Source organism: Ceratotherium simum, chromosome 33 (assembly GCF_057802395.1).
Source record: "Ceratotherium simum simum isolate JZ-2026a chromosome 33, ASM5780239v1, whole genome shotgun sequence".
Taxonomy (NCBI): domain Eukaryota; kingdom Metazoa; phylum Chordata; class Mammalia; order Perissodactyla; family Rhinocerotidae; genus Ceratotherium; species Ceratotherium simum.
Window position 1 is genome coordinate 8,921,832 of NC_141932.1, and position 60,873 is coordinate 8,982,704.

Sequence of the window (60,873 nt, forward strand, 5' to 3'; positions counted from 1 at the left end):
AAATCAAAATCAAATATTTCAAGAAAAGAACGTGCTGACACGGGGTCACCTTTTTAAGCCAAAAGGCTTGCTCAGTGATCTTATGTAATAGAGTTTCAACTTCTCCAGAGGTGTCCATCCAGGTGCAGCAGGTGGTGTTGGCCCCAGCACAGACACCTCCTTGCTCAACTAAAAGATAATCAAGGACTATCCTATTATCAAGAACAACTTTGGCCAGAGAGTCTAAGGACCTTTGTTGGGCAGCTATTGACTTAGCAGAAGATTCTGCAGTATCTTCAAGAGTTAAAGAGAAGTTTCTGATTTTATTCTCATTTGCGTTTACTCCTAACCAGGGAAATATGGCCCTACCAATGGAAGTGAATCCTGAGTTATGAACACCTAACTTGATGATGTAGGTAAAGGGGAGTTGACCAATGAAGTTTCTTAGTTCATTTGTGGAAATTTAGGGGCACAGTTAGATAAATCTAAGAGGCATTGCCCAGCTATGTGCCCACTATGTAGGCATTCATAGGCCCAAGGAGAATGACAACCACCACAGAAAAAGAGAAACCCTGTAGGGCACCAACCATTCCAATTAAGGTGGTACTGTTAATGCATCCATTTGCAAGCATTTCTTCATTTACCTACTCAAGCTGGGGGTCACTTATGTTTTCAGCACATATGGGAAAAAATCTCCTAGCCTGAAATAAAGAGTCTTTCTATATACTTTGCAAAAATGAGTGCTACTGAAGATATTTCTTGGTGAGTGAGGGCAGATCTGCTCTAGATAATCATGGGAATGTGAGGTTCCAAATGTACTAAGATTTACATAGGTAATTGTGTCTAACTGGGAAGGTACAGTTATACAGTAGTGAATCACTTAATGATAGGGATACATTCTGAGCAATGCATCAGTAGGTGGTTTATTCATTGTACAAACATCACAGAGTGTACTTACACAAACCTAGATGGTATAGCCTAGCACACTTAGCCTTTATGGTATAGCCTAATACTCCTAGGCTACAAATCTGAATAGCATGTTACTGTAGTGAATACAGTAGGCAATTGCAACACAGTGGTAACTATTTGTGTATCTAAACATAGCCTAACATAGGAAAGGTACAGTGTAAATACGCTATAAAAATTTACAAAGGCATGCCTGTATTGGGCACTAACAATGGATGGTGCTTGCAGGAATGGAAGTTGCTGCAGGTAAGTCAGTGAGTGAGTGGTAAGCGAATGTCAGGGCCTAGGACATTACTTGCTCTACTATAGACTTCAGAAACACTGTGCAATTAGTCTAAACTACATTTGCAAAAAGTATTTTTCTTCCTTCAATAATAAATAAACTTTAGCTTACTAACTCTTTTACTTTATAAACTTTTCAAATTATTAAACTTTTTGACTCATTTGTAATAGCACTTAGCTTAAAACACAAACACATTGTACAGCTGTGTAAAAATATACTTTTTCTTTATATCTTTATTTCATAAGCTTTTTCTATCTTTAATTTTTGTCCATTTTTAAAACTTTTTCATAAAAACTAAGACACAAAAGCACACATTAGCCTAGACCTACCCAGGGTCAGGATCATCAATATCACTGTGTTCCACCTCCATATCTTGTGTCACTGCAAGGTCTTCAGTGTTAATAACACATGTGGAGCTGTCATCTCCTATGATAAAAATGCCTTCTTCTGGAATACTTCCTAAAGGACCTGCTTCAAGCTCTTCTTGAGGAAGTTTCACTCTTTTCAGAAGTATGTCCATGGTGGTTTGCTTGGTTTCTTTCTTTATTCATCATAGATTTTCTTGTAAGCAGGTAATGCGCTATGAACATGTCTCTGTATTAATGAAAACCATTTGGTGTTGGGTTTTGTGTTCTCAAAATTTTAAAAGAGCTTGTTGAGGTCTACAAAGGCTTCTGCTAAACTCTTCACTGTGCATTTTCTTGGAGGGTCTTGTTTTTCTTCTCCTGCAGTTTCCTTTTCTCTTGCTTCTTCTTCAGCTACATGTTCCTGTTACAGTTCAAATAACTCCTCATCAGTCAGTTCCTCAGGAACCACCTCTAGGAGATCCTCAATGTCATCCTCATCCACACTCAAGTTAAAGTGGTTTGTTATGTCAACCACAGCCTTGTTGGTTATTGCAACCTCATCAATCTTGACAAATCCTTTGAAGTTGTGGCTGCACCTCTTGAGTGTCTTCTTTAAGATGCACTAGGTAATGGAAATTTTTCAGCTCCGTTATTATCTTGTGCAACCACAGTCATATCTATGGTCCATCATTGACTGAAACATCATTATGTGGCACATGACTGTAATTGGACAAAGGTAAAAGCAAAGCATAGGATGTCCTGACCTTAAAGGATGAACTCAGTAAGAGATTTCTAAGGCGGGTGGATTGTACTTTGCAGTGACTTTGGGAATAGAAGAGAAATCGGTTAGGGGGAGGACTGGAGATCTCTCACATCATAGATTGATTGGAATCTTTAATGACAAATCCAGGAACTGAAAGGCTACCTCTCTTAGCAATGGCCTGGAAGATACAATGAGGGCATTATCACTCTGAGGCCAATACCAGAGTAAAGGAAAGGATGAGAAGACAAAAGCATTTCATGTTTAGTTAAGGGAAGAAATCTTGATCTGACATTTGGGCATAAGCAGTCTACCTTGATTTCACCTCCTTCTCGTCCTAGACAATTTGATTCTGAAGTCCGCAGCATCCGTATAGGACCAGATGTCAGTGGAGACTTCTTTAGCATGAGATGCATACCCAAAGCTCAATGCCTTCTTATTTTGTAGTGGTGTCAGTGGTCAGGAGCATTTGGTAAGGTCCCTTTCAATGGTGTTTGAGGACTGTCTTCCTCTGATGATGTGCCCAGAATATCTAATCACCAGGCTCCCCAGGCTGTGTCCAACAGGATACTTTGAGTTGGTATCTGGGAAGGCTTCTTTAACCTGTTGATGATAGGCTTTTGCATAAGACATTAAAGACATACAGTAGCTTGTCATACTAGCATGGGTAAACAAGGCAACAGCAGAAAGTTTTATACTGATGGACATTGGTCTGGTGGCGACTTTCTCATGTGGAGTGAGCTTATGTTTTCCAAAGAGGTTACTGAGAAGAGTCAGCCAGACCAAAGGCAATATCTTAGGCCAAGGGAGTCTGGTAATTTCAGCAAGTTGAGTGATTTTAACTTTCAGGATCCCATTAGCTCTTTCAACCTTGCCTGATGATTGAGGGTGATAGTGACAGTGATAATTCCAAGAAGTTTGCAAAATTTTTGTGTGGTTTGTATGATTCACCCAGTAAAGTGTGTGCCTTGATCACTGGAGATTGTGGAAGGTATACCCCAATTTGGAATCATGTTGTCCAAGAATTTCTTTTTGCCACTGTGAGGGCATCAGCTTTGCAGCAAAGAAAAGTTTTAACACTTCCTGAAAACAACTAATTCTACAATAAGAAAAAGATCCTGATAACCCATACCAGGTGGCAGTTGAATGAAGTCCAGATCCAGGACTTCCAAGGGTCCAGAGGGAGGAGGTCTGTGGCCTTTGGGGACAAAAGGTCGATTTTCCAGGATTATGGACCCGACAGGTTAGGCATTGGTGGTAAACTGCTTTTTCAATTTTATAGAAGTGTTCTCACCAATGTCTATTTATAATTTGAGTCATCTTAATTGCAGCAAGGTAGGTGAAGGAATGTAAAAACTAAAAAATGGGTTTTGCCAGGGAACCAGGAAGAACAAAGTGTCCATCTTGGGTTTCCAATAGCCCTGATTGTTTATTTAATTTACAACCATTTTTTGCCCATTTTAATATTCTTTTTCAGGAGCAGACTATTGCCTTGTTGCAAGGACATCTGGATGGCAAAAGTCTGGCAACAAGGTATCATTTTTTGCACCAGCAAAATTGACTTCATACACTTGTGTCAGAATCTTTGTAGATTGTGTTGCTTCTGCCTTTGTATGAAAGTCAGCTAGGGCATTTTTCTGATATTCAGGTTGAGTCCTTTTAGTGTGAGCCTCAATTTTGATGATAGCAATTTCAGAAGGAAGGAGAGTAGCAGTAAGAAGATCATTTACTTGTTTTCCCTTTTGGATTGGGGTCCCAGAGGACGTAAGAAAACCCTTTTGTTTTTATAACATCTGAAAATCATCAACAATCCAAAGGCATAACAGCTCTCGGTATAAGTACTAACAGTTTGTCCTTCTGATAACTGGCATGCTCTGTAGAGTCATGGAGCTCTGCTTGCTGGGCAGGTATTTGTATTAGGTAGTAATAGGGTGGAAATTCCCTTTTTCACTTCTACAGTGTGACCCATCAGTAAACAAGATTAGATCAGGATTAGTTGATCAGGATTTGTTAATCAGGATGCGGTGTCACAAAATAGAATATCATTACCTCAAACTCATGGAGCTTGACTTTAACAGGCAGAGGTAGTAAGGAAGCAGGATTAAGGACATGGCAGCATTTAAGATGTAGATTAAGTGAGGAAAGCAGAAGGAACTCATAGGAGGTTAGTCAGCTTGCAGAGAAATGTTGAGTCCGTTCAGAGTTAAGAAGACTATGGACAGCTTGAGGAGTTTGTAAGTAAATGTCATTTCCTCGGGTTTAGCACAACCTGGAAGCAGAGAGTAACTATCATGTTAATAGCTCTCAAGTCCTCGACAAATGGCCATCCCTTCTCATTAGTTTTCTGAACTGTAAAGATTGGTGTTGTACAGGGGCTGATACAGGGAATGAACAGCCCCTGTGTGAATAGGTCTTCTGTTATGGGTGTGAGGCCTTATATGGCCTCAGACTTTAATGGATATTGAGGCAATTTAGGAAGAAGTTTAGTCAGCTCTATCTGTATCTTTATAGGCTCTGCACTTTGTATTATTCCAATGTCAGTGCTAGAAGTTGCCTACAGATTTCCAGGCACATCAGTTATATCAGGGAACATTTGTTGGAATTCCTCCTCCTCTGCCTCAAGGGCAGATTATCAACAGTATAAAAGATCAGGTTCAGGTTGGTCAGGAAACACTAAGGTGAAGTCTCCATTGGAAGCAAGGTGTATTAGCCATTTTAATTTAGAAAGGAGATCTCTGTCTACTAGACTGGCTGGGGCTGTATCACTCAGCAAAAAGGGAAACTTTACAGTAAAAGGTCTCAGAGTCATTTGTACTGGTTGAAATAGAAGTTCTCTCTGAACTTTATTAGATAACCCCCCAATGGAAAGCTGTTTTTCCCTCTGAGGTATTTGTTGTCCCATGACAGTAGGGTATAAAGGAGAAAGCAAAGCTCCAATATTAACTAGAATTTGGCAAGTTTATCCCATTAATTTTAATTTTAGTTTCCTGTTTGCTGTTTAAGGTAATTTGTTGTAGCACTTTACCAGCAAACCCTTCAGAGGCCAGTCGTTTCTGGGAGTGGCCTATATGAGAGCCTTCCTTTGGGGGCATTCGAATTGATGTTCAAGAATTTGCATAGGACCTTTGAGTGCAAGATTTTCTCCAGTGTCCCAATGATTACCCTTGAGATACCAATTTTCTGGGCTAGTGTTTTAATCTTGGACCCATAGGAGACTGCAGTGGGAGAAGCCCAGGTTTTATTTTAGGTCTCTGGCCTTGGAGCTGTTGTAGACGTAAGGCCAACAAGTTGGAAGATTTTTGTTTGTGCCCTTGCTCCTTTGAAAGGGTCCTTTCAAGGTGTTCAGCTATATTCACAAGTTCAGTCAGGTAGGTGAGTTCTTATTCTATTTTCTGCCTTTTTATCAATCTACTAATTTCAGTAGATAATCCACTTATAAATAGGGAGGCTAGAGCAGGTTGGGTGACCTTATTTTTTTTATGGAACTGAAATGCGATAGGATGAGAGCTTCCAAACGAGCTGTAATGTCTGCCACAGATTCATCTTTTTTGTTGTTTGCATGTTCAAATAGCAGACATATCAGTGTGGGCAGGGACGATTCTAGGAATGGCTTGTAAAAGTCCAGTTGCTATTTTTTTTTAACCCTTTCAGGTCTAATGGGGGAATATATTGAACACCAAGAATCTCAGATATCATCCTCTGGGTTTTGCCATTTTTCTTCTTGCATCCTACTTTGGGTTTCGCCAGGTTCTACCCACATGTGTACAAACTGATAAAGACCTGGCAGCCCAGGGTTGTAGCCCCAATAATGACTCTTAAGTTTTTCAAAAAATCTTTTGGGGATCCTCTCTAGGTTTAGGAACTTCTTTAACTATCTCCCTTATTTGGTCTTTGACCAAGGGGTAAAAGATAACTGAAAAGTTTTATCTGCAACTGAGAGTACGTTTATTTTAAAAGGTAACTGTTTAAGAATCTCTTCCGAGAGTGGAAAGGCAGCTCAGACAGAGAATTACTAAGTGTGAGTGTTTAGGTTAGAAGAAGGATAGAGGGGAGTAATAGGAGTCACATCATTCCTCCTGCCTTTTGTTTATGGTACCTTTTGTGTCTTTAATTTTTCATTAGCCTTTTGTAATGAAACTCTTAATGAAGCTATTTTGGCATCTTGTAGCCTTTTGGAAGATTCTGCATACCAATTAAAATAGTTAATTCATTCTGTTTAATACAGGAACTTTTACTTTCACGTGAACTTCTGACATAAACTATCTTGTCTAATTGGAACATTCCCCGTAATGGCCACTAGAACTCTAGCTTGTTTTGAGTAAGGTTTTGCCATTTTGCTAGAGGTCTACAGCTTCCAGGACTGTAATTATTAGACATGAAATAAGTGTGTGTGCTGGAAGCTGCCGCGTTTGACTCTCTAGAAATTAAAGATCCTAAATCTTTAGCTAACATTTGATTAAGAGTCAAATTAATACCTAAGATAGCTGTGTCACAGGGTTGGGGACTGTGTGGTGTTTTACAGTGTACCTCATTACACAGAAATGTTCTTGAGGTTAGAGTGTGACCTCACTTGCTGAGAGTTAGAGGTTCAATCTCACCTGTTCCATGGCCGACTTATTCTAACACGGGAGATTTTCAAGTAGCTTGTGAGTGCTCTAACAGCTTGTAAGTGCTTGACCCATGTCCACCAATTTTTGTGGCTTTTTGGCTTCCAAGAACCTCAATAATTTCCGCTGGCTTTTTCTACATGAAACAAGAAAAACAAACATATGTACCTCAGTACACAAGCAGTAACCAAGAGATGTTACTGTGGACTGGCCAAGAAAAGTACCTGTGCACGCCACCAGCCATTCCCAATTTGAAACTGGGGACTGGGGGAAAGGACTGAACCTAGCAGACCCCAAAAATGAGGACTGTGGGCTGGACTGGGTTTCCACACAAAAGGGAATTTCAGACCCCAAACCAATTAAATAGGGAGCTAAATGCAAAGAGATCAGAGCTTAGTACATAGAGGAGCTTACCCATGGCTGTCAGAAATGGTGAGAAAGACAGATGACTCAAGAAGGTTTGCGAGTACCACCCCTGTGTTCCTTGTTGTCCTCGAATGCCTTCAGAAGTTCTCTTTGGATACTCTCGCTGCCACCAATCTGTTAAATAAAAGAAATTCAACCAAGTAAATTTCAAAGATCTAATTGGCTTTATTAAATGATTCATGAATCAGGCAGCATCTCATCTAGCAAGTAAGGAGGAGCTCCAGGGAGCTGTACAAAATGGAAGGCTTTTATAGGCAGAACTGGAAAGGGATAAGGAAAGAGCAGATTACCTCATCTCCCTTTGGGGGATGGAAAGGGTCTATGCGCCAGCTTAGCACACTGGTGCTGACCAGAAAATTCCAGACTGACCAGTTAAGATTCCATTTCTGGGGAAGGTTGAAACTGCAATTAGGTTAGGTATTAGGTTTTGGTTTCCTGATGTGGGCTTAATGCAAATGACTCCACTTTTGGCCTGTTCTTTCTTTTTTACATCACAGATCTGAGCTGCATCCAGAATCTGCAACCAGTAGATAGTCCCTCTCCCTCTTTGGAGTCTGGAGGCCCTCATATAGCATCACTTTTTTAAAATTAACTGCCTAAGTGCAGAATCTGCAACTCTAACCCTCCTTCTTATTCATGCTGGGCATTCTTAGGCTGGTATCTACTACAGAGAATGGGAAGAGCTACCTTATCCAGCAAGCAAAGGAACCCATAGGCACAGAATCAGCCCCACCCTCCTCCACCTGCCTTGATTTGCCCCTCTCACACTAGTTCTTGCCCAGATGGCACCTACAGATGCCCCTCTGGAATCTGCTCTTGCAATTACAAACCCTGCATCACATCATGAGTTCCTCAGACCTTCGCTATTAGCAGCCCCCTGCCTCCTCACGTGGATCACACATTCTGGTTTCCTTCCTTCCTGACCATATTGCTAAATGCCTGGAACCCACAGTATTTGTGTGAGATGTGATGGTAGTGTGTAGGACTCAGGTGTGCTGTGCTGCTTTCTCTTCCTTGAGCTATTGAAAGAGGGTTCTGGGAAGAGAAGCCACAGTACCTCCAGGGACCATAATAAAAATAAAAATGTATGGCCCTTCCAAAAACCTGCTGAACCATAACTTCTTTGAGTCACATATCCCAAAGAATCTACTTCAACAGCATCCCCAGATGATTTGTATGCTCATTACAATTTGAGAAGTAATGTTTAACTAAATGGTCCTCAATACTGGTTTCCCATTTAGGATCACCTGGGGAGTTTCAAGAAACACCATGACTTATGTTCTCCCATCTCTCATTCTGTCAGTTGTTAAGCCTTCAGGACACATTTCTGAAAGTGGAACCTAAGATCCTGCCCATGATGGGGGATTAACAGAGGTCTACTCTGCAAGAGTTTTGTAGGGTTCTTTCGGTCCAGTGACTTCTCCAATGCTGTAGCAGGATTTGGGATGTTTCTAGGAGGGGAATGTCCCTGAAGACAGGGGAGGAGCAACTTGTGTTATGACCTTCCGAGCAGAGCTGTTTGTCCTTGACTCCCTCCTATGACAAAGGAGAAGGAAGGGCAATATTTTCTGCATTTCAAGGTCCTTCTACCTGTGGGTGTGGAGATTTCAAGGGAAAGTGTATTTGTTTGCTAGGGCTGCCATAACAAGGACTGTCAACTGAGGGTCTTAAACAACAGAAATTTGTTGTCTCACAGTTCTGGAGGCTAGAATCCCAGATCAAGGTGTCAGGAAGCCCATTCTCCCCCTGAAGGTCCTAAAGGAGAATTTGTTACAAGGCCACTCTCCCTCGCTTCTAATTCCTGAGCTTGTGGCGAGATAACTCTAACCTTCACATGGCATTCTCCCTGTGTGCATGTATGCCTCCAAATTTCTTTTCTTAAAGGATAAGAGTTATTTGGATTAGAGGCAGACCCTACTCCATTAGGATCTTGTTTTGACTAATTGTATCTGCAACGACATTCTTTTCAAAAAAGGACACATTCTGAAGTACTGAGGGTTAAGACTTCAACACATTAATTTTGAGGGAACACAATTAAACTCATAACAGAAGGGGTATGTTGGTGTCATAAAAAAAGGCATATTTGTAAAATGTGTTCTATTCATGATAATGAGAAAGAGGCCTAGAGAAGAGAAGAAAAGAGATGAGAAGGAAAATGTCATTCTCTGGCAAATATTGAGTCCCAGGTCATATGCTGTGTTCTCTCTTCCTCCTAAAATGCCACATTTTTATAACTTGAAAACCTTTCCTTCATCTCTTGAGATATTTAACTAAAGAACAGAATATGTTAGTTGTGTGTGTGTTTGTGTGTGCATAGCACAATTTCAGATATATTCTCAAACTGCATAAGAAGTAAGATAGAGCTCAGTGATGAAAATTGTCACATCTGGAGATCAAAATAGTATTGGTCATGGGTAATTCATGAAAACTTGACTTTATTTTGTGCTTTAAATATTTTACTCTTAAATTTTTCCCATGTATATTGCTTTAATTTTGCTGACATAATGAGTTACTACAATTTTAGAAGACTAACGCGGTAGCCATTTTATTTTGTTATATGTCTTAAATTGAAAATCTGAGGGACTTGGCTGAGTATTTTGATTAGGGTGTCAAAGACCTAAATCAGCCAACCTGGGCTCTATTCTCAAAAGTGTGAGGAAGAATCCATATCCAGGAGCTTACATTCTTGACAGAATTCATTTCCTTTTTACAATTTCCTCATGAGCCCATCTACATCCCATCTTCACAGCCAGCATGTTAAATCCCGCTCATATAATAAATCTCTGACCTCCTCTTGTACCCCATCTCTCTGCCTTCTCCTTCAGTTTGAAGGGCTCTTATAATACATTGGGTCCACCAGACAATCGAGGACAATCTGCCTATTTTAAGTTCAGCTGATTAGTAACCTTAATTTTAACTGCAAAATTCTTTTACCATGTAACATAACATAACCACCTAGGTTACGTTACACTCACAGTTGGAGATTGGCCTATAGTATGATGAGACCAGTAAATTTGTTTCATTAAAAAGTATTATTTTTAAAATATCAATATGTCTACAAAACTATTACTACAGAGTAGTACTCCTGTGATGATTTCTTATATGAAAGAAGTAAAGGGAAATATATGCTTATAAATTTTAGTTTTATTATTGTGTTTTATTTTTATGATAAAGCTTACAAATATAAGCTTTTAAGAGCAAATAAAGGTTAAAATAAAATGTTATATTTTAGAAATACTACAATAAAGAGGCATCTTCTAGGAGCAAGATTTTTGCCTCTGGGCTGAAATTAGAAACCATAGGAAAAGAAAACAATTATTGGAGAGATGTCTGCAATCTCCTGTTTATTGCGGCATTGTTTACAATAGCCAAAATATGGAAAAAACCTAAGTGCACGTCAATGGATGAATCGATAAAAAAGATGTGATATATGTGTACAATGGAATACTAGTCATTCGTGATAAAGAAGGAAATCCTGCCATTTGTGTCAGTGTGGATTGACCCTGAGGATTCTATGCTCAGTGAGATAAGTTAGACAGGGAAAGAAGAGAGTGTATGATCTCACTTATATGTGGAAACTAAAAAAGCCAAACTCATCAAATCAGAGAGTAAAACGGTGGTTACCAGGGCCAGGGGTGTGAGGGAATAGGAGAGATGTTGTATAAGGCTACAAAGTTGGAACTAGTAGACAAATAGGTCCTGGAGATCCAATGCATAGTAGAGTGAATATAGACAACAATGTTGTATTAGAGTCATCAAACTTACTAAGGGTCTAGATCTTAATTATTCCAACCACATAAGGAAATGACAATTAGGTGATGTGATAGAAGTGCTATTGCTACAATGTAATCATATTACAAGACATAAAAGAATCAAATCAACCTGATGTACACCTTGAATTTACACAATGTTATATTTCACTAAAAAATGAAAGCATACACGACTGTTGTGATTTGATCATAAATGAGGGAAGAGAGAAATGGAGAAATCACTCTGGGAATGGGAAATCTCCATTCTGTCCTCTGCTACCTCCATCACTCCTAGACCCATCCATCCTCTCACTCTACCTCTTTTTCCCCTGCTACATCCTTCATCTGTCCACCTGTGACCTGTAGACATCCACTAAAACTCCAACCACCATCTGACATCCATCCAACCCTTTTACCTTCAACATTGCACTCTCCATCTTCTTTTCATGACACTTTCCCTTCCAACCCTCTGTGACCACTATTCCAGGGCCCTCAGCCGAACCCTCTTCAGAGTTTGTCACCTCTGCAAAGTTCATTGACTATGTCCTCCTTCCTCTTGCCATTCTATCTACACCCAATTCCAATATCTCATCCCATGCCTTGCGACTTCTATGCCCCTGCACCGTCTTTTGCCCTAGCCCTTAACTCACAGGCATCATCAATGTCCCCAGGAACACAATCAACATTCTGCACCCATTACACCCAACCCTACCATCCCTAACCATTTCTCCCGAGCTGTTGGCTCACACATGCCACTGTCGTCCCCAGCTATCTCACAGACCTCTACCCATTTGGCCCTCCTGCCCAGGTTTTCCTCTAGTGCCATCTGCTTTTCCCAGACTCACTCAGACTTGGGCTGTTATATCTACCAAGATCTTCCTACACCACTGGAATTCACCTTCTCTCCACACCATGTTTTTTAAACCCACCTACCCCTGGCCTTTTCTCACTTTTGTCTATTAACTTCCCATCCCCATTAGCACTTTTGTTCCTGTAACTTTCTGCACCCATTATGTCCCCAGATCCCAATATCCCCTCTAAGATCACGTCCTTGCACACTTTGCACACTTACTTTCATCCCCAGCATTGCACTTTAATACTTAACCAACATAAAAAATCTTTTTGGGGGAGTGAAGTCAGCATCATGGCAGAGTGAGCTTTCCCGTGAACTCTTCCTCCAATAAGATACAACAAAAGGAACAGTCACAGACCAACAACGGAATCCCAGACAGTGAAAAGCAAGATTGGAAAGATCCACACTGCCAGACATCTGAGAGTGGAACGTGCTGGGCCCCCGGAGGAAGTGGGGAGAGGTAAGGAGAACTCCTTTCCCTCCCCATCAGATCAGCGATCCTGGTCCATGCAGCTCCCAGAGAGGGGGAGCCGCGGCCCTCTGTGGGGAAACCATAGCTCTTCAGGCTCTCTCAGCCAGTGTGACACTCCCACACAGAGGATTCAGAACTGCTAGGGGTACCATAAACATCTGAGCACCCCAGAGAGCAGATAACAGGGAGTGAATGAGAAGCCCCCACCCCCAGGGACCCAGAGGGCAAAAGAGAGCCCCCTCTCCATGCAAACAGGACCCTGCAGCTCAGCCGAGCAGACCAGACCAAGCGATCCGTGGTAGACAAGACCGAGCAATCAGATCCACGGATCCCAGCAGAAAAACCGCAGCAGAGCACAGGGGGCTTAGATTACAAAGCCCTTTACCACCACACAGTGGCAGCAGGTGGAAATTACAACCAGAGATTTCCAGGATGAGGAAAAACAAAGCCAACACAGGAACCACAATGCAAGGATATATGAAATCACCAGACCAGAAGGAAAATGACAAGCACCCAGAAACCAACCCTGAAGACACAGAAATCCATAATCTAAATGACAGAGATTTCAAAATAGCTATCATAAAAACACTCAATGAAATACGAGACAACACAGACAAACAATTCAATGAGATTAGGAGTTTCTTCACAAAAGAATTGAAATCATAAAGAAAAACCAATCAGTGCTGATGGAGATGAAGAACACAATGGAGGAGATAAAGGAGAATCTGGAATCTTTAAAGAACAGAGCTGACAATATGGAGGAAAGAATTAGCATTTTAGAGGATAGGAATACAGATATGCTCCAGATGGAAGAGGAGAGAGAACTAAGACTAAAAAGAAATGAAGAAAGACTCCGAGAAATATCCAACTCTATTAGGAAATGTAACATAAGAATTATAGGTATTCCTGAGGAACAAGAGAGGGAAAGAGGACCAGAGAACCTATTCTAGGAAATAATAGCTGAGAATTTCCCAAATCTGAGGAAGGAGCAGGAAATACCACTAAGCAAAGCCAACAGGTCACCTAAATATGTCAACAGACAAAGGCCATCTCCACAACACCTAGTGGTAAGGCTAGCCAGAGTCGATGACAAAGAAACAATATTAAGGGCAGCTAGACAAAAATGAAAAAAAACATACAAAGGAACTTCCATCAGGCTCTCAGCGGATTTCTCAACAGAAACTTCACAGGATAGGAGAGACTGGAATGATATATTCAAAATACTGAAAGACAAAAACTTTCAGCCAAGAATACTCTATCCAGCAAAAATATCCTTCAAATATGGTGGAGAAATAGTAACTCTCCTAGATAAACAAAAGCTAAGGGAGTTCATGGCCACGAGACCCACACTACAAGAAATACTCAAGAAGGTCCACAGCCCTGAAAAAAAGAAGAGAAAGGGATACAAAGCTTGGAGCAAGGAGAAAAATAGGTAGATAAACTCAGAAAAATAGTAGATCTTTACCGGAATAGGTTAGCAACCACTTAGATACTAAAATCAAAGATCAAAGGAAGGAATTCACCAAAAATAAATTTAACCTCATCACTGTAAACACACAGCCACAACACAAGATAGAATAAGGTATAATAAGAATGACTTAGAAGGGGAAGAGGAAAGTGATTGAATTGACTTAGTATAAGGAAATAGGAGGCCATCAGATAATGGACTATCTCATACACAAGATTTTTTACACAAACCTCAAAGTAACCACTAAACAAATAATCAAAAGAAAACCACATATGATAAACAAAGAGAAAAGTAGAAGAGTCATAAGACAGAACAACCAAACTGAATTGGCAGTCTGAAACAAATGGGACAAGAAACAAAGGAAATGCAAAAGAACCAGAAAATAAGTGACAAAACAGCAACACTAAGCCTCATATATCAATAATTACCCTAAATGTAAGTGGATTGAACTCTCCAATCAAAACGTACAGAGTGGCAGGATGGATTAAAAAGCAAGACCCAACAATATGCTGTCTTCAGGAAACACTTCTCAGCACTAAAGACAAGCACAGGCTCAGAGTGAAAGGATGGAAGACAATATTCCAAGCTAATGGCAAACAAAAGAAAGCAGGTGTTGCCATACACATATCAGAGAAAGTAGACTTCAAGATAAAACAGGTAAAGAAAGACAAAGAAGGGAAATATATAATGATAAAAGGGACACTCCACCAAGAAGACATATCACTTATAAATATATATGCACCCAACATAGGAGCACCAAGGTACATAAAGCAACTATTAACAAACCTAAAAGGAGACATTAACAACAACACAATAATAGTAGGGGATCTTAATACCCCACTTGCATCAATGGATAGATCATCCAGATAAAAAGTCAATAAAGAAATAGTAGACTTAAATGAAAAATTGGACGAGATGGACCTAGTAGACATATACAGAGCACTCCATCCAAAAACAGCTGAGTACACATCCTTCTCAAGCATGCATGGTACATTCTCTAGGATAGACCATATGTTGGGAAACAAAGCAAGCCTCAATAAATTTAAGAAGATTGAAATCATAACAAGCATCTTTTCAGACAATAATGCTATGAAACTGGAAATGAACCGTGAAATAAAACTGGGAAAGTGACAAAAATGTGGAGATTAAACCACATGCTACTGAACAACCAATGGATCATTGATGAAATTAAAGGAGAAATCAAAAACTATCTGGAAACAGATGAAAATGAAAATATGCCATACCAAACCATATAGGATGCAGCAAAAGTGGTCCTGAGAGGTAAACACATAGCAATACAAGCCCACCTTAACAAACAAGAAAAAGCCCAAATAAGCAACCTTAAATTATACCTAACAGAACTAGAAAAAGAAGAACAAACAAAGCCCAAAGTCAGCAGAAGGAGAGAAATAATAAAAATCAGAGCAGAAATAAATGAAATTGAGACCAAAAAAACAGTAGAAAGGATTCATGAAACAAAGAGTTAGTTCTTTGAGAAGATAAACAAAATCAACAAACCCTTAGCCAGGTTTACTAAGAAAAAAACAGAAAAGGCTCAAGAAAATAAAATTAGAAGTGAAAGAGGAGAAATTACAATGGATACCACGGAAATACAGAGGATTATAAGAGCGTACTATGAGAAAATATATGCCAAAAAATTGGACAATCTAGAAGAAATGGATAAATTCTTAGACTCATACAACCTCCCAAAATTGAACGAAGAAGAAATGGAGAATCCGAATAGACCAATCACAAGGAAAGAGCTTGAAATAGTAATCAAAAACCTCCTAAAAAATAAAAGTCCAGGACCAGATGGCTTCTCCAGTGAATTTTACCAAACATTCAAAGAAGATTTAATACCCATCCTTCTCAAACTATTCCAAAAAGTAGAGGAAGATGGAACACTTCCTAAATCATTCTAGGAGGCCAACATCACCCTGATACCAAAGCCAGACAAAGACAATAAAAATAAAGAAAATTACAGGCCAATATCGTTGAGGAATATAGATGCAAAAATCCTCAACAAAACATTGGCAAACCGAATACAGCAATACATTAAAAAGATCATACACCATGATCAAGTGGGATTTATACCAGGGATGCAGGGGTGGTTCAACATCTGCAAATCAATCAACGTGATATATCACATCAACAAAACAAAGAATAAAAACCACATGGTCATCTCAATAGACACAGAGAAGGCATTTGACAAGATACAACATCCATTTATGATAAAAACTCTCAAGAATGGGAATAGAAGGGAAGTACCTCAACATATTAAAGGCTATTTATGACAAACCCACAGCCAACATCATACTCAATGGGGAAAGACTGAAAGCCATTCCTCTGAGAACAGGAACGAGGAAGGGCTGCCCACTCTCACCACTCCTGTTCAACATAGTACTGGAGGTTTTGGCCAAAGCAATTAGGCAAGAAAGAGGAATAAAAGGAATCCAAATAGGCAATGAAGAAGTGAAACTCTCACTATTTGCAGATGACATGATTTTATATATAGAAAACCCTAAAGAATCCATTGGAAAACTATTAGAAATAATCAACAACTACAGCAAAGTTGCAGGGTACAAAATCAATCTACAAAAATCAGTTGCATTTCTGTATGCTAATAACGAACTAACAGAAAGGGAGCTCAAAAAGATAATACCATTTACGATTGCATCAAAAAGAATAAAATACTTAGGAATAAATCTTACCAAGGAGGTGAATGACCTATACAATGAGAACTACAAGACATTATTGAAAGAAATCGATGATGACATAAAGAAACGAAAAGATATCCCATGCACGCGGATCGGAAGAACAAAAATAGTTAAAATGTCTATATTAATTAAAGCAATCTACAGATTCAATGCAATCCCAATCAGAATCCCAATGACATTCTTCACAGAAATGGAAAAAAGAATACTAAAATTTTTATGGGCCAACAAAAGACCCCAAATAGCTAAAGCAATCCTAAGAAAAAAGAACAAAGCAGGAGGCATCACAATCCCTGACTTCAAAACATACTACAAAGCAATAGTAATCAAAACAGCATGGTACTGGTACAAAAACAGACACACAGATCAATGGAACAGAATTGGAAGCCCAGAAATAAAACCACACATATACGGACAGCTAATTTTCGACAAAGGTGCTAAGAACATACAATGGAGAAAGGAAAGTCTCTTCAATAAATGGTGTTGGGAAAACTGGACAGCCACACGCCAAAGAATGATAGTGGACCATCTACTATCGCCATTCACAAAAATTAACTCAAAATGAATCAAAGAACTGAAGGTGAGACCTGAAACTATAAAACTCATAGAAGAAAATATAAGCAACACACTATTTGACATTGATCATAAAGAAATCTTTTTGGATGACATGCCTACCCAGATTAGGGAAACTAAAGGAAAAATAAACAAGTGGGACTTTATCAGATTAAAGAGCTTGTATAAGACAAACGAAACCAGAATCAAGATGAACAGACAACCCACCAGCTGGGAGAGAATATTTGCAAAACATACATCTGACAAGGGGTTGATCTCCATAATATATAAAGAACTCACACAACTGAACAAGAAATAAACAAACAACCCGATCAAAAAATGGGCAGAGGAAACGAACAGACACTTCTCCAAAGAAGATATACAGATGGCCAATAGGCACATGAAAGATGTTCAACATCACTAATCATCAGGGAAATGCAAATCAAAACAACACTGATATCACCCCACACTCGTTAGAATGGCTATAATCACCAAGACAAAAAACAACAAATGTTGGAGAGGATGTGGAGAAACAGGAACCCTCATACACAGCTGGTGGGAAGGCAAACTGGTGCAGCCTCTATGGAAAATGGTATGGAGATTCCTCAAAGAATTAAAAATAGAGATGCCCTATGACCCAGCCATCCTACCACTGGGAATCTATCCAATGAACCTGAAATCAACAATCCAAAGAGGCTTATGCACCCTTATGTTCATTGCAACATTATTCACCATAGCCAAGAAGTGGAAGCAACCTAAGTGTCCCTCGACTGACGATTGGATTAAGAAAATGTGGTATATATATACAATGGAATACTACTCAGCCATAAAAAAAGACAAAATCGTCCCATTTGCAACAACATGGATGGGCCTGGAGGGTATTATGTTAAGTGAAGTAAGCCAGAAGGAGAAAGACAAACACTGTATGATCTCACTCATATGTGGAATATAAACCAACACATGGACAGAGAAAACTGTATTGCGGTTACCAGGGGCAATGGGGGTGGGGGCTGGGCACGAGGGGTGAAGGGAGTCATATATATGGTGATGGACAAAGAAAAATGTACAACCCCAAATTTCACAATGTTAAAAACTATTAAAACATCAATAAAAAAAAATCTTTTGCCTTTTCTCTCTCTGCCTGCTCTCTTCCCCTGCAGTCTCTATAACCCCATGGCCACAGGCTCTCTGCATTCCCATCTTATTCTCATGTCTCCTTTGTCTTGTGTCCTATTGTTCCTCCACTCTGCCACATACCCACACACTGTCACTCCCCCAAACACTCCAAGTTTCCCACCATGTCTCTTGACATAAGGAGGCAATGCTCAGAGCACATTCAAAGTGCTATGCATCATAATAAATATTAACCTTGTGATTGTTGCAGGTTTAGGAGGACTATAAAGTGTAGGAAGGCCCTTGTCTAAGGACACAACTATTCTTATAATATTATGTAACCGAGAGACACACATGCTTGGTGTCTGTGATTTTAAGAAAGAGTATAATGAAGAGTTTAGGTGAGCGTGTGTATTTATGAGTATTTATGTATGTGAGTGTGAGTTTTCATATGTTCAATCGGTGCATCAATTTTTGCAAGTATGCAATAGAAATTGTGTGAGCATATGACTGTATTTGTACAAGAATGTGAGTGTGTATATATATGCTTGAGTCTGTGAGTGAGTGTGCATGAATGTGTGTCTTTGCATTTGTGTGTGTGTGTGTGTGTGTGTGTGGGTGTATGTTCAGGATGGGTTGTCCACCATTATGGCTCTAATACCTGACTTGAGAATTGGGGGTGACAGCATAGTGAACTTGGATCGAAGAGTTGATTTATGTGTAGAAAAACCTAAAGAATTACCTTGAGCTCTTAATTTGTATTCACTTTTTTCTTGACTCCTCAGAAATATATTTCTTGATTAAAAAAGCAATCATAGCTCCTTACTAAAAATTTTGTAAAGAACTAAGTGCAGAGGACAGTGTTGACTATGTGATGGTCTTGAATAAAGTAAGTAGCATTGGCTTCTCTGTTAGTTACAAGAATGATAGAATCTATCATTTAAACCATCAGATCCCAGTGGTTTCTTTGCGAGGGACTGTTCTAGAGGCTTTTCTCTTTTTTCAGGTTGCCTTTTCATAGAGGTAACGTAAAGTCTAGCTTCCACCTGTCACAACACAAATGTCCTCTTTTACCCCTTTTGCTCCACCGGCACTCCAATTGCCTTCTGGTCACGGCCAATCTGTTTTCTGTATCTGTGTGTTTGCTGTTGTTGTTGTTTGCTTCCACCCAGGAGTGAAACCATACAGTATTTGTCTTTCTTCATCGGACATTTCACTAGCATAGTACCCTCAAGGTCCATGCATGTTGTCACAAATGGCAAGATGTCATCTTTTGTATGGCTGAGTAATATTCCATTGTGTGTGTGTATATTTCTCTCTGTATACTAAGTCTTCCTTATCCATTTGTCCTTTGATTGGCACTTAGGCTATTTCCAAGTCGTGGCTATTGTGAATAGTGCTGCAATGAACATAGGGGTGCATATATCTTTTTGAATTAGTGTTTTCCTGTTCCTTGGATAAATAACCTGAAGTGGAACAGCTGGATATTAGTCAGATTCTGCTTCCTATCACTAGTGAGGGTCAATAGTCACAAAAAGTACTTTCCCAGCAATTTACATATTAATTAATATTGAGTTGTGCCAACGAGGGCAAGGATATCTAAAGTAAATTACTGTCATCATGTTCTTTTTGTTCTTTGTATCTCTTTTTAAATTCTTCTCAGATATTTTGACTTATTCCATTTCTTTGCTCATAACTTAGTTGGTGGTGCAGCTCAATTGTATGATATAAGGAGAGAACTTACTTTGGGGTAGAACTGGGTGAAGTAGAACATCTACTGAGACACACATACTCACTGCCAGTCCCTCACATCTCAGACCAAAGTATTTCCTACTCTCCTGCATGGGATCCATTGTTTGCTCCACGGTTCATGGAAAAGTAAGAGTCTCTCGTACACACTCTAACAGTCTCTAAAGAAATGCTAGCTGGAGACTTGTAGTTGTTGTTGGTAATCAGCACCTGGGAAAAAAGTTTTCAAAAATATTCTCAGCTCCCAAGCTTGTTACTGCCAATGCTGCTACAGGTGAAATGATAATTGCAGTTCTGAGGGGAGGTGAGGTCACAGAATCACAAACATATCTCCAGGTCTAGCTACCCTCTCACACATGTACTGACTGCTTTGACCTTCACGCTGAGCCCACCACCCAGGCAGCAGGAAAGTCAGTGGGTTTTCTCTATGTTCATCTGAGAGATAGAACCTGTAAGGGAAGGTGTTGTATCAGGAGTCCAGGTAAGTGAACATATTGGACAAAAGGAGTCTTCTGTGTATGAACTTGGTCCAGTACCAAAGCCATGTAGGAAGGTTGAATAAATCCTGTGGCCTGAGCTGAGATAGTAAAGAGAGATGGGGTCCTAGACCTTCCACCAATCCCTGATGCTTCTTGATGTAATATAAAGTCATCCTCACTGATGGTGATTGTTGTGGTTTAATTAAGGAAATAATAAAATCTTATTTTTAATATACTTAAGGTCTGTATACTTAAGGGGTCAATCTGCTGTTTGGTGTAATTTACAGAAATCATAGACGTAATTGTTAGGTTTCTAGAGGTGCACTCATAATACCTCCATTCTTGTAATGAAGTGTAGGATGATGCTACAGGAATCATCTGATCCTGTGCAGAAACAAACCGTCTGATAGCTGTTGCTGGAATAGAAATGTTTTCTCTAACTCTAGGTGTATGAAGTGCTTAATAGAATTAATAATTGTGTCTCTATTGATTATGGAGAGACTTTTCCCCCTTCAAGTTAGGGAGGAGTATTTAAGAAAAAATATAACTTCATAAGTTTCAGGAAATCTTTTTAGGCTCAAATGTATTTTATAATATTTCTCCTGCTTTTAAGTATTATAATGCCAATCAAAAAATGTATTTCACTTATAGAAAACAAGTTCTTGCCTTAACAATGCATGTTGCATGTGTTTCTTGTATTTTAATATCTTTGACATGTCTTGCCTTACTGATAATAATTTTATTTACTCAAGTATTAGTAATTGGACATGTATGTCACCTAAAGTTAGTGATAATTGGTTTCTATCATACACTGTTCATCAGGCATCAGTGTTTCCTGTCTCATAGTTCCTATGATTCATACTATTGTACTTTTGTTCCTGGGATGAAAGCAAATGAGTCTTTCTGTTGCCAGCCTAATGTTGAGGCACTCCTGCATTCGTTAACCCCAACTTGTCCTGGGGCAGCTTCCTGCAGTTTTATACTGCAACCAGGGCATCTATATTTTATTAAGATCTCTAAAGTTTTATTCAAAGATTATATTTTCCTATAGAATAAGTTTTCATAAATAAGTGGAAATTCTTCATTACCAAATTTATGAAATAATATACCACCAATCTAAATTGAAATGACAGTGCTCAAAAACAAAACTGAATTTAGATCTGATTTATTTGAAGAATACTGCTAACTAGTATTTTATATATTATGGTTTAAATGCACTATCCATGTTACCAGCACAGTCAGGTTCAAATTCCTACTCTGTCCCTAACCTGTGAGTGAATTGAGAGGAAACTCTTATCCTCTCTGTGCCTGTGTTGTCCTCATCTTTATAAGGAATGTAAGTGTCGGCCTCATGAATTTCTGAGGGATAAAGAAGTTACCACATGTGTGGCCTTCATGGCAGTAATTCATACATTGCAAGTGATCTTTAATGGTTATACTTTCAAGTCTTGGAAAACTCTAAAGGACACAAAAACTTAAATAATTATTTCAAATTAGAAACTGTTAGTACGTTGAGAATATTGGATTTCAGTTAACGTGATACATGTGGCCCACTCCTCCTCTTCCCCTGCAGGATCCTCTAGCTCAGAAGACAAATATCAGTTATGGAGAACTGACAGGATGGCCACCAGGGACTTGGCAGTAGAAATGATCTTATTATTACAGACTATATTTGGATTTCTGGGGAATTTTTCTCTTCTTTACCATTATCTCCTCTGTTATTTCACTAGGTGTAGGCTAAGGTCCACAGATGTGATTGTCAAGAACCTGATTGTAGCCAACTTATTGGTCCTGTTCTCTAGCGGAATCCACTACACAATGTCTCATTTTGAGTGGCATCACTTCCTCAAAGATTTTGGATGCAGATTTTTCCCCTATGTTCGTGCAGTGGGCAGGGGTGTGTCCATTGGCACCACCTGCCTCTTGAGTGTTTTCCAGGCCATCATGATCAGCCCCAGGAACTCCAAATGGGCAGAGCTTAAAATGAAAGCTCTCAAATGCATTGTGCCTTCAATTTTCCTCTGCTGGATCCTGCAAATGCTGGTAAATGTCATTTATCCTACGTTTATGAGTTGGAACAACAAAAACATCACCAACAGAAAAACTTTCAGACACTGTTCTGCTGCTCGTCATGACAAAACCAGAGACTCTTTATATGCAGCATTGCTATCATTCCCTGATGTTTTCTGTTTGCTGCTGATGGTCTGGGCCAGTGTCTCCATGGTTTTAACCCTGCACAGGCACAAGCAGAGGGTCCAACACATTCATAGGACCAACATCTCCTCTAGATCCTCCCCTGAGTCAAGAGCTACCCAAACCATCCTTCTCCTGGTGAGCTCCTTTGTCTTTTTTTATATCATTTCATCCATCTTTCGAGTGTGTTTGTCTCTTTTTAAAAATCCTAATGGGTTTTTCTTGAACATCACTTTTGTAATCACTCTATGTTTCCCAACAGTCAGCCCCTTTCTGCTCAGGAGCCGTGACTCCAGTGTATCCAGACTCTGCTTGGTCTGCATAAGGAATACAAAACCCACTAATCTAATGAGGACTATGTGAATTGCATGTATTTGCGCAATGTTCATTTGGTAATTCACTCATTCTCCTCAGAGTCCTAAGTACAATAATGAACAGCTGATCAGAGAATGTAAGCAGAACATACAAAACATCTTCTTCAGAGTAACCAATAATTAAAATATTAATTGTAATGAAATAGTATATAATTATCATGTAAATACTTATGTGATTGAAGTTTTTCTAATTCTTGCAGTGGAGGAGTTCAGAATTCATTCTATAATAAACACCAGGTACTGAAACATTTGGATATTATGGAGAAGTCTTTGAGTGTGTAACTTAAATCTATCACAGAAAATTTCCAGACATGAACTAGGTGTAACATTTTTAGAAAAGGTAAGTGAAAATGGAATAGCATGTGGCAGGTCATCACTGAAACTGAAGGCAATAGTCCTGGAGAAAATTCAGTCAGTGACTAAAGTTTTGGGGAGCCAGTTATGAGTTTGTACCTTACACACTTTGAGAGGCAGTTGTCATTTATTTGAAATATGTTGTTATGAGGAAGGTTGATCATGTTTAAACATTTTCAGATAGAAATGGCCTGATTGATCTGGAGTGGTGCAAAGGAGAGCATAAAATTACATTTTACCTGATTTTTAAACAGCATCAGGTGAGTGTGACGATTTTGAAAGATATGAATTGCATAGAATTGGGATCTGTAGAAGGCAGATTTCTCTCTCTTTTGTAAAGTTGATTTGGGGATGTTGGCAAGGAAGACGTTTGGATGTATACATTCCTGTCTCGAAAGTGATGAAACTAGTTTGTGTTGAAGACTTCCATTAAATATGGAGCATGTAGGGAGAGCCATTTGAAAGGAAAGCCATCAATCCATTCTGTTTATGTAGAGTTTGTGGCTCCTTGATTTTCAAAGAGCAAAGTGGATATTTCCCTAACTTAAGAAGAGATTTTTTACGTAGTTTTCTCTCTATTTACATTCTGAAGCTGATGCAAAGTAATGAGTACTCAACAATTTGAAAAACAAAAGAATTATTTTGACCTAATGGATATATACCTCGAACCTTGTACCACAAAGATAAATGCATATTTTCAGTCATGTGAGACACTTAAATGTACCACAAATTAAATCAGAAAAAAAAGGAAGAGAAATATAGATATATATAGAAACACACATACCTGTAATTGTATGTATAAAAAAATATATATACACACATATCACACACATATGTGATATGTGTGTATATATGTATATGTACATATAAAGTCTATGATGTTTGTTGTCCATCAATTAATGTGTTAGAAGTCGTACATTATGAAAAATTTAAAATAGTAGTAATTACAATCATGACAAATCTTTGAGTGTATGTTATCTAATGTGTATATCGCCATGCTAGTTGTTTAATTGTTAAAATTTCATGAAGTCTCTTTCTCATTTTTCCAATTTAATCTTATCATTTGGCCATAACTCTTGAAAAACATCCAAGGAATGTAGTAAAAACTATTTCATTTTATAAGGTGTAATTAGTGTATTTAACTTTCATATAATAATTGATACGTTTGGATATCAGTCGAATTTATTTTCTTTTTTTATTTTTATTAACTTCTTTTCTATTATTTTTTAGTATACCTCTACATTATAATCAACCCTTTTCTTTGAAAGTTGTATACTCATTATTTTACCTAGAAATTTCAGCCTAAATTTACAAGTTAATCACAATGTCATTGTATTTAATACTATGAAACCCCACCTTTTCAATATAAGAACATTACAACACTAATATATTCACCATATCCTACCATTTTGATTGGTGATAGGTATTTTAAAAATTTCAAGACAGGTGTATAGCTCAATGAAAGTTCACAAAGTGAACACATTTCTGTACTCAGTACCTAGATCAATCAAGAGAATATTGTCAGACCCCCAGGAGGCCCTGTGCTCCCACCCAGTCGCTGAGGCTCAGGGTAACCACTGCTCTGACGTGTAACAGCACAGGTCACTTTATCCTTTTTAACCTTTTATAGAAATGAAATCATAGAACATTACCCCTTCTGTATTTGGCTTTTGTCATTCCTTATGTTGGTCGTGAATTTATTGCTGCAGGTTGACATGGATCATTCATTCACATTGCTGTATAAGATTCAACTGTATGAATATAAAACAATTAATGTAATCATTCCACTGTTACTAGGCATGTGGGTGGTTTTCACTTTGAGACTGTTAGGCATAGTGATGATATGTATATTTAGGACACATTTTGATGACACGTATACCGATTTCTATGGGCTACATAAGTAATAGCAGAATTGTTGGGTGACAGGTTTACATCTCTTTAGTTTTAGGAGATAGTGCCAAAGAGGTTTGGAAAATGTTTGTACCAAGTTCCACACCCACCAGCAATCTGGGAGATTCTTGGTTTGTCCACATCCTCGTCAACACTTTTAAACTCTTTTTCATCTTTATTTTAGATTTCTGATTGGTGTGTGGTGGTACAAAACAGTGATTTTAGCCACATTTCCTTGATTATTATGGAAGATGAGCATATTTTCACATATTTATTAGACATTGAGAAACCTCTTTTTGAAGAATGTGTTAATTTATTTTGTCCATTTTTTCTATTGTGTTAATTTTTCTTATTTATTTGTAGCAGTTCTATATATTAGCTGGACATGTTTCTTTTCTTGATTCTCTCTGTTTCTCTCATGGTCTCTCTGTCTCTTTGTCTCTGTCTCTGTGTGGATGTATGTGTATGTGTCTTTAGATGAAAAGAAAGTCTTACTTTAACATATCTTCATATTTCCTCTTCTACAGATAAAGATTATTATTTTGTTTAAGAAATATTTTCCTATTCTAAGACTAGAAAGATGTCTTTTGTCTCACTTTATAAATGTTATATAGCTTTAAAATATAGATCAGCAATGCATCCAGAATAAAATATTGTATGTGTGGATAGCGAATTATATTTTTTTCTGATAAGCTAACCAATGTTAACTCATTCAGAATGTTATTATTTTTCTCATATTTTTCAGATATTATTCTTTATTTTCATTTGTTCTCACCTCTCATTGCTCAACTAGGTTAATATCACCTCTTTCCGGGATCTGTCTTTCCTGCGAAGAGTCCTGGTAAATCTGTGTCTCTTCCTGCCTCCTTCAATCTTTAACGACCCCAGAGCACCACACAACCAAGGTTAGTCTTGGTATCAAAAAACTTCAATGAATTTTTTAACTCATTTGTTCCCAAATTTTTTTAATTTTGAAATTTGGGAAGGTGCACCCTCTCAGGACACAATTTTACATGAACTTTCAAATGTTTTTCACATCTCGTATCAGTTTTTGTTTTGGACTATCTTGCAAGGATTTTTGTATAATAGCCTTGGAAGATGGCAGGAGTGTCTTCGTTGGGGGCAAGGGCACATTAATTACCTGTCCAATATACTAAAGATAATGCCTTCCTCTGAGGGAAATGTTGGGCAGATGTACTTCTAACCCACATTAAAAGATTTGCGTTTCTCAAGCTTAATGTTCTCCAGCTGTGACACACACCTACTCTGTGTGCAGCATCCACGTGGACCTCTTTGTGTGGAACCCGTGGGGCTTGTGGGAGCAACGGGAACAGATGTGAACAGGAAGCTTTTGCTGCCTGTTGTGCCACGAATAAAAATGTCTTTTGTCTCTGTCCCAGGAGTTCCATGTCTTGTGCCATCATCCATGAAAATGGCACGCTAATTTGTTGGATTTCAAGTGGGGTAAAATCTTATATGCTTCTCATTTCTTGGAAGTCTTGACAAGGAGGATGGGATAGTGATTGAGCTCTACAAAGGATAGCCTTTGTGCGTTGTCATAGTATCGGAGGGATGCTAACTTGTTGAGCCGATCTCAGTCTGCTTGGGCTGCTATAACAAAGTCCCACAGGCTGGGCAGTTTATAAACAACAATTTATACTCCCAGTTCTGGAGGCTGGAAGTCTGAGATCAGGCTGCCAGAATGGTCAGGTGAGGGCCCTCTTCTCGGTTGCAGACTTCTTGCTCTATCTTCACAAGGCAGATAGTGACAACGGAGCTCTCACAGACTTCTTTTAAAAGGCCTCAATCTCCTTTATGAGGGCTCAGCCCTCATGACCTAATCAACTCCCAAAGGCCCACCTCCTAGTACCATCACCTTGGGGGTTAGGTTTCAATATATGAGTATTGTGGGAACAAACAGTCCATACCAGGACCTTTTGGAAAATGTCAACTTCCTGTTGTTGTTTCTACATCATGATATAATAGGAATTGTTGTGTTATATGCTTGTGTTTCACCATCCCACGCGTGCAAGAGGGGATTGTCCCAATCACAGTGAGGTGCATATAGAGTAGTTTTAGTGAGACAAACTACCCCATCAGGTGGGTAAGCATTAAGATCAAGTGCCATTAACCTGTGATGTACAAAGTTTTCATGAAATAAGTATGGTCTGTTTGTTGGCAAGTTAGATGCCTCATCTCTGTAGCAGTTTCTAAGGTGTCACCACCTCTGCCAGTAGGGGTGGCTGAAAAAACCTGACCAAATTCAGAGTCCTGTTTTCCAATGAAAGTTTATTGGGCTCCTATGGGCAGATTTACAATCTTCAACCCTTCCAACAGTGAAGGAAAAACTCTTTTCTCTTTGGGTCCTCATCATCTAAAAGGAGGTCCAGATCTTACTACATTCCTAGGGTCTGGGAGATGGCACGAGTCTCTGTGAGTGACGATTTTGTCATTTAGAGTTTCTGGCAAAGGGAGGCAGTGTCTGCCTATAAGCCCTCATTGGTGTATGAACTTGGGGCCACCCTAACACAACTATCAGGTACACTCTTTGGATAGCAGTATTTAGCTTGCTGTTGAGCTCCCCTCAAAAGTGAGGCCTGGTCTTAGAAAACTTGTGACTCTCTGGGTTGATATTTTGATTTAGGGATGAGTCAACTTGGACCCTAGTATTACCAAGGTAGGAAGGGCCCCAAAATGCCTGAGTCTCCTGAAAAGTGTGCAGTCAAGAATGAAGGCAGACTGACATCTCAGCTTTACAAGAATATGTTGTCAGTTTGGCAGAAATGTTGAGTTCCCTCCTGCAGCCAAAGCCACTGGCACTACAAGCCCTCAACCCTGTGAGATTCCCCTAAATGCATGGTTCACTGGTAGTTTAGGTAAGCTGAAACCTAATGGTGTCCGCTGGGCCACTGTGGTTATTTAGCCTCAGTGCCAACTCTGCAGAACCAAAGTCAGATTCAATTGTTCCCTTCATTGGTCAGATTGCAGATACCTGGACTACTATCAGCAGTGTAGCTGTTTTGTTATGGAAAACTATGGACTCTCAGATAAAGGACACTCCTCTCTTGGGGTGTGAACTATGGAAATGAATTGTAGTCTGAAATAATTGTCGGGGTCGCTCATTTAGATGTCCAAGGTAAAGGCCTGTTCTTTGAAGAGACTGATCAGAATGAAGATGCAGATTGAGCCTATTTCAGCCTATTTCATGCAGGTTACCTCTGCATGGCACACTTGTGACTCCTGGTGAAAGTTGACCCTCTGACTCATGACCTGTTTTCGTGACCACTGACTCCCCTCTCAGACTAACATAATGACTTACCACTGCTAACACCTCCAATACACCCGTCAGCTGACACCAGCAACACCACTGTGGCTCTTGAAGATAATGTGTGTTGTGTTTTAAACTTTCTGGACCATTTGCACTCTGAGCATATGTGCATTTTATTGTAAAAAGCATCCAAAAAATGAGCCAGTAGTCTGATGCTACCTCCCTAACATCCATGTACGTTGATTAGAAACTTTGGTGATTAAGTGTGTCTTTCCATAGAAGTGCTTTGTCTCCTCTCAGCTTCTTCTAGGATGATTAAAATAAAGAACAGGGAGATTTTATAATATATTTTCAAAATCCAAGTTCAGCACTGATCTATTCTTGGGAAAACATGTCTTTCTTTCTCCTAACGGTAACCACAGACCATCCTGATTTGTTCCTGTTCTGAGAGGCATCCCAAATAAAGAAGCCTATGAGGGCCGGCTCCGTGGCTTAGCGGTTAAGTGCGCGCACTCTGATGCTGGCGGCCTGGGTTCGGATCCCGGGAGCGCCCCGAGGCACCACTTCTCCGTCCAACGTGAGGCCGAGTCCCACGTACAGCAACTAAAAGGATGTGAACCTATGACATACAACTGTCTGCTGGGGCTTTGGGGGGAAAAAAACTGAATAAATAAAATCTTTAAAAAAAAAAAAAAAAAAGAAGCCTATGAGATTCACTCAATTACTTATTGAGAATTATTATTCTGGTTAAGTGTTGTTTTACATAAACTTTATTTCAGAACTGCTTTAGATTTACAAAAATTTCAAAGATTATACAGAGTTGCTATATATCCCACAGTCAATTTCAGGATGATTATCTTATATTAGTATGTACATTTGTTATAATTAATGAACCAATATTTACACATTTTTGTTAACTAAACTCAATACTTTATTCAGATTTTCTTAGTTTTAACATAATCTCCTTTTCCTTTTCCAAGAACCCATCCAGATACCAAATCACATTTAGTAATCACATCTACTTAGGCTCTTCTTTGCTGATACAATTTGTCAGACTTCCTCACTTTTGATGATCTTGACAGTTTTGAGGAGTACTAGCCAGGTATTTTGTTGAATGTCCCTCAATGGGGATTAATGTGATATGTTTCTCATGATTATACTGAGGTTCTGTGTTTGGGGGAGGAAGCCTGCAGGGGTCTGAATTGCCATTTTCATTACATCATATCAAGAGTACATACAACCAACATGATTTGTCACTGTTGATGTTAACCTATATCCCCAGATGAGGCAGTGTGGGTCAGGTTCCCTCACTGAAAGTGACTGTTGTCCCCTTTCATACTGTACCCTTTGAAACGAAGTCACTATGCACAGCAAACTCTTCTGAGCGGGATGTTATGTTCCACCTCCTTAAAGATAAAGTTTCTACAAAAATTATGTTGAATTCTTCTAAAAAGAAGATCTTTCTGTTTTCTCTCAATTTATTATTTATCCAATCATTTACATCAATTTAGAATCATGCACATTTGATCATACTTTCGGTTATATTCCAAAACTGCTTTTCCTTTTTTTTTTTTAATCAAATTGTTCCAACTTGACCAATGGGAGCTCTTTCAGGTGACTCTTGTGTCCCTTTGACATAGCCCATAAATATGTTTTTAAAAAAAATTTTTAGCATTTCCTTGCTTTATACTACTACATGATTCTCAAGGCTTATTTTATATATATCGTGTCCTAGTCCTAGATTCAGCCATTTGTCTGTGGAATCCCGGTTTCTGTTCTTGGACAATGGTGTTACAAACCAAGGTATGGACAGTAGGTGTTCTCATTGCTACTTGGGTGTCATTTTTTCCATGCCCTCTCAGCTCAAAGATCAGGAATACATATATGTGTATACTACATCATTCATATGTGCATATCTATAAATTTGTCTATATGTAATCATCTGTCTATATTAAGCTAACATAAGTTCATACTGATGTCTCTGACTCTAATCCATTACACAGGGATCATTCTAGCTTCATGCCTTAGCTCATCTGTAACCTTTCTCTCCAAGAATGAGAAACCTGTATCTCGCCAACTGCCCATGTGATTCAAACACAACTCTGGTTAGGTTTTGTATAAACACATTTGTTTCTTGCACCTGGTTCTTCCAGACACAAATGTCTAAGTTAAATTATGGGATGACAGCCACAAGGGTGAAATTACGGGTGTTGGAATTGGACATTCTGATTACGTGGAGGTAGAGGAAGAGGAAAAACTGGATACCTGGGATGGAACATGTTAGCAGGCAGGAGGTCCGGGGATGGGAGTACTAATGAGCTTTGTCTTTCAAAAGCCTCTCATGTCAATTAGGCTCCAGGGAGTGCAGAAGGGGGTCCTACCCTAGTGGGCCCAGAGGACAGACCCTCCAGCAAAAGAGGATAATTCTTGAGCTGTAAAGTCTAATGGAATTTTCCGTCCTAGGTTTTTTACTTGCCTAGGACAGATGACTCTTTTTTTCTTTCCAATTTCTCCCTTTGGGAGTGGGTTTGTCTACCCTATGCCTGTCCGACCATTGTATTTTGGAAGCAGGTAACTTGTCTGCTTTCACAAGTTTGCAGCTGGAGAGGACTTTTTCTCAGGAAGAATCATATCTGGAGTCTCAACCAGGCTTGACTTAGCTGAGATTTAGATGAGATTTTGGACTTAGACTTGATGCTAGAATGGGTTGTGGATTTTGAGCTGTTGGAATGGAGGGTGAATATATTTTGCATGTGAGAAGGACTTGAATTTGGGGGCTCCAGAGGGCTGAGTGTTATGGGCTGGATTGTGTCATTCCAAATTGATAGGTTGAAGCCCTAAGATGCAGTATTTCAGGTGAGTATAATTAGCGATAGGGCCATTAAGGAGGTGACCAAGATAAAATAAGGCCATAGGGTAGGCCCTGATTGATTCTGGCTGGTAGAAAGAGGAAATCTGGACACACAGAGATGCATCAGACCTATGAGCATACAGAAAAAAGACCATGTGAAGACACACTGAGAAGGTGGCCATCTATAAGCCAAGGAGGAGACTTCACAAGAAACCAAGCCTACTGACACCTTGATCTTGGACTTCTAGCCTCTACAACTGTGAAAAAATAAATGTCTGTTGTGTAAGCCACCCAGGCTGCTGTGTTTTGTTATTGCAGCTCAAGAAAACTAATAAAAAATGTAAAGGTCTGCCTGTTTAATTCTGGGACCCCCAAGGGTTACCTCTGTTCTCTCCTTTCTAGGGGCTCTCCGGTCCCCAGTCTATGAGGATGTCAGCTTTTGGAGTCTACCCTCTCAGATAGCAGAGCCCTCAGAAGGAGGTCATAGGAAGGAAGCAGAACTTGGAGCAATTCTCCCATTCTATGGCCCGCTGATCCAGCAAAGTTGAAGGATAGCAAAGTCATCAGAGGGTTTTCTGAACTAGGGGAACCTTGAGATATAGTGGAAGGGTGATGGTTCATTTTTGGAAGCAGAACATTCTAGTCCTGTCTTTGGACACATTGATTACTTCCCTAATTCTCATAATCTTCTGGTAAGATAGCAAATTGCCAGCATTCATCACAGGGATATTTGAGTCCGACAGATGATTCTGCCTGTGAAAGCATTTGGTAAATATAAAGCACTGAACATATGTGAGCCTTCATATTATACTCATAGAACTTTTGACCTTGTATCCTAAATACTGATGTTCACAGAATCTAACACAGACTCTACTCAAAAAGGGCATTCTTCTAAGATTCCTATAAAATCCTTTTTTCCCTCATTTTACCACATCTATCTACATCAGTCTTCTATTTCTCATCTTGGAGAGTGAGTCAGATAAAAGCTGAGGTACAATTGGAACTTCTTTCTCTTTTAAGAGAAAGGAGAAGAAGAAATCTCTGGCCCTCAGAGGTGGTTTTTGGAAGCTAGGTATAGCACTCATCACTGTCCTTTGCACGAGGTAGGAGGAAGCCCTGTATTCACTACAATGTCTATCCATGAACATTGTCTGGGCTGGAATGACTCTTTGAGCTGACTCTCCTCCTATATTTGCAGTCCATGCCAAAACCACAGTTTCTTCTGTAGAATTGGAACAATGACTGTCTTGCTCTCCTGAGTTCCAGAGTCTCTACTGTTCATGAAGAAAGCTCTGATTTCTTGTGGATTTGGACTTTGTCAGAGGCTGACTCTTAGTTGGCTTTTGCAAAGGAATTTCCAGTTATTTGCTTTCTGGGGTGAACACACCAAATCATATGTCTCAACTTATTTTTGAGTCCAACTTTTGGCAGATCTTGCCCTTTCTGTGGCAGGAATGGGTTGTCTTGCTCATGAAGTTTTTAACTACACTTTTGTCTAGGCCAAGGCGACTCTTCACTTTCGAAGGGGAGGTCCCTGTTCCACATTCCCTCCTGAATGCTTTCCTGATTTCAGTCTCGTAGGAGCATCTCTCTCTTCAGTTGAGGCTAAATTCTTATCCTGGAACCTTAATTCTTATCCTTTGGAACCTGTAGCTTTGATATACAGGGATCCCAATACAACCAGCTGCATCCTCTATCCTCCACATGGACATACAGTACCTAAGAAGCTGCCACATTTCTACCAAGCACAGTCTGACAATGAGGCAGTAAGACACTAAATGTCAAGGGATCTGAAGCAAGTTCATTGTAGTGTGATAGATTTGAAGCCAGGTCTGGTTTCTATTCAGTTTTAATTTAAATTCACTGATAGGATGGTTTTTAAAGAATGAGTTCCCTCATATATTTGCATCCAGCATTTATGGTGGAGAGGATGTGGCATGGTTCCTGGAACTCTTAGATGACCCAGACACCCTTTAACTTGTGAAGATTCTCCAACTCACTAGTCTGCAGAACTCATCATGATGTTGGTTGAGGACCAAGGGACTTTTCAGGCTTAACTTTCTCCATAGATCTCCAAAATCCTTGTTACCTTTCTCATCACTATTCCTTGGCTGGAGTCTCTTATTTTCCCCTACAGTAAACTAATCTGACCACTGACCCCCAAATTGACACTTTCTATATTTTCCAAGGCTCTTTTTTGGGAAATCCTCTATGAAAAACAATCCAGAACAAAAGTTTTCCATGATTCTTCCCAATCAGACTGTCACATATGTGAAAAACATATGGAGAAGTCTTCCAACGATATTGAACACTCATTTTTTTGAGTGTATTTACTTCTGGAAAATTGTCCTATGAGTACACCACTTGGTCAACCACTCTGATTAATGGATAGAAGCTAAGACCAAGTTCATTCAATTTGCCTCAAGTAGTATTTGATGAAGACTACTGTCATCAGGATACTATGCATTACAATGAGTCAAAGCTGCTTTATTCACCTCCACTATGTCCATGTAGTTCCCATACTCAAGCAGGTGAAGAAACCCCAGTACCTACTAGGATCAACCTTAGAAATATATGCAACTTCTCATTAAGCTCCTGTGTTGATATTTTCAGCACATCGAGTAAACAGACAACTGAACATTGTCAAAAACATACAATATATGTATTTATGATAAGATTAGGGGGATTTATGTTCCTTATCCAGGCAAAGGAGAAACAAGAAAAAGTAGAGTCATGAGCAGAAAGGGGCTAACAGTTGGAAAACACACTGAAATTAGAGCTGAGATGTTCACTAACTGCCAATTGAGACTGTATAAAAAGAGCAATACAAATGTGAAAGAAGTTGCAAACGCTGTAAAAAGGTACATAGATGCTTGCAGGAGAAAGGATGCTTTGGGTGGCTGTGTTCTCATCAAAGGATCTAGGGGAAACATTAAAAATGTGAATGTGTTGGACTTGATGCTTTTGCCTGCACAGGGTGAAAACCGTGGAGCCACTGGTCCAGATTATCATCACAGAAAATGAAACTTCAAGGAGTATTAATAATGCTACAACATTTTTAGAATAAACTGAAATTTGCTAGTGACATTGAAAACAGATAAACCTTAATAACTACCCACATCATACAACAAATCAATTCTGAATGGATTGCTGATCTAAAATTTATAGGTAAATAATGATGTTTTTAGAAAAACAAGAAGGTAATATTTCTGTGACCTTAGAATAAGAAAATATTTAACAGCACAAAAATATGAACATTTATGTGATATGAAAAATTAAATTATATTAAAGTTAAGAAATGATTCTCACCAAAAGTCACACATACAGACAAACACACAGAATGAGAGAGGGAGGTGAGTCGTATACAACACAAAGAACTCTTACAAACCATCCAATTGAAAAAAAACGAAAAAACTTCTCAACAGAAACTTCAAAAAAGGGGTTATTCAATGGATAACAGGTGTGTAAATAATGTTCAATATCCATAGTAATCAGGAAAATTGAAATTAAGCCATTACGTGGGAGCATCTTACCATAACCAGAAAGCTAAAATGAAGTGACAGAAAATACCAAGTTTGAGCAAGCATATGGATAAACCAAGATTCTTATACACTGCTGGTAGTTGTTAAAATCGATACAAACATTTTGGAAAACTGTGTGGCAGTATCTACTTTACCTGACTAGATGTAATCCTATGTTCCAGCAAAAACACGCCTATGAATATACTCAACAGAAATCTGTACTTTTATCACCCAAAGACTAGTTGCAACATTTATATGTCAGAATTACACATTGCTTATAATAGCCCCAAACTCAAAACTACCTACTTGTCCATTAACAGTAGAATCAATCCAATAATTGCTTGATATTCATACAATGGCATCCTATACAGCAATGCTAATGAATGCCAACAGAAGTATGCCACAATACAGATAAATTCACAACATCATATGGAATGGAAAAACAAGGCCAACATGAAGCAGATCATGCTGTATGATTTCATTTAAGTCAACTACAAAACAGGCAAGGGACCTAGTCTCTTATCTGTTAAAATAGATACAAATGTATTTTCCAACAGTTCCACTGCTACGAATATTTGCAGCAGCACTCTACTCCAGAGGGTAGTGACTTAGAGATGGCGCAAGAGGGTTTTGGAGGACTCACAACATTCTGTTCTTGATCTAAGTGTTGTGTACAGAAGTGTATTTATAAAGTTGGACCTTTACCAAATGCCATATACAAAAATTAACTCAAAATGGATCAATGACCTAAATGTAAGATGTAAATCAATAAAAGTCTTTGGAGAAAACATAGGTCAAAAGCTTCATGACATTAGATTTGGTAATGATTTCTTGGAGAACATATGAAAGGTATGGGTAACAAAGAAAATAAAGACAAATTGGACCTCATGAAACTTAAACAATTTTGTGCATCAAAGACAAGATCAACAGAGTAAAAGGCCAAGCCACAGCATAGGAGAAATGTTTCCAATTCATATATCTGTTAAAGGATTATATACAGAATACATAGACTCTTAAAACTCAACAGCAAAAACCTCAATTCAAAAATGAGTAAAGAACTTGAATAGACATTTTTCAAAAAATGTTATACAAATGGTGAATAAGGACATGAAAAGGTGCTCAGCATCACGAATTATTAGGGCAATGCAAGTCAAAGCCACAATGAAATACCACCTCACACTCAGTAGGATGGCTACTAAACAAACAAACAAAAAAAACGTGAAAATAACAACAAGTGAGGGCAAGTGTGTGGAGAAATCAAACTCCTGTGCTCCGATAGAGGGAATATAAAATGAAACAACTACTGTGGAAAACAGTTTCACAGTTCCTTAAAAAATTAACATTCAAATTACCATAGGACGCAGCAATTCCACTTCTGAGCATATACAGAAAAGGACTGGAAGAAGGGTCTCAAAAAGATATTTGTGTGCCGTGTTCACAGCAATATTGTTCACAATAGCTTAAATGTAGAAGCAACCCAGTGTTCAATGACAGATGAATGGATAAGTGAAATGTAGTGTATACATTCAATGGAATATTATTCAGCCTTAAAAAGCAAGGAAATTAAGAGATATGCCACAACATGGATGAACATTACACTAAATGAAATGAGCAAGTCAAAACAAGACAAATATTCTATGATTCCACTTATAAGAGATACTTATAGTAGTCAAATTTGTGCAGTTAAAAAGTAGAAAGTTGGTTTCCGGGGTCTTGGAGGAAGAGAGATGAGAAGATATTGTTTAATTGTATAGGGTTTCAGTTTTGCCAGATGAAAAGAGTTCAGGAGATGGATGGTGGTGACAAGGTTGCACAAAAATATGAATATACTTAAGCACTGAACTGTACACTTAAAATCATTAAGATAGTAAAATTTACGTTATAAATAAATTAGAATAAAATTTTTAAATTTTAAAATAATTCTGTTATTTTGAGATAAGAAATATTTCTCCAGTATTTCTACAATAAAAAATTAGCAATAATAAAAATTTATACGCAATAAAATATTAGAAAAAAAATGCCATGGTCTCTGCTGGGTGAGGTGATGGTGGGAGGATTATGATGAGAATGTCACAGTGTGTGGGGAATGGATGAGAATGGGGGTGATAGAGAAAGGTGGCCAGAAAAAGGGCAGAGGAAAGGGATATGCGGATAAGATGGAGGTACAAAGAGCATAGTTTTTGGGGAGAGAGTGCAGGAAGAGAGAATGCAGAGTGTGAAAATGTACATGGGGATAGAAGAGTGCTGAGCCTGTAAAGTATGCTGATTGGTTTAAGGGCACAAGGGGGCCAAGTGTGCAAAGAAGTGAAGGGTGTAGCACATATTGAGCTCTGTGGGAATAAGGGGTACAGCAGTCATGGGAACAAAACGGGTAATGGGGAGGGAACAGTGGGCAGACATGAATCAAGGGCAGGGGCTGGTAAAAGGCATGGGAGAGTTCATGTCCACAAGAGGTTAAAGGACAGGGCGGGGAAAAGGCATATATGTTTTATAAGATTTAATCCCTCTTTTGATGGTGGGACACAACATTATGATGTTTGGATAGATGTAAAGCAGAGCTTTATTACGTACAGCTGCAAAAGTGAGATGGCAAACAGGCAGGGTCACACAGAGGGTGGCACCCAGGGACAGGGTACCAGGAACCTGAAGTTGTAGGGGCAGCCTGTGTATTGCAAGTGGAGTGGGTTAGTTGGGGTTAGGCTCTCCCTGCACATTGGGTGATTTGAATAATTTTGCAGGCTCCAGAGGAAGAGGGCTGCCCCCAGTTGTCTGGTACCTGTCTGGAGCTAATTAGAGCTGGTACAAAATGGCCCAGAGATTGAAAGCCCAATTAGGGAAGAGGTTGAGATGTGGACGTGATCAACTGTTCCAGAAGGGAAACTAGCCAGGCCCTCAAAACTGCGTCAAGACAGCATTTACAAAAATGAAAGAAATAAATTGCATTACAGTATGTCGGTGGGTATGGATTTGCTGGATATAATTATTGGCTGAAGACAGAGGCAGAGGGAGAAAGGAGAGCTGGAGCCTTGCAGGGGCATAATGGGCTCAAGGAGACAAAATGGTTGCAAGTGATGAAGTCAGTTGGGGAGAGAGTGGATTTGAGGAGGTTAAAGGACCCAAAGGAAAAGGGTAGATGTGGGCGTGTGGGTGAGGAAAACACAGGGATCTGATAATGCCCGATGTTTGAGGAAAGGGATTTTGAGGGATGGGCCATAGAAGACATGGAAAATGGGCTGAAGTCACTGCAATGTGGGCAAATATAGGTCAAGGGAGAAAGGGAATGTGAAGATGATGGAAGGCAAAGAGTTTTGGGTTTAGCTTTCTGGAAGGGTAGGGGGAAGACAGAAGGATGGATTTCAAAGTGGGTGCAGGATGGAGATGGGGTATGGAAGTTTAGAGGGGTCAGGTGGAGGTGGGATGGGGCAGAGGTAGGTCAACGGTTTGGAGGGGGTTGGGGCAAGTGGACGTCTAGGGGTTGGATAAAGATCTAAAGGGTTTTGGGATGGAGGTCTAGGGGGCTATAGAGGTAGAAAGAGGGGCAGCATGGAGATTGAGGGAACAAAGATAGAGCTGCAATGACCTTTTTTCAAAGAAGGTCACATTGTGAGGTACTATGGGTTATGACCTCAACATATGAATTTTGGGAACACAATCCAAACCATAACAGACTGTGTATGTTAAAATCATATAAAAGACATATTCTCAAAATGCCGCTCTGATTTTCAAGACAATGAGACAATGACAAAGAGAAGAAAAGAAGGAAATGTCTCTTTCTCAGGCAAATGTTGAGTTCCAGGTCAGATGTTTATCCTCCCTTCCTCCTGAAACTCCATATTTTCATAATTGGAAAGCATAATTTCTCTACCACTCAGATATTAATCCAAACAGAATATGTTAGTTGTGTGTTTCTGTGTGTGTGTGTGTGTGTGTGTAGTGCACTTTCAGATACAATTTCAGATATATTCTGAAACTTCCTAAGAAGGAGGATGTACCTCAATGATGAAAATATTTACATCTGGACATCAAAATACTATCAGTAATAGATAATTCCTGAACACTTTTACTTTATTGCTTAAATATTTTACCATTAAATTTCCTCCAATGTTTATTAATTTTATATTACCAATGTAACTTACCACAAACTTAAGCATTTTAGCACATTTTCTTTTTTTTTTCACCTTTATTGAGGTATAGTTGACTAGTAAAATTCATATATATTTAAGGCATACAACTTGCTGTTTTGATAACACCCATTTATTTTCTTGCAGGTCTTTGATCAGAAATCTGGGAGTCCTGGCTGAATACTTTAATCAGGGTGTCACAAGCCAAAATTAAGGTATCCTCCAGTTTGGGCTCTATTCTCAAGACTCTGTGGAAGAATCAACTTCCAAAATCTTTTAGAATGCTTGCAGAATTCATTTCCTCTTTATGGTTTCCTTGTATGCCCACCTACACTCCATCTTCAGCTCAAGCAGTAATGTGTTAAATTCCTTTCATGCTTAAAATCTCCGATTTCCCCTTCTATCACATCTCTCTGGCTTCTTTCTCTTTTTTGGGGGGGAGGGAGGAGATAGATTAGAACAAGCTAACATCTGTTGCTAACCCTCCTCTTTCTTGCTGAGGAAAATTGGCCCTGGGCTAACATCCATGCCCATCTTCCTCTCCTTTCTATGGGACATTGTCACAGCATGGCTTGATAAGAGGTTCTTTGGTCCACACCCCGGATCAGAAACTTGGAACCCAGGGGTGTCAAAGCAGAGCCCACCAACTTTACAGTTATGCCACCGGGCCAGCCCCTGGCTTCTTTCTCTTTTCATGACTCATGTATTACATTGAGCCTACCAGATAATCCAGGACAATTTCCCTATCTTGAGATCACCTGATTACTAACCTTAATTACACCAGCAATATCCCTTTAAAGTATAATATAACATCATCATCCCAATTTATGTTACATTCAGGGTTGGAGAGCTGCCTATTATTTTGAAAATTGTCAATATATCTACAACTCTATTAACACTGGTTACCCATCGTGATGATTTCTTATAAGGTAGAGGCAATGGGAGAAACGTCCTTACAACTTTTCGTTGTTTTGTTATGTTTAATTTTCTTAGAGTAAAGCCTATAAAAAAAAGCTTGTAAAAGTTTATATAGCGGAAAATAAACTGTTATACTTTGGAAATACCACAACACCTACAGGTATCTTCATTTGATCAGTGTTGAGGCATAAAATTTTTGGGGGTATAACAGTTCTTCAGTAACACTGCAGAGGTTGGAATCTGATGCACTGGCCCCCCCTCCAAATGCCTGCAGCGCTAGATGCCAGGAAACAGCTTCTCCTGCCTGATCCATCAAGGTCACATCCTGTACCTCTCATCCTGAAGGAAGAGTGAGAATGCTGTTATGCTGTTTAACCAAAGTTTTACCTGCCCTCTTTTACTGTATGTTCTACTTAATCAGTGTGGGGGGAATTTTATCAAGCGAGACTTTTGCCCCCTGAGCTAAAATTAGGAACTCACCATGATGTTGTAATTTTAGCATAAATTAAGGAGTTAATGAATGGGACATAATATAGTAGACTCCAATCTGCCCACTGACACCACCATCATTCCCAGCTTCATCTCTCCTCTCCTCCAACCTGTGTCCCTCCTCCTCCAGCTACATCCTTCATGCCTCCACCCCGTGAGCTGTAGCCATCTACTAAACTTCCACTCAACCCTCCCCTCTACTCAACCAATTTTGACTCTTACTTCACTCCCAACTTCCCTCCTCTCACCTTTTTGACATCCATCACCATATGACCACTATTCCAGGGACTCCAGTCTGACCCTCCTCACCTTCCATCAGCCCTGCAAACCACATCATCTGAGTGCTTCTTTTCCTTGCATTATATCCACTCCAATTTAAATATCTCAGCCATTCTCTGGTCTTCTATGCACCACACCATTGAATATCCCAGGCTCAACTCTCAGGCATCATCAACTCCTCCAATCCATACCCTGCACCTATTATATCCAACCATACAGTCCCTTTCTCCTGGGCTCCTTGGCTCACCCATGCCCTCTACCCTGCCCAGATCCCTCGTATCTGGGGTTATTTTACCTCCCATTTCATACTCATTATCTCCTCCAGGTTCCATATCCTCTTCCCACACTCTAGATCTGCCTTGGGACACACTATTTACTTCCCGAATCAGCCTACTCCACCCATATTCCCATTCCACCTCTCTCATCATATTTTTAATCCAAAGACATTTTAATCAAAGACATTGTCTCCTTAGAGTTTTACCAAGCATTGACCATTAATATTTTTCCCCAAACTCCTCATCCCCATTGTCTGCTTCTTTCCCATGAAACCCTCATTCCTATTTGCCCAGAACCCAATATGCCCATACCGTTAATGCCTTGCACTTTGTCCCCGTGTGCCCTCACACCCAGCAATGCACTTTAACCCTCTGTGACATTTGAGACGCTTTTGATTTTTATCCCTCTACCTTCTCTCTCTCCTTTACTCTCCATTCTCCCATACCCCAGGCTTTCTTCTCCATGATCTTTTCCATATGCCCCTTTCCCTGTGCCCTCTCTTCTCTCACACTGCTCCATCACACACATATGCAATAATTGCTTAGTGAACCTGCGTTAATTGTCGAATTGTTTATAGGGAAAATCAAAGGATCAGTTTCAACTCTTAATTTATTCTTTTTAATTACGAAAGCAACAAATGCACATTACTGAAAATTCAACAAAAAAACAGACAAACAAAAAAACCTAGATTACTGTGGTAACATTTTAATGCTCTTGAATTAAGTACTTGGGCAATGGCTCATCTAACAGTTACAAGAATAGTTACAAGAATGGTAGAGTCTGCTTGTTGAGCCATCTGACTGGAGTCTTTTTATTTGTGACAGACTCTTTTGAACCTTCTCTCTTGCTTCTATATATAGTGTTCTCTCTCTAATTCTTATTTATACAGGTCCATAATGGTAAAGTCTACTTTTCTACAAATTTTCCACATTAAGTGGAATGGAATTATGCAAATGAGTCCAAATTAATTAACTTTGATTTGTGCAAGTGATTTCTAGAGTGAGTAATTGACATCAAGTTCTTCCTTTTACTTGTATCCCTTTGAAAATCATTCCAGGTATTCTGTCTTGTTACATTTCTCTGCTAATAATTTAAATGATGGATCAGCTCAGAAGAATGAAGATTAGGCAAAAACTAGACATTGGGTAGAAGAACTTTTCAGGGAAGTGAAGAATCCAGTGATTCTTACAGCCAGTTCCTCACGTGTCAGGCCTCAGCATTTCCTGCTGCCTCCACGTGAGACCTCGTCTGCCTTCAGGGATACTGGAAAAGAAAGCGCCTCTCAAAAACACCCCAATTGTCTCCTAATTGGTGCTAACTAGAAACTGGTAATTATTTTTGGTAATTAACAAGTTGGAGAAAAGTTTTCAGTAATATTCTCAGCTCCCAAGCCTGCACTCCCATGGCTGCTACAGATGAAATAATTGCGGTTCTGAGGGGAGGTAAGGTCACAGATTCACAAACTTATATATCAAGGTCTGGCTGCTCCCTCCCACTCATGTTCTGACCATAGTGACCATCATCCTGAACCCATGGTCCTGGTAGCAGGAAGGTGTTGCATGAGTAATTTCTATTTCAGTCTGGGAGGCTGAGTGTGTAAGAGAAAGACATGTCAAGAGTCTGGGTAAGTGATCATATCAGAAAAAGGCAATCTTCTGTGTATTAACCTGATTCAGTGCCAATGCCATGCAGGCATATGGAATAATTCTGAGGCATGAGTGATCTAGTACAGAGAGATGAGGGTCTTAAGCCCTACACCAATCCCTGATGGCTCGTAATGCAATTTAATGTAATCCTCACTAACAGTGATGGTTGTGGCTTAACCCAATTTGATATTTAAGGTGCTTAAGGATGTAGTTATAAAATCAATCTGCTGTTCAGTCTACGTTTTAGGAATCATAGCCTAAATTTTCAGGTTTCTAGAAGAGTACCTATAATACCTCCATGTTTGTAATAAAGAGTAGGATGAATTTACAGGAGTCATGTGATCCTGAGCAGAAGATCTATCCAAATAGTAATTGATTGAATAGAAGTGTTTGCTCTAACCTAGGTGTTTAAGTAATTAATAGAGAAAGAAATTGTGACTCTACTGAACACATCCATAGTCTGTTATTATGGTGAGGCTATTTTCCCCCTTAAGGTGAGGAAGTGAACAGTTGAGGAACAGTTAAAATACTAATTACACATTTCAGACAGCAGCTGTCAATCTTGTGTTGTTTCCACTCATTTAAAAAAATTCCAATATCAATCCAAAAATACATAAATCCTGTATTTAATGTATAAAATGCACAACAATGGATGCTTTGCAGATGCCATTTTACATGTATGTCTTGTATGTTAATATCATTCCCAAATCTTAGTTCATTGCTAATAGTTTTACTTAACTCAGGTATCTATAAATAGATAAATGTATCATCTGAAATTAGTAATCATTTAGATTCCGCCTTTCACTGTTTTATTATGTATTAGTGTTTTATGTCCCAAAGTTTATGAAATTACGCGTGGTTATTCGACAATTCCTGTGTCTCATGCCATTCTACTTGTATTCTTGACATAAAAGCCTGATGAGTCTTTCCCTGGCTGTTCTAATATCAAGCCATTCTCATGTTTATTATGTATAACTTTTCATGGGGCAGGTTCCTGCAGCATTCTGCTGCCAGCAGTGCATCAGTTGTTACTGAGATATCTAAAGCTTTACTTACAATTAATATTGGCCTATGGACTAAATCTTCACAAATACATGGAATCCTGTTATAATGAAATTGTAAAATTCCATCAGTCTAAAATCAAACAACAAAGTGTCAAATCAAAACTAAATAGAAATCTGGATTATTTGATGAACACAGCTAACTGGCTTCTTAGCGGAGCCTGGTGGTTCGAAGCATTATGATTGTTACCAGCCCAACCAGTTTCAAGTCCCCACTTTTTCCCTAAGCAGCAGATTTTGACAAATAACCTCTGTGTGTACCTTCTCCTTGTCTTTATAATTAAAACCACAGAAGTGCCTGCCTCATAGATTTGTGAAGAATGAAGAATTTACAACGTGTATTGCCTTCTCAGGAATGATCTCATGTTATAAGTGCTCTTTAACAGTTTTACATTTAACCCTTCAAAACCTCTTTGTAAAGGAAAAACATTAAGTAAGAGTTTACTAGTGGAACTAATGCTAAGTGAAGACTGTTGGATTTCAGTCGACATGATCCATGTAGTCCATGCCTCATATTCCCATGCAGGAAACTCCAGCTCAGAAGACAAATCTCAGTGACTGGGAACTGAGAGGATGGCCAACAGTAATTTGGTAATAGGAATCATCATCTTAACACAGACTGTGGTTGGAATCCTGGGCAATTTCTCTCTTCTTTGCCATTATATCATCCTTTACTTCACTGAGTACAGGTTAAGGTGCACAGATTTGATTCTTAGGCACCTGATTGTAGCTAACTTCTTATCCCTCTTCTGTAAAGGAGTCCCTCAGACAATGGCAGCATTTGGGTGGAAACATTTCCTTGGTAATTTTGGATGCAAACTTCTTTTCTTTCTTCACAGAGTGGGGAGGGGAGTGTCCATTGGTAGCATTTGTGTCTTGAGTGTCTTCCAGGTGATCACAATCAGTCACAGGAACTCCAGGTGGGCAGAGCTTAAAGTAAAAGCTCCAGACTACATTGTCCCCACTGTTTTCCTGGTTTGGTTCCTGCAAGCGCTGGTAAATATCATTTTTCCTATGTTTGTTATTGAGAAATTGAGCAACAACAACATCACAGACAGAAAAGATTTCATATACTGTTCTACTGTTCGTCATGATAGAAAGACACAATTGTTACATGCAGCATTGCTATCAGTCCCTGATGTTTTATGTTTGGTGGCCATGCTCTGGGCCAGCAGCACCGTGGTTTTAATCCTGTACAGGCACAAGCAGAGGGTCCAGCACCTTCATAGGTCGAACACCTCCTCCAGATCCTCCCCAGAGTACAGAGCTACCAAAACCATTCTTCTCCTGATGAGCACCTTTGCCTATTTTTATGCCATTTCCTCCATCTTGCAAGTTATTTCGACTGTTTTAAATAATCCTGACTGCTTTCTGGTGAACATCACTGCAATCACGGCTCTGTGTTTCCCAACTGTCAGCTTCTTTCTGATCAAGGTCGGTGACTCCCGTGTCTCCACACTCTGCTTTGCCTGGATAAGGAATATGAAAATCCCTAATCTTATTAAAAATATATAAATTGTATATATTTCCACAATGTACAGTTGCCAATTCATTCATTCCCCCTCAAAGTCCTAAATAAATGATCAATCACAGGAGAATGGTAAACAGAACTTGCTTAGCTTCTTCTTCCAAATAAACAATAAATCATAATAGTATTGTGATGAAATATAATTATCATGTAAATATTTATGTGATTGAAGTTTCACTAACGCTTGCAGTAGAGAGGTTTAGAGTTTATGCAATAATAAATACTAGGTCTTGAAACTATCTGGATATCATGGAGAAGGCTTTAAGCGTGTAGCTTTCAATCTATCACAATAAGTTTCCTAGAAATAAACTGAGCATAGAATTTTAGGAAAAAGTACATGAAAATGGGTCAGCATGTGACAGATCATTACTGAAACTGAAGAAAAGTAATGTTCTTAGGGAATAAAGAATAGCATGGGATAGAGCTGAGGGGTAAAGTCATTCTCAGTGATTAGAGCTTTAATTGCTAGTTAAGAGTTTTGTATATAACATCCTTAGAGAGACGGTGGTCATTTATCTGAAAATATAACGTTATGCCTGGAGATAATTGGTTGAAATGATTTTCGTGCAGAAAATGGCCAGATTAAAGTAGAATGGGGTGAAGGAAAAGACAAAATAAAAATATGCTTCAGTGGATATTTAAAATTATCAAGTGAGTGTGGACAATTAAAAAGACTGTATTTGGATGTGTAGAAGGCTCATTTTCCTGTCATATGTTAAGATGATTTGGGCATGTTGGCAAGAAAGGGGTTTGGAGGTGCACGCTAATGTCTCTGCAGTAATAAAAATAGGTTATAGTGGAAAGTTACATTAAATTTGGAGTACTATAGGGACAACTATTTGAAAGGGGAAAATATGAATTTATTCCATTTAGGTAGAGTCTGTGGCTTTTGGATTTCGAAAGAGCAAAGTATATATTTCCTCGATTTTAGGAATGATTTTAATATAGCTCTCTCTGGGGCGGCCCTGTGGCTGAACGGAAAAGCGCGCATGCTCTGCTACTGGCAGCCCAGGTTCGGGTTCCAGGCACGCACAGACACACAGCTTCTTCCGCCTCACTGAGGCCCCTTGCCACATACAGCAACTAGACGGATGTGCAACTATGACATACAACTATCTACTGGGGCTTTGGGGAAAAAAAAAAGGAGGTTTGGCACTAGATGTTAGCTCAGAGCCGGTCTTCTTCAGCAAAAAGAGGAGGATTGCCATGGATGTTAGCTCAGGGCTGATCTTCCTCACAAAAAAATTAAAAAAAATAAATAAATAATATAGCTCTCCCTGTATTTACATTATGAAGTTGATGCAAAGTATTAAGAAATAAGCAATGTGAAAATCAAAAGCTTTATTTTGACTTAACAGATATATGTTTTGAATCTTGCACCACAATAAAGGCTGGACAGATTTTTCGGACCCCTTTCCCTGGTCTCACAGGCAAATCTAGCAAGCAAACTGCATAGGCTTTAAGTCAGTATGAGAAAATCCATGCTGTCCTGTGAAGCAGAAGGGCAGGCCATCTTCAGTCTGTGTCAAATGACCTTGCAACCCCACATCTCATGACTGAAGATGCCAGCTGGACAGATCCACAACTGGAAGAAATAAAGAAGTACCTCACTCGCACATTTCCCAGCTGCATTTCATAGAGATTGAGGGACTAATTAATGATCCTGGTCCTTGCCTCCCTCCACACATAGATAATGTCAGCATCTCTGAACTTGTTTGATGTAGAACCAAGGAATTCTTGTTGATGTTACCTTCAATGGATAACTAGGGAAAAGCCTAGATTTAATCTATCCTTTTCTTTTAACACATATGAACTCTAATTGTAAGTTATTTTTTCTCTTTTCCTCTTACCTTCACATGCACTGTTGTGTGAAAGAGATATAAGCTGCACTTAAACTCACTCACATCAGAGCAATTCCATCAGAGTGCTTTGTTGAACTGTTTTCCCAGGGTGTGAACTCCTCATGCTAATTATTGAATAAACTCCTGCATTAATATCACTTAGACTTTTTGTTTCAGTCGACAGATTGGTGACCATGAAGGGACCCAGTGAGACTGCCTAAGACCACCTGGAGCATTGAGAGGACCTGGCACTGTAGTACCAGCAGGGCCCTTTGTGCCCAACTGGCTCCCCAGAGCTCCAGCTGCAGCAGGGTAAGTCTCTCCTGGGTCTTGGATCTTCCAATTAATGGTTGAAGGTCTTTGAGTCTATTCAATAATTGTTTGTAATTGTCTGGATGGGACAGGTTATCCTCTTCCTTCACGGGGAAGGGAATTCCAAACTTGGTGCTTGGGTTTTCTGGCCTTCCTAGCCAAGGGAAATAAAAAAGAGGATAGTTGGTTGCTAATGTCACAGTTTGCCCCTGTTGGCTCTCTTGACAATCAGAACCTGGGTCAGCTTGCCAAAATCAAACTACTCATGAATAAGGGCCAGCTTCAGCTGACTCTGAAGAATTTTCCTCACATGAGGGTTAGTTCCAGCTAACTCCAAAGAAAAGGGCCACTTGCTCCCTCCAGCTGGCATTGCCAGTGTCTCTGGGTGACCAGAGGCCTAGCAGAGGTGGCTAAGATCATTCATAAGACACGTAGTCATCCCACAGGAAACTCCAAATAATGTAATTAAGTAATTTATCTCACTCAGGGATGCACTAAAAGGTTGATTGCCAGTACTCTGAGCCCCTACAATTGTGTTAGACAATCAGGAGGAGAAACCAAAGCACGTAAGAGGGTGGAACCAACTCATTGGTGACAATTGTGACGAGCTGAACTCATAAGCAGCACACTTCTGATCCACCACACTAAATCACTAGTTTGACTTGCTGAACCAGAATGGGAAACAAAACATCAAAACTTGGTAATTGTGGGATATCTGTCAGGCAGTCATTAACTAGTGCTCCAGCCAATTTTATGTTCAATACTTAGGGAGCACAAACTTGCAAATGGTTCCCCGAATGGGCTGATATTACTACAGGGGATTTCACATTACAGTGGCCATTCTGGGGAAATTTTGTTTCAGATAAGTCTACCTTAAGGGTCACTCTTAAAAGAGAAGATTCAAAACCTCTCAGAAACAATGAAGTACATTCTTTGATTGATATGTAGAAGCTTTTACAAGATAAGACTTCAAAAACTGGTCTAAAAAGGATCCTACAAAAAAAAGAATCTTTAGTAAAAATTTCTTTTTTTTATGTATATACAATATTTACTTATTCATTTATCCATCAATGAACAGTTGGGTTACTTCCACCTCTTGGTTATTGTGAATAATGTTGCTATGAACACTGATGTACAAATATTTGTTCAAATCTCTGTTTTCAATTCTTATGGAATTCCACTATATGCTGGATCATATAGTAATTCTGTGTTTAATTTTTTTTTATTGATGTTTTAATGGTTTCTAACATTGTGAAATTTTGGGTTGTACATTTTTGTTTGTCCATCACCCCATATATGACTCCCTTCACCCCTTGTGCCCACCCCCCACCCCCACTGCCCCTGGTAACCACAGTCCAGTTTTCTCTGTCCACGTGTTGGTTTATATTCCACATATGAGTGAGATCATACAGTGTTTGTCTTTCTCTTTCTGGCTTATTTCACTTAACATAATACGCTCCAGGCCCATCCATGTTGTTGCAAATGGGACGATTTTGTCTTTTTTTTATGGCTGAGTAGTAGTCCATTGTATATATATACCACATTTTCTTAATCCAATCGTCAGTCGAGGGACACTTAGGTTGCTTCCACTTCTTGGCTATGGTGAATAATGCTGCAATGAACATAGGGGTGCATAAGCCTCTTTGGATTGTTGATTTCAGGTTCGTTGGATAGATTTCCAGTAGTGGGATGGCTGGGTCATAGGGCATCTCTATTTTTAATTCTTTGAGGAATCTCCATACCATTTTCCATAGAGGCTGCACCAATTTGCATTCCCACCAGCTGTGTATGAGGGTTCCTATTTCTCCACATCCTCTCCAACATTTGTTGTTTTCTGTCTTGGTGATTATAGCCATTCTAACGGGCGTGAGGTGGTATCTTAGTGTTGTTTTGATTTGCATTTCCCTGATGATTAGTGATGTTGAGCATCTTTTCATGTGCCTATTGGTCATCTGTATATCTGCCTTTGAGAAGTGTCTCTTCATTTCCTCTGCCCATTTTTTGATCGGGTGGTTTGTTTTTTTGTTGTTCAGTTGTGTGAGTTCTTTATATATTACGGAGATCAACCCCTTGTCAGATGTATGTTTTGCAAATATTCTCTCCCAGCTGGTTTGTTGTCTGTTCATCTTGATTCTGGTTTCATTTGTCTTATAAAATCTCTTTAATCTGATAAAGTCCCACTTGTTTATTTTTCCTTTAGTTTCCCTAGTCTGGGTAGGCATGTCATCAAAAAATATTCCTTTAAAACCAATGTCAAATAGTGTGTTGCCTATATTTTCTTCTATGAGTTTTATAGTTTCAGGTCTCACCTTCAGGTCTTTGATCCATTTTGAGTTAGTTTTTGTGAATGGCGATAGCACATGGTCCACTTTCATTCTTTTGCATGTGGCTGTCTAGTTTTCCCAACACCATTTATTGAAGAGACTTTCCTTTCTCCATTGCATGTTCTTAGCACCTTTGTCGAAAATTAGCTGTCCGTATATGTGTGGTTTTATTTCTGGGCTTTCAATTCTGTTCCATTGATCTGTGTGTCTGTTTTTGTACCAGTACCATGCTGTTTTGATTACTATTGCTTTGTAGTATGTTTTGAAGTCAGGGATTGTGATGCCTCCTGCTTTGTTCTTTTTTCTTAGGATTTCTTTAGCTATTCGGGGTCTTTTGTTGCCCCATATAAATTTTAGTATTCTTTTTTCTATTTCTGTGAAGAATGTCATTGGGATTCTGATTGGGATTGCATTGAATCTGTAGATTGCTTTAGGTAATATAGACATTTTAACTATGTTTATTCTTCCAATCCACATGCATGGGATATCTTTCCATTTCTTTATGTCATCATGGATTTCTTTCAATAATGTCTTGTAGTTCTCATTGTATAGGTCCTTCACCTCCTTGGTAAGATTTATTCCTAGGTATTTTATTCTTTTTGATGCTATTGTAAATGGTATTATCTTTTTGAGCTCTCTTTCTGTTAGTTCATTATTAGCATACAGAAATGCAACTGATTTTTGTAGATTGATTTTGTTCCCTGCAATTTTGCTGTAGTTGTTTATTGTTTCTAATAGTTTTCCAACAGATTCTTTAGGGTTTTCTATACATACAATCATGTCATCTGCAAATAGTGAGAGTTTCACTTCTTCGTTACCTATTTGGATTCCTTTTATTCCTTTTTCTTGCCTAATTGCTCTGGCCAAAACCTCCAGTACTATGTTGAACAGGAGTGGTGAGAGTGGGCAGCCCTGCCTCATTCCTGTTCTCAGAGGAATGGCTTTCAGTCTTTCCCCGTTGAGTATGATGTTGGCTGTGGGTTTGTCATATATGGCCTTTATTATGTTGAGGTACTTTCCTTCTATTCCCATTTTATTTAGAGTTTTTATCATAAATGGATGTTGTATCTTGTCAAATGCCTTCTCTGCGTCTATTGAGATGATCATGTGGTTTTTATTCTTTGTTTTGTTGACGTGATGTATCACATTCATTGATTTGCGGACGTTGAACCATCCCTGCGTCCCTGGTATAAATCCCGCTTGATCATGGTGTATGATCTTTTTAATGTATTGTTGTATTCGGTTTGCCAATATTTTGTTGAGGATCTTTGCATCAATGTTCATCAGCGATATTGGCCTGTAATTTTCTTTCTTTGTATTGTCTTTGTCTGGTTTTGGTATCAGGGTGATGTTGTCCTCGTAGAATGATTTAGGAAGTGTTCCATCTTCCTCTATTTTTTTCAATAGTTTGAGAAGGATGGGTATTAACTCTTCTTTGAATGTTTTGTAAAATTCACTGGAGAAGCCATCCGGTCCTGGACTTTTATTTTTTGGGAGGTTTTTGATTACTATTTCAATCTCTTTACTTGCTATTGGTCTATTCAGATTCTCCATTTCTTCTTGGTTCAATTTTGGGAGGTTGTATAAGTCTAAGAATTTATCCATTTCTTCTAGATTGTCCAATTTTTTGGCATATAATTTCTCATAGTATTCTCTTATAATCCTCTGTATTTCCGTGGTATCCATTGTAATTTCTCCTCTTATATTTCTAATTTTATTTACTTGAGCCTTTTCTCTTTTTTTCTTAGTAAGTCTGGCTAAGGGTTTGTCAATTTTGTTTATCTTCTCGAAGAACCAACTCTTTGTTTCATTAATCCTTTCTACTGTTTTTTGGTCTCAATTTCATTTATTTCTGCTCTGATTTTTATTATTTCTCTCCTTCTGGTGGCTTTGGGCTTGGTTGTTCTTCTTTTTCTAGTTCTGTTAGGTGTAGTTTAAGGTTGCCTATTTGGGCTTTTTCTTATTTGTTAAGGTGGGCTTGTATCACTATGAGTTTCCCTCTCAGGACCGCTTTTGCTGATCCCATATGGTTTGATATGGCATATTATCATTTTCATTTGTTTCCAGATAGTGTTTGATTTCTCCTTTAATTTCATCAATGATCCATTGGTTGTTCAGTAGCATGTTGTTTAATTTCCACATTTTTGTCACTTTCCCAGGTTTTTTTTCATGGTTCATTTCCAGTTTCATAGCCTTATGGTCTGAAAAGATGCTTGTTATGATTTCAATCTTCTTAAATTTATTGAGGCTTGCTTTGTTTCCCAACATATGGTCTATCCTAGAGAATGTTCCATGCACGCTTGAGAAGAATGTGTAGTCAGCTGTTTTTGGATGGAGTGCTCTGTATATGTCTACTAGGTCCATCTCGTCCAGTTTTTCATTTAAGTCTACTATTTCTTCATTGAGTTTTTGTCTGGGTGATCTATCCATTGTTGTAAGTGGGGTGTTAAGATCCCCTACTATTATTGTGTTGTTGTTGATGTCTCCTTTTAGGTTTGTTAATAGTTGTTTTATGTACATTGGTGCTCCTATGTTGGGTGCATATATATTTATAAGTGATATGTCTTCTTGATGGAGTGTCCCTTTTATCATTATATATTTCCCTTCTTTGTCTTTCTTCACCTGTTTTATCTTGAAGTCTACTTTGTCTGATATGAGTATGGCAACACCTGCTTTCTTTTGTTTGCCATTAGCTTGGAGTATTGTCTTCCATCCTTTCACTCTGAGCCTGTGCTTGTCTTTAGTGCTAAGATGTGTTTCCTGAAGGCAGCATATTGTTGGGTCTTGCTTTTAATCCATCCTGCGACCTTGTATCTTTTGATTGGAGAGTTCAATCCATTTACATTTAGGGTAATTATTGATATATGAGGGCTTAATGTTGCTGTTTTGTCACTTATTTTCTGGTTCTTTTGCATTTCCTTTGTTTCTTGTCCCATTTGTTTCAGACTGCCAATTCAGTTTGGTTGTTCTGTCTTATGTCTCTTCTAGTTTTTTCTTTGTTTATCATATGTGGTTTTGTTTTGATTATTTGTTTAGTGGTTACCTTGAGGTTTGGACAAAAAATCTTGTGTATGAGATAGTCCATTATCTGATAGCCTCCTATTTCCTTATACTAAGTCAATTCAATCACTTTCCTCTTCCCCTTCTAAGTTGTTCTTGTTATACCTTATTCTATCTTGTGTTGTGGCTGTGTGTTTACAGTGATGAAGTTAAATTTATTTTTGGTGAGTTTCTTCCTTTGATCTTTGAATTTAGTATTTAAGTGGTTGCTAACCTATTCTGGTAAAGATCTACTATTTTTCTGAGTTTGTCTACTTACTTTTCTTGTTGCTCCAAGCTTTGTGTTCCCTTTCTCTTCTTTTTTTCAGGCCTGAGGGTCTTCTTGAGTATTTCTTGTATTGGGGGTCTTGTGGTCATGAACTCCCTTAGCTTTTGTTTATCTGAGAGAGTTACTATTTCTCCATCATTTTTGAAGGATATTTTTGCTGGATAGAGTATTCTTGGCTGAAAGTTTTTGTCTTTCAGTATTTTGAATATATCATTCCAGTCTCTTCTAGATTGTAAAGTTTCTGTTGAGAAATCCGCTGAGAGCCTGATGGGAGTTACTTTGTACGTTATTTTTCGTTTTTGTCTAGCTGCCCTTAATATTGTTTCTTTGTCATTGACCCTGGCTAGCCTTACCACTAGGTGTCATGGTGAAGGCCTTTGTCTGTTAATATATATAGGTGTCCTGTTGGCTTAGCTTACTGGTATTTCCTGCTCCTTCTCCTTCCAAGCTGGGAAATTCTCAGCTATTATTTCCTTGAATAGGCTCTCTGTTCCTCTTTCCCTCTCTTCTCCCTCAGGAATACCTATAATTCTTATGTTACATTTTCTAATAGAGTCAGATATTTCTCGGAGTCTTTCTTCATTTCTTTTTAGTCTTAGTTCTCTCTCCTCTTCCATCTGGAGTATATCTGTATTCCTATCCTCTAAAGTGCTAATTCTTTCCTCCATATTGTCAGCTCTGTTCTTTAAAGATTCCAGATTCTCCTTTATCTCCTCCATTGTGTTCTTCATCTCCATCAGCACTGATTGGTTTTTCTTTATGATTTCAATCTCTTTTGTGAAGAGACTCCTAATCTCATTGAATTGTTTGTCTGTGTTGTCTCGTATTTCATTGAGTGTTTTTATGATAGCTATTTTGAAATCTCTGTCATTTAGATTATGGATTTCTGTGTCTTCGGGGTTGATTTCTGTGTGCTTGTCATTTTGTTTCTGGTCTGGTGATTTCATATATTTTTGCATTGTGGTTCCTGTGTTGGTTTTGTTTTTCCTCATCCTGGAAATCTCTGGTTGCAATTTCCACCTGCCGCCACTGTCTGGTGGTAAAGGGCTGTGAAGTCTAAGCCCCCTGTGCTCTGCCCCAGTTTTTCTGCTGTGATCTGCAGGTTTTTTTTGTTTGTTTTTTGTTTTTTTCCCCACTGCGATCCATGGGTCAGGTCGTTTGATCAGGTCTGCTGGGGATCGCTTGGTCTGGTCTGTCACGGATCTCTTGGTCTGGTCTGCCTCAGATCGCTAGGTCTGGTCTGGTCGGTTGAGCTGCAGGGTCCGCTTTGCGGGAAGGGGGGAGCTCTCTCTTTTGCCCTCTGGGTCCCTGACATGGGAGGCTTCTTGTTTGCCCCTCTTTATCCGTTCTCTGGGGTGCTCAGATGTTGATGGTAGCCCTGTGGCTCTTCTGAGTCCTCTGTGCGAGAGTTTCCCACTGGCTGAGAGAGTCTGAAGAGCTATGGTTTCCCCGCCGAGGGCCGCCCCTCCCCCCCTCTGGGAGCCGCTCTAGCTTTTCACTGTCTGGGATTCCATTGTTGGTCTGTGACTGTTCCTTTTGTTGTATTTGTCGGAGGAAGAGTTCACAGGAAATCTCACTCTGCCATGATGCTGATGTCACTCTCTCAGTAAAATTTTTTATCCATCTGAGCAAATAAACTTAGTTCATCTGCCAGAAAAACAATTTGGATGCAACTATTCTTTTGAGTTTTGTACCTGAGACACAGCTAAAATTTTAAAGGTCTCTGTGTCTGTCTGTAAGTTTATGTATGTTTGTCTCTCTCTACATTTGTCTGCCTCCAGATGGTATAATTTATAATGGAGCTGTATATAATTGAGTTGAAGTAAGTGCCTATATAAATTATTTCTAAATGTAATAGAAATTAACGCAAATGTCTTTCAAGTTAGCATGATATAAAATGACCTTTGGTAAATGAAACCTTGTTTAAGTTGTTGGTTTGATTGAAATAGACATGTTTCCAGAGTTATCAACTGAAAATAAATAGCATGTAATAGGATATATTGGAGTATATGAGGATGACATTTGGTGTAAAACTAATTCAGCCTGACCCTGATTTTTCCAAAAGGACATGACGTGGCCACTGAGTATGCATTGTATATCTGCTTTAAGCATTTACTATATCTCAAAGACAAGAACAAATGCTCTTAAGATAAAGTAACTTCCCCCACATCAGCATTTCCTTAAGGATAAGCATCTCTCTCTAGGCTAGGGATTGATTGCTGACCTGCTGTGATGACCCAGCTGGAGACCACAGACCTGCTACCTGCTGTGTTCATCAATTGCTGTGTGAATCACCATGCCTGCTAGGCAGGCTAGGCAATCTTGTGACTGTTGTAAAAGGGACATTCCAATCATATGTGATACATGCTCTTTGATAGTATATAACCACTCTGTGCACCCCACTTTGATGCCCTTCCTTCCTTGGGGAAGGAAGGCCTTGGGCTATATGGTCCTCAAATTTGGATCATAATAAATTCACACCAATTTTGATTTATAGACTCATTATGGATTATTTGTGTCGATATTTCTTGGCAAAGTCAGCAAGATTTCAGAGAAACCTACCAGAGACCACCGGGAATATACACTGAACTGGCATTGGGTACCAATAGGGACCCATTGAGCCCCCCAGGACCACTGTATACTTCAGGTGATGCCAGTGAGTTTTCCTGAAACCAGGACCTCTTTTTTGTAAGTCAATGGTCCAGAATTTATAAGAGCTGTTTCAAGCCTTAAGACTAGGTGTCTTAAAGGGGTACCAATATGTACCCAAGATAAGAGGAACCTAAGGGGGAATTCCTAGGAAAAAGAAATCTAGGGGGTATCTCCTATGCCAGAGGAGCCTGGGGGAAAATTTTGGAGTTAATGGAACAGGCTGACCTTTGTATTTTGGCTTTACATTGGAAAGAATTGTGTTTATAAAGTCTGAACAAACTGCTTGATAGAGAAATGAGAGTCTGAACTTGTTCTGCTCTGAAGAGAAGGGTCATCAGCTCCTGCTGGCTGAAAGGCATTCTTAGGTGACTGAGAACTTAGTGGGAGTGTCTGAGGTTGAGCCTCGAGACATGTAGTGGTCCCGTAGGGAACTCCATTAGCACTCACGTTAATTAATAAAAGGCCTGTCCGGGGAAGTGTGTATGAGGGTTGGTCACCCACACACTCTGAGCCCCCATGGTGGTCTTAGACTGCCCATGGGAAAAACCAAGGCATGTAAGAGAGTGTTTACAACCTTTCTTTAGGTTGTAACACTCAGAAGTAGCACATTTATGACCCACTACACTGCCCTTAGATGTTGTTCAGACTTTATAGTAAAACTAAACTTAAAGAAAAATGCAAAATCCATCTTCTAAACTCCAACCAGTTCCCAAATGGCCAGCCTCCCCTCTGAACTGCGGAGACTTGTTCAAGTGCTTAACAAAAGAGGAACATCTAGCCTATCCCAGATTCCTAAGACTGAAAGAAAGAATAAAAATGGTAAAAGAAACTTTTGCAGCTGAAAACTGATAAAAATTATAAAACAGGCTTTAGAATCTTTGTTACATGTGTTGGTTGTTTATGTGTGTGTCTATCTGTATGTTATATGTGTGTGATATTTTACCTCCGAATGGTATTGTGAAAATTGAGAGCTCTATTCAATTGGCTTCAAGTAAGTGCTTACAACAAATTATTTCTAACTATAATAGAAACTCACCCAAATGTCTTTCCTTAATGTGATATGAAATAATCTTTGGTAAATGAAAGCTTGTTTAAGTTTGTTGGTTTGATTAAAATAGGCATGTATCATGCAGACATGCAGGCTTTATTCTACATTTATTGACCAAATGTTATCTCTGATGTTATAGCTGATGTTGTCTCTATTACAAAAGAGGTTATCAAAAATAATAACTTAAAATGATGGCCAAGTTTGCCTATTGAAATTATTTCATATATTGAAATATATGAAATTTTGTAGGCAATCTAAATAATTATTGGGCACAAGTAACAAATAATGTGAAAAAAAAAGTAAATGTTTGGGTAAAGTTTTTAACAATAATTATGTGTTATGGCATGTGTATTTCAAGTAATTTCCAGAATCTTTCTGGTGACTTGAAACTTTGAAGTTTTGCTAGGTGAAATTAAATGATAAAAACACTCATTGGATATCTGGGTCATTTTCAAATGAGATAAAATACTGAAAAGTTATCGCTAAACATGTATAAATTTATCTACTTTTGGCTTCTTATTACAGAGAAACTAAAGTTTTAATAGACTAAGTTTGGGTCTATTAAAAACATCTCTTGCATTTTATTAAAAGATTATACTATGAAGTAGCACGTTTCTAGAAATTATAAAAGGTGTTTATAAATTTGCTGAGCCAAAAAATGCTAATGTAAAAGAAACTTTATAATTGCTTACCTAGTTTTTACCTAGAAATTAACATTTGTAAGAGTTAAAAATTCTAATATATGATTAAAGCTACAAAAATTAATAAGGGAAACATCTTTGTATTCAAGGATAGGAAGATGTCTATTTTCAGTAAAGAAAAGGTAAAGAATGGAGATTTTTTTTTTTTGGTTGATTAACAAAGATAAATTTGTCCCAAGGTACTAGGAGGAAAAAAGAAAGGCATGGGACAAATTCTGAATGTAAAAAGAAAGTCATAGAAGCTTTGTTGAAGAGGAACCCTGAGGAAAGAGTTTTGTGCATGGTCAAGTTGGCTAAAATTAAATTAAATTAAATTATGTAAATAAGTTTTAATGTCAGAAGTAAGTTAGCACAAAAATTAGAATTTGGTTTTCTCTTTCTTTTAGATTTTATTTACTTATTTTATTTCCCCTCAAAGCCCCAGAAGATAGTTGTATGTCATAGCTGCACATCCTTCTAGTTGCTGTATGTGGGACGTGGCCTCAGCACGGCCGGAGAAACAGTGCATCGGTGCCCGCTGGGATCCCAACCCGGGCCGCCAGCAGCGGAGCCGGCGCACTTAACCGCTAAGCCACAGGGCCGGCCCTTCTCTTTCTTTTAAGAGGATAATTTTCTTAAACTCTTAGTCTGCTCTTAATAAAGAGATTATAAAAGGTTTTTCTTTACCTTTGAGTAAGTTTACCTAAAAGACAGAGATCTATGTTTGTTAAAGTAATTTCCTATGTTCAAAACACAAGTCTCTCTATTAAGGCTTTTTTTTGACTGTATTAATGCTCCGTTTGCCCTTGACTGTTTCTGTTGTCACTTTGATTGAATGGATAACTGAGCATCATTTCACAGCGAGCATTGTTTCCTATTTGACCAAGTGTTTTAAAACCTTTTGATATTTTTCGCAAGCTCCCTCCACCACAAAAAAAAAATGTGTATTCAAATCCTGAATAAAGGCTTTATTTTCACCTGGAAGAAAGAAAAAAAAATTTTTTTGAGAATTTTCAAAGGGGCCCTGGGACTTCTCAAAGAAATTTGTTTTCTCTTCCTATAAAGAGGGAGATACTAATTAGGCTTGTTTGGTATGCTAAGTTGCATGGGAAGCATTTTCAAGTAAATGATAATAAACCTTCTTAGGTTATGGCATAGGTAAATATTATTCACTATTTTAACCCTGCTACCTTGCGTCCAACATTACAAGAGGTAAAGACTATAACTGCATTCTATTATCTAACTTGGTTTACAGATGGGACTTACTTAAATGATAAGCAACACATCATCAAGCTGGATATGCTGTTCAGCCTTGAGAACGCCTGCTATTTTCTATTAACTCTGCTAACCCCATAAAAGATTTCCTTCTACAGGCTCAAGAAATTGCCATGGAAGAAGAGAAACAGATATAGCAGTCAAAAGGGGGAAGTTTTGACACCACCTCACAGACGTGGTTTGGGTACAATAAAAAACCCTTAGTACCTATTAGAGTACAATTGCCACTGCTCCAGGATATACACTAATTAACCCATTGGGCACCTGAAAAGATAATTTTGTGGGGAAAACAATACTTTTGGATACTTTCGCCCACAGTGGCTCATAAAGCCTACACTCATTGTGTTATATGCTCAAAATATAATCTAGGGAAACAATTTTATGCATCATAAGGCCACTCTCTCCTTCCTAAGGGACACTTTGAGGTATGGCAATTGGACTTTGTCCAAATGCCATGATCTCAAGGATATAAATATATCTTGTAATGATCTGTGTGTTCTCACATTGGGTTGAGGCCATTCCTTGCAGAAGAACTATGGCTTTAGACAAATTATTATTGGAGAGAATAATTCCTGTTTGGAGAATTCCTACTGAGTTACGTAGTGACCAGGGAACTAATTTCACTGGACAAATAATTAAATCTATTTGAAATAGCTGGCCATTAATGCAGCATTTCCACTGTGCTTACCATCCTAAATCCTCAAGATTGATGGAAAGAACTAACAGCACAATCAAAATTCAGTTGGCAAAGCTTTCAGAAGCATTTAATCTCTCATGGACAAAAGCTCTTCTGCTAGTGTTCCTCAATCTTAGATCTATACACTTTCACCATCTCCTTTCAAGATAATTACTGGATGGCCTATGAATTAGACAAAGAAATGTATAAACAAACCTGGCTTAAAGGAAATATCTTAATTATTGTCAAAGTCTCATTGAGACACTTAAAAAAATGATGAGAGGTTAGCAGTTGATTCTTTTCAAAGTGAGCTCCCAGATCTTAAGGAACTTGGACTATAACCTGGAGAATTTATTTATCAGAAGAGATATCAAATAAAAGACTCTTTGCAGCCATGTTGGAAAGGGCCATACCAGATACTTTTAACCAATTCATGCACTGCAGAATCAAAAGGCGTAGACTCATGGATTCACATTTCTCATTTTAAAAAAGTCTTCTCCACCTGAGTGGATTTCAGTTCCTATTTCTGATGCCCAACTTCAACTGACCGATGCAAATATCTCCAAACCAGGATGAGAAGACGGCCTCTGTTGTAGGCAGCTGTCCCAAGACTCCAGACCAGACTTGTATTCCCAACCTTATATCTCCTCATTAAAACCTTTGTTATCTTAAGCTGTATATATATTTTATAATTGTTCCATTCAAGGTTTTCAGAATAATATCATACTTAAAGAAAGTGATTGATTTGGAACAGATGGTCTTGAAGGCCAGACATTTATTAAGTGGCTCCTAATGGAACTCCGTGGTTATGTGGAACAAATCTCTGGCCTTGGCTACTGCCTCGATGGTTAAAACACTACACCATGAGCTTCCCTTAGATGCACGGAAGGAGTCACACTGAGCTAACACCTGTTGCCAATCTTCCTCTTTTTAAGGCTAGGTGGGCTCATTCATTGTTCTACTTTATAGCAACCGAGCAGCTATATTTGTTCCTTCCTTGGGGCTAAAGGATGTCATTATCACATATAGAAGCCCTGACTAAATTTGCTCAACAAGCCCTTAATGATAGTCAAGCAGGAATAACTTTATTAAATACTGAAGTATCTGTAATGAGAAAGGCTGTCCTTCAAAATAGAAGGGGCTTAGATGTTTTAACTGTCTCCCAAGGTGGTACATACATATATCATTCAAACTGAATGCTGTGTTTTTACACCTGATGAGTCTTCCAATGTATCATCTCTGCTAAAGCACATGAAAATGTAGGTGAATGTCTTAAGCAATCCTACACCCAGTCTTTATTTGTTTGGTTGGCTCCCTTCCAGGATTGCTTCCTTTTTTTTCGATCTGGATTGCAATTCCTATTTCTATTACTTCTTGGAATTCTTGTAGTAGTCATAATAGTCAAACTAATTGCTGTTTTCTTCCTTGATGTAGGAAGACTGGCATGTAAG

The 60,873-nt window shown here is 38.8% G+C and overlaps 2 protein-coding genes across 2 annotated transcripts; both read left to right on the plus strand.

Annotated features, from left to right (window-relative positions):
* Positions 1-22,059: 22,059 nt before the first annotated feature.
* On the plus strand, positions 22,060-23,073 carry LOC101401963 (vomeronasal type-1 receptor 4-like). Its single transcript, XM_014794323.2, has one exon. The coding sequence runs from the start codon at positions 22,138-22,140 to the stop codon at positions 23,071-23,073; it is 936 nt and encodes a 311-aa protein (XP_014649809.1). The 5' UTR covers positions 22,060-22,137.
* A 21,243-nt stretch (positions 23,074-44,316) lies between these two features.
* LOC101398551 (vomeronasal type-1 receptor 4-like) lies at positions 44,317-45,273 on the plus strand. The gene has a single exon (XM_004439028.3). It carries the CDS (start codon positions 44,332-44,334, stop codon positions 45,271-45,273), a length of 942 nt encoding a protein of 313 aa, XP_004439085.3. The 5' UTR covers positions 44,317-44,331.
* Positions 45,274-60,873: the final 15,600 nt, after the last annotated feature.

Bases quoted from the DNA above. Each gene is read 5' to 3' on its own strand.
- LOC101398551 (XM_004439028.3), top strand. From the start codon at position 44,332: ATGGCCAACAGTAATTTGGTAATAGGAATCATCATCTTAACACAGACT.
- LOC101401963 (XM_014794323.2), top strand. From the start codon at position 22,138: ATGGCCACCAGGGACTTGGCAGTAGAAATGATCTTATTATTACAGACT.